The sequence below is a fragment of the Akebia trifoliata genome, chromosome 8, assembly GCF_017979445.1.
Source record: "Akebia trifoliata isolate Shusen 1 chromosome 8, ASM1797944v1, whole genome shotgun sequence".
NCBI lineage: Eukaryota > Viridiplantae > Streptophyta > Magnoliopsida > Ranunculales > Lardizabalaceae > Akebia > Akebia trifoliata.
The window spans coordinates 15,196,646-15,268,734 of NC_141382.1; the positions used below are offsets into that span (position 1 = coordinate 15,196,646).

At 34.4% G+C, this 72,089-nt stretch overlaps 3 protein-coding genes across 7 annotated transcripts; 2 read left to right on the top strand and 1 right to left on the bottom strand.

The window, feature by feature from the left end:
* Window positions 1-477: 477 nt before the first annotated feature.
* On the top strand, window positions 478-9,611 carry LOC147396256 (proline--tRNA ligase, cytoplasmic). 5 transcript variants are annotated; one of them, XM_086450800.1, is made up of 13 exons: window positions 478-806; window positions 1,564-1,670; window positions 1,746-1,840; window positions 1,987-2,079; window positions 2,710-2,826; window positions 3,287-3,474; window positions 3,787-3,853; window positions 4,978-5,100; window positions 5,212-5,364; window positions 6,765-7,049; window positions 7,883-8,101; window positions 8,991-9,084; window positions 9,261-9,611. In XM_086450800.1, exons 4-13 carry the CDS (start codon window positions 2,005-2,007, stop codon window positions 9,323-9,325), a joined length of 1,386 nt encoding a protein of 461 aa, XP_086306926.1. In that variant the 5' UTR covers window positions 478-806; window positions 1,564-1,670; window positions 1,746-1,840; window positions 1,987-2,004; the 3' UTR covers window positions 9,326-9,611. The 5 variants fall into 5 exon arrangements, with proteins under 5 accessions (XP_086306926.1, XP_086306923.1, XP_086306924.1 ...); XM_086450797.1 differs by having other exon boundaries at window positions 1,758-1,840; XM_086450798.1 differs by having other exon boundaries at window positions 1,592-1,670; window positions 1,758-1,840.
* Window positions 9,612-15,987: 6,376 nt separating this feature from the next.
* LOC147396257 (putative polygalacturonase) lies at window positions 15,988-19,754 on the top strand. The gene is made up of 7 exons (XM_086449781.1): window positions 15,988-16,251; window positions 16,332-16,436; window positions 17,044-17,361; window positions 17,518-17,638; window positions 17,715-17,889; window positions 17,993-18,063; window positions 18,744-19,754. Exons 2-7 carry the CDS (start codon window positions 16,419-16,421, stop codon window positions 19,439-19,441), a joined length of 1,401 nt encoding a protein of 466 aa, XP_086305907.1. The 5' UTR covers window positions 15,988-16,251; window positions 16,332-16,418; the 3' UTR covers window positions 19,442-19,754.
* Window positions 19,755-20,665: 911 nt separating this feature from the next.
* Window positions 20,666-32,486, bottom strand: DHNAT1 (Thioesterase superfamily protein). The gene is made up of 3 exons (XM_086449782.1): window positions 32,257-32,486; window positions 31,924-32,115; window positions 20,666-20,937 (listed from the first exon to the last, which is right to left on the bottom strand). Exons 1-3 carry the CDS (start codon window positions 32,386-32,388, stop codon window positions 20,782-20,784), a joined length of 480 nt encoding a protein of 159 aa, XP_086305908.1. The 5' UTR covers window positions 32,389-32,486; the 3' UTR covers window positions 20,666-20,781.
* Window positions 32,487-72,089: the final 39,603 nt, after the last annotated feature.

A 72,089-nucleotide genomic window follows, 5' to 3' on the forward strand; every position in this document is an offset into this window, starting at 1 on the left:
TTGAACAATTAATTTGTTGATTTGCCAATATTATGGGCTGGTCCCATGTTTGGAGAATTTTACCTACTTCATATTAATTTCCCTCTTGACTTCAGTCATGTTTTCATTAATGCCCAAAACTAGTATTCAATTATTAAATAAGTATGAGAATTGCAGAATTCTTTTTATAATTAAATTTAAAAATTACTTATAAATAGTCTAATTTTATAACCATTTTTTTGCGAGGTATAAAAATATTTTTATACTTTTATTAAAAATAAGAAAAATTATAAAAGAAAAAGGGTCAAGTCTTTTTTAATTATAAATTTTTTTTTTTTTTTAATTATGAAAAAAACAACTTAAAAACATTGTATTTTGTACTAAAACATCTAAAAAGTCCTCTACTACTCTACTATTAAGCTTTTTAGTGGGCATTTTTGTCATTCTAATTTATAAAATAACATAAAACGTTGTACTGAATTGATTCACAATATTACTCACTCTTCAACTAATTTTCAATAATGGGCAGCCAGTTATTCTCTTTTTTTTTTTTTTGTTTTTCATTAATGGTGGAAGGGAATCAAATACCAAAGATCATCTCTTTCCATGGTGGAAGGGAATCACCGAATCAAATATCAAATCAACGTTGTTGCAAAGTTAGTAACCGAAGATCACATCAATGTGATCTTCACTATAACTGAAGAACCTTGGAACCCTTCTCTCTCTTCCTCTCCCTCTTTGGCCGCATAGTTAGGATTCCTTGTGTTTTTTATCGTAAAGCTGAAGTGAGTTTGAAGGAGAAATAGACAGGAAATACAAAGAGGCTGGTATAATCGATTTCTCTTTCCCTTTGATTGGATTTTTGAGTTTTGGTTTATATCTTGGCTAACCCTGTAAGTAGAGCTTAGTTTAATACTTCTAGTAGTTATAGTTGAAGTTGTGAAAGTTGCTCTAATGCCCATTTTAATCTAAAATCATGAAAAAATCAATGCTATAATTTTGTCACGACTGATTTCTGAAATGGTTTGTGTGTGTGTGTGTGTGTGTTTGTTTGTATTTTAATATCAATTAGAAAAATGGGAATAACGTAGTTTTATTAATTGAGACCTTTATAGTTGAATTTGTTGTTTGACTGCTATTGACTTGCTCTATTACGTATTTGAATCCGATTTTTTAAAGTTTTAGTTTAATGTGAAAAATAGATACCTGGGTACAACATATTTTCTCCTACAATCTAAATTCCTCAAGAAAGATCATCAAATTTATAGATTTTTGAAGTTTTAGTTGGCAGGATTAAGAGCCAACTATTTAGCCAAAGTTTTGGCCATCCTATATGGGTTAGAAGTTTCGGAATGTCCTGATTTTTGGTGAGGATGATCTCCTCACCATTAGAGATCATCTTCACCAAAAATCATCCCATTCCGAAACTTCTAACCCATATAGGACACAACACGTTGGCCAAAACCTTGGCTAAATAGTTATAGTTATAGTTTAGAATTATCAATTGGACTCATTATGTTATATATCGCATCTCGTAATCATATGTTGTGACTTAACACATATATTGATTGTATCATTGTATAGATTGTGTTTTACCATTTTCTTTCTGAAGTTTCAATGAGATAAATTTTCTCTGAAGAAGATGGCTGATGAAAGGGAGGCAAAAAAATTAGATGCCAAAGCAAAGAGTGGTGAGTTTGCATTCTCCTCAAGGTCTCAGTTGGCTACCTTGTATTCCATTATCCTAATTGTTTTGAAGCTTATAGATTGAATTACAGGGGGGAAAAAGGAGGTGAAGAAAGAGACTGGTCTTCGCCTTTCTAATAAGAAGGATGAAAATTTCGGGGAATGGTATTCCGAGGTATCAATTGTGTTTGAGCACAGATTTTATTATTATTATTATTATTATTATTTATATATGTTTCCTTCATTTGGCTCTATTATGCACTCTGGTTTTCTTGAAGTTTTCTATCATCTATATATTTGATCCTTGTTTTGCTTCTGCAGGTTGTTGTTAGTGGTGAAATGATTGAATACTATGATATTTCAGGATGTTATATTCTTAGGCCATGGACAATGTCAATTTGGGAAACAATGCAAGTAAGTGGGATTTTTGTAAGGTCTTGGCCATCATGTATTGCTTTCCAAATGGTTTGTATGGTCTAGTTTAATGATTTTTGGGTTGGCAACATGAATCCTATTTCGCATTCCAAACTTCTTTGGATTTATCATCTGCTCCTAAAATCTTTTTTATTTTCGTAGTATTAGCTATAGCCTTTTTCTTATCCAAATGTTTTTCCCGCTAGTTCAAGTTTATCCCTGTGATTTTCATTTAGTAATGTTTTTGAAAATAATCCATCCTTCTTTCTTTAATTTTCCCATCCCTTACTAAGACTCTTTAATCTTGCTTTTAATCCATCTAACTTAATCTGTCAGCATTTGCATTTCTAAGGGTGGGTTTGACATTTTGATGAAATGCTTTTTTGGCTTTTATGGGAATTCCCTAGTGAATGCTTATATGATGAAAACATTGGCATTTTATCTATAGAAAAGTTGTTTATATTTGTAAAGTTTATATGTCACTGTCTTAAAGTTAACTTCTTATACCAAACTCAATTATTATTTTTTAATTATTTAGTATTCAATTTGGAACATATAAATGAGAGATGTTTTATTTCTTTCTTTTTTTTTCTTCCAATGTTATTGAGTTTGCAATATTGTCAAATGCAGGCCTTTTTTGATGCAGAAATCAAGAAGATGAAAATCAAGAATTGTTATTTCCCTGTTTTTGTATCCCCTGGTGTTCTACAACGGGAGAAGGATCATATTGAGGGTTTTGCTCCAGAGGTGAGAGAATGAATGCATTGGACATGAATTATATTTTGTAAAGCCGTCTTTCCTGATACACTAGGGGTAGATTTCATTCATAGCAATATTTTGCCGAGCTTCACGAATATTACAGCTTTATATATATTTCTGGCTTTTTAAAAATATAATTTATCCTTTTTTTTTGTAAAGAGAATTCCAAAACAAATTTTTATGCAACGATATAATCCCTAGGATAAAAATATCTTTCTTCTTGAGAGATATTTTTCCCATATTGTAGCACGCTTTGTTGAGCAGAGTCAATTTGTTTAGTGGTGAATTTTCCTATTTGGGTCTGCTGTTGATGCCTGTACTTCTGTGATTCTTGTTGTTCAGTTGGTTCCTAAGCTTTGATGCTTGTTCATCAAAAGAGCTACCCATTTTATCTTTTAAGGTATTATAGTTATGATTTGATTTAACCTTATGTGGATGACCCTTTTAGGTCGCCTGGGTTACTAGGTCTGGAAATACTGACTTAGAAGTGCCCATTGCAATCCGTCCCACTAGTGAAACTGTCATGTATCCTTATTATTCAAAATGGATAAGAGGTCACCGTGACTTACCTTTGAAGCTTAACCAATGGTGCAATGTTGTTCGTTGGGAGTTCAGTCATCCTACTCCTTTCATCAGGTACTCTTTTCTGCTATTTTGACCTTCATTTTCTGTCTTTACCTTGTGTAGTTCTATTGTCGCTTTTGATAATTGGTTGAACCCACTCAATCAGCACGATGTGCTTCTGAAAGTTTCTTTCAACAATTGAAAAAGATGCATAAATGCCACTGTTGATAACACAACTATGTTTCTATCTGCCAAAAACGTAATTATGGTTACCCACATCTTCTTCAAAAGAATTTTCTAGACCATTGCTATTGCCTAGCTAGATTAACTATTTTAACTACCATTCCTTAGCATATTTTTCTCCTTGTCTCTCTCAAATTGTAGGAGTCGCGAGTTTCTTTGGCAAGAAGGGCATACGGCATTTGCAACAAAGGCAGAAGCAGATGAAGAGGTATAGATTTTACACATTTTTAGTTAATGTTTTCTTTCTTTTCTGTTTCCTGTTTACTGGAGCTAAACTTTGTGCAATTCATATATAGAAAATTATGAGAAAATAATTGATCAAGTTAAATAGACAAGAAAATGTTCATTTTTTTTTTCATTCTATCTTATTAGATAAATTTTTTAAGGGTACGGGAATCATCATTTTAGCTAAATAATAGCGGTTGGAGTTATGTCTTTTAATACAAATATGTACTACTGTTTTCTCAGATGCCTAGTAGATCTTGACAATTGATATTCTAGTTGTGGTTTTAACCACATTTTTTTTCTGGACAAGTATGTAAACCAAATTCTCTTTGTATTGTTTTTTCCTGCTGCTTATTTCTTTCTTTTATTATTATTATTTTTTTGGTTTTTACAATTAGTGATTTACATGGTTGTCCAATATACACATTACTAAAACTTCATATAAGAGGAAGTCAAGGTGACCAACCAAATACAAACACGAAACAGCCCTCCGACCCCAGCAAAACTATTCTGCAGAAATGCTACAGCCCCAATCCCACTTACTCAATAAATCTTCCAAAAATACACCTCTAAATTCTGTTAATACTTTTGACCAATGGAAGAGAAATTCCTAAGGGGCTTAGGAAGACACCCAAGATGCCAAATACAGAAAGAAAGTGCAACCCAATTTCACAGGCCACCTTATAGTGAATGAGAAGATGGCATGCCAACTCCACATCACTCTTACACAGATAAAAATAATTTGGATCTGAAACACCTTGCCATATCATATTGTCTAGTGTATGGATCTTGCTTGACACCATAAACCAAATGAAAAAAAAGAAAAGGAATTTTAGGTGGCACCTTGGGTCCCCAAACCAAAATGCATGGGAAGGGGATAGAAGAAGAAGAAGAAGCACCCTGCTGGTCAAGAGAACAATAGAATGACCTTCCTGATTGCTACTCCACACCGGCTGATCTTGTCTCAAAAAACTATGATCGCAAAGATTTCTTCTTAGAAACCACTTGAAGGGTGGGAATTGCTCCATAAAGGGATCGAGCCACACCATCGATATGGTCATTCTCTTTTGTTATTTTTTTGAGCATTTCATGTGTGCACATATTCAGGTTATTGAAATTTTGGAGCTCTATCGAAGGTTATATGAAGATTTTCTAGCAATCCCTGTTATAAAGGGGAAAAAAAGTGAGCTTGAAAAGTTTGCTGGTGGACTTTATACAACAAGTGTTGAGGTGACACATTTGCATCTTATATAATTATATTCTCTGTAATTTTTGGAAGGATTTACCTGTTTAAAAGTGTGTAGATATGATAATGTCTATTTTTGTCTTACCTTTCTCCAGGCTTTTATTGCAAACACTGGTCGTGGTATACAAGGTGCTACATCACATTGTCTAGGTCAAAATTTTGCTAAAATGTTTGAGATAAACTTTGAGAATGAGAAAGGAGAAAAGGGTATGGTCTGGCAGAATTCTTGGGCATACAGCACTCGTACGGTAATGATTTCATGTGGTTGATTTATTTGAGGTGAATTTTCTTTATTAATGCGACTAATGTTTTAGTGTATTAGTAACCAAGTATACGCCTGGACTATTTTCTCTCTTTGGATAGCTGTAAATGTACTGCAGAAAGTGTAGTTATGTATTACTGCTATTTGAGAACTTATGAATTTATGGTTCAGACATTGTGCGATTTAATTGAACGGTGGAACAATTTTTATGGTTGTGTTCCCAAATAGTAGTTTCAGTTAATCTCCTTAAATACGTCGTGACTGCATTTTGATCTTTGATTGGTAAAACATGGATAACAATGTATGATGACTTGGGTAGTTTTCTTCTTGTTTCATCAAGATAAATTTTGATGGAAGCCTATGAGAAACTTGGGATCCGTAGGTTTTAGAGTGTGCCTCACCGTGATATGCTAACATGGTGGATTCATCTTTTGATGGTTCAGTAGGTTTTTTTTTTTTTTTTGGTTTGTTTCTGATAGGTTGGTGATTTTAATTCCATACTGGCTAAGGCTGAACCTTCCATTTCATACCTTTGTTGCACTTGTTAGGACTGAAGAATATTATCAAATGTCATGCACTTTTGTTTCACTAGGCTTCCTTTTCCTTTATGTTTCCTGAAAATTATTTCATTTAAGCATCCTTGGGCAATTTAAGGTTTAATAATGAGAATTTAACTGCTTAATGAAGTTTGAAACCGTGTCATTGATGCTTAACATCCATATAAAATTGGTAAATAGCTAATTCTTGAATATTTGGAAATGAAAAACACAACTTAGACCTCTTCATTTTTTTTTTCTTTGAAATTAAAATTCTTTTGCATAAAGGGATAGTTATGCCTATACTTCTTTAAGTTTCTCCCAGTCATGTTATTTAAGATCTTTTGGTTTATATGATACTAGAAGGTGGCATGTGCAAACCCACGCCTCTGAAGGGCTTATTTGTAATTTAAAATATTAATTGAAGGGTGGTTTTCAAGATAACCAAGTAAAAGGATATTTTTGTAATTTTGAAAACTAACCAACGTGATTTTAATGACACAGGATTGCAATTTTTTTCGTTTTTGACCAAAGTGACCCTGATTATATTAAGTTTGAATGTTAAGGTGGGGGTATTTTTGGAATCCAAATTTTGGTGTTGAACCACTTATACTTTAACTTCTCTCACTATAATAATAAAGATGTTATTCAGAATAACCGTAGTTCTGGGGGACGTAAATTTGATGGATTTAATTTATGATCTCCTGACCATTTTTTCTCCTACTTTTTGTTACTTCTTGTTTTGGTTAAGGAAGCGATTGTCTTACTGATTTTGATGTCTATCAGGCACATCAGGATGGAGCTTTAGATACTAGCGTGGTGAACTCATGGTAATAGTTTCTTTCTACAGATGGGGGTGATGGTGATGGTTCATGGAGACGACAAAGGCTTGGTGCTGCCGCCAAAAGTAGCATCCATCCAAGTTATTGTGATTCCTGTGCCTTACAAAGATGCTGATACACAAGCTATCCTTGATGCCTGCTCCATAACCGTGAAAACATTGAGCGAAGCTGGTTTCCGTGCTGAGGAAGATTTAAGAGATAACCATTCACCTGGATGGAAATACTCACATTGGGAAATGAAAGGCGTTCCTTTGAGAATTGAGATTGGGCCAAAAGAAATAGTTAATAATCAGGTATGATTGAAGTTAATTAATTATTGGCATGAATGTGCTCATGCATTTATACTAATTGAATGGTACGCCTGCCCATTTCTTGTTCCATTTTAAGGCTAGGTTTAATATAAAGAGCTGCTATTGGCACCCCAACTTCCACTTATTACACCCCAATTTCTAAAATTATTTGTCACACTCCAATTAAAGATTAAAACACACTCTTCAAACATTACAAAGGTTTGGTTCAAATTATAATCTCAACAGTACAGAACATTATAACACTCATTCAAACAATTTCAGTAGTTTTTTACAATTATGATTAGGTTCATATAAAATCCTAAACCCAAAAAAGTATAAAACTAGCCAAAAAACAAGAGAGCTGCTATCGGCACCCAAACTTGGAACTTTTTACTCACTTATTTTCTTTATTTGTAATTGGTGTGTAATAAGTAAAAGTTGGGGTGCCAGTACAGCTCTCTAATATAATCACTCGTTGGTACACAAAACATGGTCTGTTGACATTTGCCAATAGGTACCATCAATCTTGTTTGCTTAATCAGAATGATTGTTTATTGTTATATGCCAAGTTATGCGTATGTTTTCATGTGCATTTTCTAATTTCCTAACTTTAAATACATATTTCATATGTTTCTTCATAATTTCCATAACAATTTCTATAATTGGTGAACATTCATAGTATTTCTACTATTGTTGAATTGAAGTATTTCCAAGTTGAGCTGATATAAATGCTTGCAGAAATTGTGACTCAAAACCATGGTTGTTGCTGGTAGTCATGTATTTTATTATGACTTAAATTATCCTATAAGAATGAGAAGTATCTGATCTATTGACAGGTACGTGTTGTCCGTCGTGACAACTTGGCTAAAATGGATATACGAACATCCAATTTAGTTTGGCAAGTGAAAGATATATTAGACAATATTCAACAAAGCATGTTTGATGTTGCAAAGCAAAAAAGAGATGCCTGCATCAAGGTGGTAAAGACGTGGGAAGAGTTTCTGATGGCTCTTAATGAGAAGAAAATGATCCTAGCTCCCTGGTGTGATGAAGAGGTATCCTATTTATAATTTCTGTATTAGCTGTTTTTATTCTTTATCATTTTATACCATGATAGGTCATGCCTTCAATTATCATTAGTAGCCTCTTTTAGGGATATTTTTTACTTTCCATTGTGGAGTATATCCGCTTGTTGCTTTGAAGGTTACTCTTGATTTGGAATTTGTTAGCATTTCTCTTCAGCTTCTTTTGATGTTGTCCTTTGTCTTCATCTGCTGTCATTTATCTCTCAGATTTTCATTTTAGCCCAAACTTGGTAATATTTTCAAAATTTCTCTCGTTCACCTTGAGATGAGTTCAATCATGGTTGGAAAAATCTTTTTTTTTTCCCAAGAAGTTGAATATGGAGATCACAGAATAGAGAAGTTAATGATTTTGAGTTACTCATGGCCATTTAAAAATAAAGAAATCGAGTCCTAAAATTAGCAGTGGCAGAGTCAGGATTTTCCTGTAGTGGGGGCAAACTATAGTTGCCTTGTAAGGTTTAAGAACAAGAACGGCAGAGTCAGGATTTTCCTGTAGTGGGGGCAAACTATAGTTGCCTTGTAAGGTTTAAGAACAAGAACATTAGTGGTGTTGAGGAGAAAATTCATGGGTTTTTCGTTAGAGGTTGTAGAAAATGGTATTTAGGTCATTTCTTTTTTTCTCTATGAGAGAAGACCTATGTAAGGGTTAACGTCATCAGTGGGGGTGGGGGCAACTCCCCATGGGTTTTAGTTCTGGCTGGTGTTTTCGGCCAATTTTATTGAGTGATATAGTGCATTGTAGTTGATACATATTTCTTAAATTTTTCTAAAGCTTTTATCACATAAACAATTCTACAAATAAATTTACTGTTTATGTTTGGTCTATTACTTACAATTCTTCTATTTCCATTTCTTCCAGGAAGTTGAGAAAGATGTGAAAGCACGCACTAAGGGCGAGATGGGAGCATCTAAGACCCTTTGCACCCCATTCATTCAGCCTGAACTTCCGGAAGGTACAGTTTCTAAATTTGCAGTTAAAAAACAATTAAGCTTTCCAATATATGCATTTGTATTGTATTTCATGAACTCTCTTAATTGGGTACACCACTTCACTGGTTTACATTGTCCTGTTGGCCTTCCATTTTGTGTTCTGGTTTCAGATATTCAATATGTATTACACTTATTGCAGGAACACTTTGCTTTGCCTCGGGGAAGCCTGCAAAAAAGTGGACATATTGGGGTAGGAGCTACTAATTGAACCACATTCGTCTGGAAGGCAAATGACTGAAAGGGTCTTCTATTGGATGAGAATGGTGGTATCCTTATATCCAGTTATATATATTTTTGTACATATATTATTACACTAGAAAACTTAAGTTTGTGAACCTAATTAGTGGCCACAGTTTTACTTGCTTGTGGAATGACTAAGATGATCTATGCTTTCCTTGTTTCTTCGGCTACCATACACATATCCAATATGAATTTATTCCCATAAACTTGAAGAATCAATCCAATTGGAGCCATCCCAAATCTTTGTTTATGTATTGTTTACTAACTTAGGGAAGAAATCTTTATAATGTCTAATTGACACATGATCACAGGTAGTTTTAAAAATATTCATAGAAATGATATCTGAATATTTTTGGATTCATAAATCATGGTTTGTGGAATACACGATGCACTAATCTGGGCTAAATAAAGGTTTATGGAATCGTTCTATTCCAGGTCAGTCAATAATGCACCTATGTATGATTCAAGGTTGGTTACGAGTCTCAGGACTTGGGTTAAGTTGGTCCAAAAAGGATTTGACTTGGTTACGACTTGGGCTTGCTTTGTATCGCCCTTCAGGATGACAGGTTGGACCATCTGATTTGATTGAGTTGTAGCTAGTGATCCCTTTGAACAATTGGCTAAATTACATTCTATGGATTCTCCTTCAAGTTTGTTATGGATCTTGACTGTTGGATCAAAGTCAGATCGCATCCATTTCAAATGGTAAAATCCCCAGAACCAGCATGAAAGATCCAACAAGTTTCATGCTTAACCGAGGCCCATTGGAGTGGCTGAACCTGCATTCCTGCTGCTTTCCAGAATGTCTGCTAAGTATGCATTATCAGTTAGGTATATATGTTAATTAATTGCAAGTGGTTTTGTAATTACAAGCAAAGTAAATAAAATAACACACACAAACACAAATATACTAAGAAGAACACCCAAGTCAAGTCAAAGTGAACTTTCCCCCAGATCCAAATGTAGCACCAAATTCAAGGACATAAAAGGAGTGAAATCTTGTCTCCTTAAAGTCCATAGTCTTAAGGTGAGAAGACTACTTGTATAGTTTTACTGTGAGAAGATTTGTCTCACCCCCACACATCAGCCATGTGCTCAAAAACACCAATAGTATAGTTTTACTGTTTACTATTAAGTTTGAGGCATTTAAAAAAAATTGGACAGTGATATAGACAGGGACTTATTTGTATGTCCAGGCACATTTAAATCCATTACCAAAAATAAAGAAAGTTAGAAATCATATTTTACAATTTGAAAATTCAACTGAGACTCCACTCAACTTGATGTCTTATATCACTATGGGCAGACTCGGGCAACTCAATATATATTAATTAGGGTACTCCCTTGTAAAATTGGTGATATTAGGTTACCTCCTTGCAAAATGCAATATTAGACTTACCCCCTTGACCTTAAGTCAAGGTTACTTTTTTCCTAATGATTTAACAATGAAATTTTGATATAGTAATTTAAGTACTAAAAACAGCATTTTGAAAACCATCAAAATTTTAACATTAAATCATCAAGAAAATGCAATATTGGCCTATGACTAAGGGGGTAAATCTAATATTGTATTTTGCAAGGGGGTAAACCTAATTTCACCATTTTTACAAGGGGGTATTTGTAAAATATCATATTAATTAATGGGTTGGGATCCATTGACTCATGGGAAAACACATGATCCCAACTGTTTAGATACAAAATCCAACAGTTGGGATTTGTCCGTATCTTGATAACACATATCAGAGATACTTATGCCGATGATAAATCTCAACCATTGGATTTTGGGTTTAAACAATTGGGATTGTTTGTTTTTTTCACGAGTCATTCTTCATGACTCAAGGGATCCTGACTCTTAATTAAAATCATATATGAAGGATTAGAAATCCATGATGTATTCTAGATATACATCTTACATTGGATTTCGCATTTACACAACCGGGATTGTTTGTGAAAATATAAGTTCTTTTACCATAAGTTTAGGATTTGCATCCTAAATAAAAATGTGTTATAAATTAAAACTATATTTATTTGTGATTTCCAAGAAAGCATTAAATGTGACACCCAATGTTGAGCGCAGACTTATGGAATTTTAAATTGTATAAAATGTTGGGAAAATGCATTCGATAAATGTGGCTACACGCGTATCTCTTCTCTATCTATATGTGGTATCAGTCTTGCCTCTAAGGGATCGGGCATTAGTAATATTGTCATTGATATGTTTTTTTTTTAATATCAAATTATTAAAACCACTTCAAATGCAAAAAAAATAGTTGTTGAACACAATTATATATCAAGGGTCCAATATTAATAATGCAATTGTGATCCATATAGATGTGATTCAAACGGAAGTGCTTCTACTTCCACTGGAAGCAATATATGCTTCCCAAAACTAGGCCTTCACTTGTACATTATTATTGTCTTTCCATTAAGCAAACTTGCAATTAGTAAATAATGAGAGTCATAATATAATAGGCATAAGAGTAGCTTAAAAAACATGCTATTGCTAGCATGCCATGCAACACACATTTACAAATTGTGATTCTCACAGTGATTGCCCTCAAGAGCGGCAGCACAGAAACATCTTCCACTAATATTTTTTCTTTTTTCTTTTGTAAAGATAATAAGGTCAAACCCCCCAACCTCATTCACGCATGCAACACAAAGCACCATCTAATTATGATTAGTACTTAATCCCAAACTATAATTTCCATGTATAAGTCTGATAATAATCCCATGCTTTGAAACTGCTCAATTGTTCAAATACTTATATACAAACCAATACCAATACTGCTACAAACAACATTATCATTACGTAATAATAATGTGGGATTAGATTATTCTTAAATTAACCAACACCCAATCCTTTATATGAAAAGAAAACTCTAAAAGAGATTCATAAGGTTGAGGTTAATTGTCAGCTTGGTATGTTGGGTCCAGAACCTACCCACTAACCTATTGGTGATGACAACCTTGTTTTGCTTTACCCCACCAAAATAAAAATATCTACAAGACTAAGGTACCATGTCATACTGTTTAAGCTTCTTCTAGTTCTCCCACTGAGAAACATAGAAAACAACTACACAACAAACAAACAAACAAACACAGTACATTTTGGTTATCTGAAGATGTCTCAAAGACAAGAACTCAAGATGCATTAATTTATGCATCTCTAATGTTGAATGACATAAAGCTATCCATATCCATAGCTAGTAAAAGAAAATTGATAACAATGATACACAGTTTTAATTTGGTCTTGTGGTCCATTTTACATGGAATATTAATGCTGTAGATAACATAATAAAAGAAACTCTCTCTCTCTCTCTCTCTACATTATGAGAATGTTAATTACAGTGGTTCTGTATTCAAGTTGGTTTTCTTGAGTGGAATATTTGTGTGGGTACATCACATTAAAGCTCTTTTACAGATCATGAGGTGGTAGGTATTATGATTTTTATTTTTGTGGACCCTTTCCTTTCTTCTCTATGGAGTAATTTTTAGGTGGGTAAGCTGGACTCTTATGGAGTATTTATTATAATCACAAGGCTAAGATATTGAGTCATTTATTACCTTCATAAGAATTTTATACCAAAAATACTATTATCGTTTCTATGGTTGGCAATGGGTCAGATAATATCCAGTTACCCTACTCATCCGATCCAGGTTACTTAGATGGTGGTACAAATTTTTTATTTAATCTATAATTTCCGTAAAATTATACATAATTAATTTATCTGTATCTATATTTATGGTTGGATATAGATATGCATTCTATCCGATCCAGACATTCGTTTATCTGATTTTAAAGTGGTAAATTCACAATAAAAGATATGTATAACTTATAATTAAGGTTCTTCCATCCTCTTCACAATGGGGTGTTTATCTAACTGGGATATTTGCTTGAAATTTTTTTTTTTGATAAGTAGCATTGTATTCATGAAAAAACCAAGTCGGTCGAGATGATCAATTTGGGTACAAGTTAAATACAAATATCCATTAAAAAAAAGTGGATAAATAGTTAAGGGACCAACTAGTTACACCCCACCCATCACCAATTGCACTTCATCACTTAAAAATTCCTCCATGCACTTCATTTGGATGACTACACTCCAAAAATAATTAAAAAATATTGCACTTTTTTTTTTTCTTCTTCTTCTTCAACCATGCCCATAGAAATTATTGTTGGTTCAGTCATTTTTGTAAGGAATACGATCGTTTTTAAACCATATTTACAAAGTCGTACATTTCAAAATTATTTTGCAATAAATACTTTGGTTCGTAAGAGAACACGAGCAAAACCAATCCTGAGAAAAATAGAACATGAGTGGAAAGATCACTAGCAAAATAGAGCACAAGCAGAGAATACAAAGCAGCAGGATATATGCTTTAGCCGATGCACACTTGACCTGTTGCCAACCATAGTACTTATTTCCAAAAACTTGAATTTTAATTTCAAGTTTACCAATATATTTAACAGAATGCAATTAAATTGATTCTTGACTTTATTTTAATTATGATTATAGTAACTCTAAGAAAAGGAATGGAGTTGGAGTGACCTCAAGAATTTATGTCATACATATATCTCACTTTTCTAACGTGAAGTATGTAGGAACTATAAATGCTTTTTCACTCTTATCTCAATGAAAAACATCTATGGTTCTTGTAGACACCTAAATTTGGACAAGCCTTTCATGCAAAATGCCCAAAAAGGTCACAAAAATTAAACTTTAACTATTTTATATGGACCCACCACGTATTCAGTGCTTGCACGAGGGGGCACTTAATTGGAATAATTATACAGCCCACCATGAGACTTTGATACGTATCCAATCAAAGTTTCTACGGGAAAAATACATATCTATAATTGATTTTTTGAAATATTTTCTACTGATTCTTTTTTTATTCGGTGTCTTTAAGAATATCCTCCTATTTCAGTTGTAGCCTTGAGAATAGAATTTCACTTGATAGTTAGGACTGCAACCCATGGTTTTTAAATTTGGTTTTGCATCTCATCTCATTCAGGCCCGATATCAAGTCATCTTCTACATAACTCGATCCAGGCTCACCCATCAATTGGGTTGAACTCGGGCTAGTCGGTCCAAGTTGCAGCACTAATCATTATATCTCTTACAAAAGTAGGACATGTGGCAAATCCAATATATTCTCTAGGTTCCATTTGATTATATCGAAGTTCAAAACATATAAATTTACAGTTTTCGATTGATGGGGTCAATCTAAAGGATAGTTTAAGAAAAAATCCTTAGATCGAATGGTTGTTGTTAAACAAATGGCTTTGGACCATGTGATCCTAAAGTAACCATTATCTATTGTATCATCTCTCTCATTTGATTGACACATTGGATCCTCAACTGGGCTGGGTCTGGACTCTGGATTACTTATCTTTTCATCCGTCGGCAAGGGACACTGTTTGTACTGCTTCCGAATCTGTCCCCCACTTTTTGAAATACTCTGGTTTATTGATTTAATTTTCCTCTTTTATATGACTAAACTACCCTTTTTTGTTTTGGCCAAATCAAATAAACTTATTTTAACACCTTTTAATTTTTTATTATTATTTATTTTTGGTTGATCACATCACATGCACCATGAAAGTGAGGGAACACACTCACGGGTGGCCCCAAGAAAATATTATTTATTTATACTGGGTATCGAACACACAACCTAAGGACTCTTACTACTTATTGGATTTGAAATTGCCCTTAAGCTATCTCTTTGGGTTGACCTTTGAATTTTGTAATTAATTTTTTTATTTTTAATACCATGATAATCAAAATATTCATCGATGATCGTTCTACGCTTAATTTACCTTCTCAATTTCCATACTTCATACCATGATTTATCATAATCATCAAAATTTTATTTAAAATTTTTTGATTGATTAAATACATATCGTTTCTTCCTCTCTGATTATGTTTAAAGTTACTTCTTCATGTCATGGTTTGTAGACGATATCTAATATTTTGATCGTTAAATAAGCAGAGCTAGAATTATTTGTTGTTCAATCACAGGGCTCTCTAAAAACAAATCAATTGCATAATTTAACCACTTAATTGTTGGATCAATTAACAATTCAGATGGATTTTAGAGACTCTGAGTAGATATTGTTAGGTGTTTGTGCCCTTAAAATTATAAGGGTGAAATGAGGAATTAAGGTATCATGGATTAAAATAATCAAACTCCTTGCATGTTAATTTGAACTATGGTTTAATGTAGGAGTTGGGATTTTAAATATTTATCATTTCTAATTAAAGATATGTTTGATGATGCACAAATACTTTAGGCAAAGGTCAAGAAATGGAACTCTTTTATAATTTCAAAAGATATTTTGATAATTTCAAGTTTCTATGAGGGGCCAAGACCGAGATGAGACGTGGTTCTTAAGGTCTTCTGTCCACACACACTCACGGTGAAGCTAAACTGCTAAAGACGCTTTCCTAGTCGAGTTTGTTGAAATAATGAAGGATATTTTCGTCAATTAAAAATTAAGAGATTCCTTAAAATATAAAAATTAAAATTTTTGACCGTTCTCAGCCAGGTTTTATTTTACTGTATATTAATTTCCATATTACCTGTATCTTCTATAGTATACATTTTTTTATTTTTTGTTTCAATGATGAGAGAGAGAGAGAGAGAGAGAGAGAGATTTTCCAACTGAATCTGATGTGTTCTCACATGAGATGATGGCATGCAATTTAATATCAGATTAATAGGGATTCCCCATTTTGATGAGGGAAAGAAGGAATAGAAGACATAAGGGGTCTGTGTTGGGCCAGAAGTGTTTGTTTTTTGGCGGCAGCAACGGTCACTTTCAATGATTTTCTCTGGGTGGTGTAGCTCTCAAAAACCCATCTAATCACACTTATGTATTGTTGGTAATCTCAATCAAAACCTTCTTGTCTCAAGTGTCTGTGTTGTTGGGTGGCTTTTAATTTATTATTTATTTTGATAATAGAGAGAGAGAGAGAGAGTAGGTGTAAGAGGTGAAATTTATCAGGTTTTGGGGTTGGGCTGTGAAGAGGAAGAATTAGATCTCAGGCATATGAGGAGATCTGTAACTGTAAGTAGTCTGATTAATTATCTTGTTCTGTTTTTTTGTTTTTTTTTTCTTCAATTGTTTCTGTGTTTAAGAATCTGATTACAAGTAAAACAAGAATGGGTTCTTTGTTGAAATTGGATTTTTCTTCCAAGATGGGTGGAAGTGGAACACCTGAAGAACACAAGTTGTGCCACAAAAGAAATGTTGGGGGGGTGGTTCTATTACATATAATTTGATTTTCTTTTCACTTTTTTCTTTATGGATGGTAGTGGAGAAGTGGGTTGTAATTAGTTTATTAATTTTCTTCCCCTTTTATTCTCTTATTCTTTATTTATTCTTGTTTGGAAAAAATGTAGTTCAGGTAACCAGCTTTCTTTCTTGATCCATGAGTGTTCTGCCTTGGTTGCTAGTGAGAATCATCCAATTCTTTCTTTCTGTTGGGATCCAATGCCATAAATTTCAATCCTTTTATGTGTCTTCGATTGGCTTGCAAATTGTTATTCCATACTTCATTTGGTTTCTCGAATTTTTTGATCCCTTGTTCATTAGATCATTTTAAGTTCTGAAAATAACCCATTCAACTGAGTTCACATCTGAGGTTGTAATATGAATTAAAATTCCAATTCAGGTGGTGGAAGTGCTTCTGGTACTCGCGTCAATCTGTGAAATTCCATGGGCTGTCGGAAACAGCTCTCTTTGCAAACAAACAAGCCCAGTAGAAGTTCGACCCCACAGTGTCACCATCACCGAATTCGGTGCTGTTGGAGATGGGATTACTCTAAATACCAAAGCATTTCAGAATGCCATCTTCTATCTTCAGTCATTTGCCGATAAGGGTGGAGCCCAGCTTTTTGTCCCGGCAGGTAGATGGTTAACTGGAAGCTTTGAACTCATCAGCCATCTCACTTTGTTGTTGGATAAGGAAGCAATAATTCTTGGATCAAAGGTTAGCTTTCCCCTCCTTGTTTGAATATATCCATCTTGAGTAACATGGGTCACCTCCATTTTGGTTTACATCACCTATACGTATGGGGTTTTCGAGACTAATTCATGAAAAAGAATTGTCGATCTTCAAATTCAAATTAACACTGCTTTGTTTCAGGACTCTGGTGATTGGCCAATTGTAGATCCTCTGCCCTCATATGGCCGAGGTAGAGAACTTCCCGGTGGAAGGCATAAAAGCCTCATTTATGGGCACAATCTGACAGATGTCATAATAACAGGTTAGTGAAATTGATGCAGACTTTGCCTGTCAATGTATTTCTCTGAAGTTCCTTTACATTGTGTGTTTCATTGTAGGTGATAACGGAACCATTGATGGCCAAGGGAATGTCTGGTGGAACTGGTTTAGAACCCAAACTTTGAACTTTACTCGCCCCCATTTGGTTGAGTTAATGAACTCAACTGCAGTGCTCATCTCAAATCTGACCTTCTTGAACTCGCCATTTTGGACCATCCACCCTATATATTGCAGGTTTGTCAACATTTAGCTTTTGTTTTACATCTATAAAACAATGCATGAGTGGAAATTTTGTGTATTATGGGGAAAGATGAGATTGTTTTTGCTGAATGAACAGCCAAGTTCTTGTACAGAATGTCACAATCATTGCTCCTCTTGATTCACCAAATACCGACGGGATCGATCCAGGTGAACACCATTAACTTTTCGAGATTTGCTTTCTTAGCAATTTGGCAAGAGAATAATTTTAGTAATTTGGACATAGTCCTTTTGTTGCATCAACCTGAAAACTCTGAGTGGCCTATTTTGCATTTCTCAGAGAACCCACAACTATATAATACCAATTAAAATTCTCATTCAACTTGAAGAGAGAGTTTTGAGTAAATACCATGAGAAAGAAAACATTAACTAGCAAGTTGTAGCTGATCCATAAATGGTATGGTATGGAACTGTTATATAGTACAATCTACATAATATTATATAATTTTCCCACTGAAAATGACTCATGATTTAATTTGAACCATATTCGACAAAATTTCTTATAGAGATGGAATGACATGGTGTCTCATCAGTGTTAATAATTATCTATCTATGTAATATTTTATGGATTAAAAGGAAGTGAAATGGGTTGAGGGGTGAACTTACAACAGTCAGCAAGATGGACTTCCTTCCAATGTCTTAACTGACAGTAATGTTCAATTTTTCTGCATGAAAATGCCATGATTTAAAAAAATATATATATACGTTTGTTAGAGAAAGACAAGTTCCAGTTACAATCCATTTTTACAACTTGAATCAAAAGAAACCCTCTGACATATTTTTTGGATTTTTTTTTTGGATTCTGAACCCTCTAGTTTGAATGCATCCAGACTCATCTGATGACGTGTGCATTGAAGACTGTTATATAAGCACTGGAGATGATCTGATTGCCATCAAAAGTGGTTGGGACGAGTATGGCATTTCATATGCCCGACCTAGTTCAAACATTATAATCCATCGGATTACCGGACAAACTGGATTGGGCTCTGGAATAGCAATTGGAAGTGAGATGTCGGGTGGTGTATCAGAAGTTCATGCAGAAGACCTCAGGTTTTTCAATTCAAATAATGGAATCGGAATAAAGACGGCTTCAGGGCGGGGTGGTTACGTAAATAACATCTACATATCGGATATCACCATGACCAATGTAAATGTAGCCATCAGATTCACCGGCGAATTCGGCGAACACCCAGATGAATTTTATGACCCAAAAGCACTTCCCATCATAGATAAGATTACCATTAAAGACGTCACGGGTGAAAACATAAGCCGTGCAGGACTTCTAGAGGGTATTAAAGGGGATAATTTCATGAACATTTGTCTATCCAACATCACTCTGAATGTAACCAGAGATCCCCCTTGGAATTGTTCATACATTCAAGGCTACTCTGACTTAGTTTCTCCACAGACATGTGAGCCTCTCAGCAAGGAAATCTACCCTGACCATTCCTCAGATTGTTATTTTGTTCCTAATCAATTGCGGAGCTTGATAGGTCGAAATTTATCTGCCCGGTTGCTGCCACGTTGAAGTGCAAGGCAGTGTAGCCTGTGGTGCCATGGTGAAAATAACATTTCTTCTGTCAATGTTCCCTCATTAGTTATTTGATTCTTGCCATTTCACGACACAGCTACCAGTAGTCTCCCTTGGGAAATTTTCTTCCGACCCACGAAGGTTGAATGGAGGTGAAGTGTAAGTTGATTTCTACTTGTGAGATGGTTTTGAGATACGATTGGATTCTTGTAACAGTGTGTTATAAAAAATAATTGATTGAATTATCATATATTGAAAATACAGTGGTAGAGATATTTTTCAATCTAATAAGAGTATCAATATTTTAAGCTTACTATGTGTTTGTGCAGAGAATATTTTATTCAGAACCAGGGATTACATTTATCAGCTATATGTATTACTTGCATGAGAAGACCCCCAACAACTCCAAACCTCCAAAAAAGGAGAGTTTCGAGTAGGCGAAATATGTTTTGACCCTCTTCCTTTGCCCATCCTCTCCCCATGTTGTAGTGAGCTTGACGCATTGCTCAACCATGTAACATAATTTTTTTGATACCTCGTCACCGATGCACGAACCTGGGAAGTTGGAAAAAAAGAAAAGAAAAAGAGAGGCTTTGACTCCACTTATTACAGGCTATCAAAACATTGCTTTATTCCTTCTAAACTCCTGCTTTTGTCCCTGAAGGATGGCCTAGTGTCCCAAAAGTTATAGAAAGTGCTACTTGAGTAAAAGAAGAGAAACCAAACCACTTCTTTGTCTAAGGTGCTTTAAAAATGAGCAGCAACCCTCCTTAATAGAAAAAGAAGATACAATATGAGTACCCAAGATGAATTCTTTACAATTCCAACTATTTCTGTTTTATTAGGTGATTTTAAATATTTAATAGGAGTCGCAATAAACGGACTCGAAAAAAGCTACTCAAAATTCACTTGCTGATGTGGTTTGGTACACACATCCACGTTAGAGAGTCAGCTTATGATTAGTCATTTAGAATTAAAGGAAATCCCAGAGCTATTTATAATCGGTTTTAATACATAATCCACCATGTACTCTAGAGTCTAGACTCTTATACTGAATCTTCTCACATTTGAGTTCAATCTTGAGCAACCTTTCAACTCATCCCTTCTTGTTCTCCATCTAAAATTGTAATTTCATTCTTACAATTTCATGGGTAATCCATTTCATGGAACCGCCTTGCTTTTTTAAACAACAGACAATAAAAATAAATTAAAAACAAAGGCTTAGGCTATAAGTATAAGATTTCGAATTTTGGGTGATGTAACTGCTGTATGATCCATTTCATAGTTTCAAATGATAATTACAATGTAACTAACTAGTAACCATATCGATCGGACACTCATAACTTAGCGTACTTCTTGAGAGGATCGGCAGCATCCTTTGCATTCTCGGGAATGGGCATGTTGGATACAAGAGTGACCCTAGACGATGATATCATGATTCGATTCTCCTCTGGGGTCCCATGTCTCATCTTCCACAGTTTCACCTCCCACACCTTAACATAAAAACACATATCAGTCTAGTACATCCAAATTGGAAAAAAAAAAAAACCCAATTTTGTTCTTCCACTAAGATCATGGAAAGTGGGGAGAACAATGTCGGACCACCACGAGTATGGTGGGTGGTCATTCGCAAGGCTTAAGCCTCAAAGTTCCCCACCCAAACAGGCAGACTAATTAGTAGAGAATGTGTATTTGTTGCTCTTCGCAGTTTGGGTATGGGTCTCTTTTTTGGACCAAATATTAAACAGTTGGGGTCTAATGAAACATAAATGTCTAGAACACCATTTGGTGGACCTGGACCCAAAATCAGTAAGATTGGTGATTTCTAACCCTTTGTTTTTTTTTTTTTTTTTGATTCAGAACATGTTTATATAATGAACTTGAGAGCCACAGCTGATCCTATTTTTAAAGATTCCATGAAAAATAAATATTAAATACAAGGGGCTAGAAATAATCAATCAATTTTTTAATTTTTTTACATATCAGGCAGACCAAACATTCAGTTTTGAAAAAACAAAGGATATTAGAGGTCCTAATGAACCCAGAAAAAATGAAAGGCCTTAATGTCAGGACCAATACTAGGCCTAACCCAAGAATAGAAATAATGGGCTATCTGGTTAAATGGACCTAATTTATCTAACAATCACCCGGATCGAATACGCCCAACTATAGCAGGCCTAGGAAAGAAATTAGGTCCAGATCAATGGGCCAAATCATAAAGCCCAAGTATGACCTTATCAATACCGCCAAATGAAACATACAAGAACTTATTTAAGTTGATGGTTCTGAGTACGACTCACCAAGACAAGATGACTCCGTTTTTTTTTTTTTTTTTTTTATTTGTTCATAGTTTAGCATTTCTTTTGCTCCATGGGCGGCCTTTCCTCTATACATTTGGGTTGCAAGGGATGATCCCAACCTAATATGATTCAGCAATGTACAATTGGTTCAGTGGATGGGTCCATCTAACCATAAGGACTATTAACATATAACCTAAGGACACATGATAAGATGTATCTCCAAAATTCGTTCGACCATACAATAGTTTTCTTTTAATACCTAAAATACCCTTAGATGATTATCTTGGAGGTGTATTAAATATAAGGGTGTCAATGGATAGTCGAAAATTCAAATCCGATTCAAATTCGAAATTGAAAAATCGGATATTATCCGAAAATTTTGGATATCAAATTCGAATTTGGATAGTTGTATATATTTGAATCTTTATTGGATACGGATTCAAATATTAACATTTCAAATCCGATAATATCCTATTCAAAATAATATATATAATATATGTTATTTTATTTTATTTATTTTTTATATAAATAATATTATATATATATATATATATATATTATTTTACTTGATTTATTTATTATAAACATAATATAATATATAATAGATTTTGTTTTTAATAATGAAAAATAGTGTTTTTTTTAATTTACAAATTAGTGGAATTCTAATCGGATATTATCCGATATCCAATAGGATAATCGGATTTGAATTCGAATAAAATTTTAAAATATCTGTCGGTTTCAAATTCAAATTTAGATATCATATAAAAATTTTGGATTCGAATTCGGATATTACTGTATTTGAACCGATAAGCATCCCTTGACAGCCCTAATCAAATGTATCTTAACATGTGTCCTAAGGACCTACGTTAATAGGACTCGATTAAACTTTCCTTGAAATTTGGTGGTGTCTACTTGAATCGGTGGAGCCTTTAGGTGACGCATACAAATTAAAAAGGAGGTCTTATTAATCTCGACTCAGATTGAAAATCTGGCCGTGGTATCTACCTTGCTTAAAATAATGTTCCAACTTGAGGTCACTCAAAACAATTTACACGCTCATCTTGGTAATTGTCTTATCATTCATTGACTCACTGACCTAATCGACTTTAAAAAATGAGTCGTGATAACCTGACTACCCCACGTGGCACACTCAATCGATTCTCTTGACGTGACAAGCTTGGGAACCGTGGATATGTACACCTCGCGATACACGATTCCCTCGGGATACATGTTTTTATGGGAAAGTGCAAGTATGTATCTGAGGCATACAGATCTACAATTTCCAAACTTATCACTTCAAGAGATCGATTGAGTTGCCTCGTGCACTACATTAAAACTAAAAAATTCGACAGAAAATTTTGACGAGCGAAGGCCCACGAATTTTAGAAACTGAATTTTGACGGTGTAGGACCATCAAAATTCTTAATGTTCCTAGATTTGACGACATAGAGCTGTTGAATTTCTCCTATCCTTCATTAATTTGACAGTTTCGACCTATCAAAAAAAAAAAAAATTTACAATGAAAAATTCGATGATCTGTCGAATTTTATGAAATTTGATGACCTAAGACCATCAAATTTGGGTTTTTTTCACATTGTGGTGGGGTAGTTAGATTATCACAGTTCTTAAAAGATAATTAAAACAATAATGAAGGGTTACATAGTGGTATTCAACATGTGAGAACTAAGAAAAGATAGAAGTGATGCTACTTCATTCATCTTTCCGATGGATTTCATTTTAAAAAAGCATTATTAACACAACAATATTTATGTTAAAAAAAAAAGGGTTTAATGTAACTTCATCATATTATTTTGTATGTGAACACCTTTGTGAAGTTCATTTAGTGTTTTGATCAAACATTTATTAAGTATTGTAGACGCCCAAATTTAACCGGACCCTCGATGCAAAGTGCCCTAAAATCCATAAAAATGGGAATGGACCTTTAAGCCCAAACATTCAAAAATTCAATATCTCTTATCATTTTCTTTAAATAAATAACCCTACCACGTGGCCCATGGATCCAAACCTTCCTCACCACTCTACACTTCTAAACCCATCACCATAAATATTCAACCCCCTACCCATTACTATACCTAAGCCCAACCTACCACCTAAGCACATTGGATTCTCAACCTATTATCATAGTTATTCAACCCACTACTCATTATTATACCTAAGCCCAATCAATATACCCAAACCCAATTCTCAATCCAAGCCCAACATCACAACCAATCAACTAAGATCATTAAGGTGGGACAAATGCACCTCAACTCACCTTCATCAATCGACTACCTACCCCCATCACCTTTCTCTAAAATATTCATCTACCCACACATCAATCCATCACCCTCCTCTAACCTACCATCATCAATCCCTACAAACCTATCTTCACAAGTTAAACCCACACCCCTTTTCTCTAATCAAAGATTCATTCTGTCCAATCAACTTATCTAACACTCCATCTCTATAACTTTTTTGACACATGTTATCACTTCCTTCACCCTCCCAAAAATCTAATCAACTATCCTCTTACACAACCCATTCTTTTAACCAAAACCCACTCATCTCAGCTCACCAAACACTTAATCAATCAATCATCCTCCTATACTCTCATTCTCTCAACCAAATATCATTCATTATCCTTCACCTAACACTCAACTTAAATGGGTTGAAAGATCCAACTCATTTGACTCACAAATAACCCATTTAACCCCATTTACACAAATGCCCTTCCATCACCTTCAATTTACACACCCCCTCTCACAAATCCCAAACCATTCTACTCTTTTTCACCATTTCACCCCATTCTACCCATAAAAATAACCCCCAAAATTCTATAAAACCCTCATCATTCTCAATTCACACCACTTAATGAAAAATTTAAAAAAAAAATACAAAATTCCCTCTTAACACTACTCACTACTCACTCTCAATTTTCCCAACTTATCAACTAAACCTTCAATTATCAAAAGTCTAACCCCTTATCACATCAAAATCAAGACAAAGAATTCTTATAATTTAAAGAATCAAAGAAGATAAAGTCAAGATCAATGTAGGTTTTGGACAAAAACCTCATCTTTCTCTCCTCTTTACTTCTCATCTTCTACTTCTCCCCATTTTTTACACTTATGCACACACCACAAAAGGCTTGAGCCATTAAAGGGCCCTTTATTTTTTTTTCAATAAAGGTGCCCTCAATGGTTTGAACCAACATCGAAGTCCTTCACTTAAGGGCACATACCAGATCTTTCTGATCTTTTTTTTTTTTTTCAAAATGATTGAATCTGAGATTACCACCAACGGTGGAGGAGTAAGGTGCATAACACATTCCTTACTTTCTAATATAGATCCTCTTACTTAGATCTAAGACTGGACCAAATGAGCTCTATCTATACGAGAGTCACTAAACGTCAAAAAATTAATTTTTCAAAAAGATACATCACAAGTGACCATTCACACCTTTTTACAAAAAGAATGGTAGCGACTCTAAACTCAAAGTGGTTGAGATATTCGAAAACGAAAATCTCGTGTCCACAAGTATTTCACCAAACACCTTATATGTCACACCTTTCAAGACTTTGTTTGATAATGACAATAAAAGATAAACTCACTAATAGTACCAAATGCAAAGAAGATAAAAAATCACACAATACCCACAATATAAGATTTTAAATCGTTGGAACTCAATTTTACTATGAAGAAAATGGGACAAATTGATATAAGGAAATACCTCTATCACTTAACTTCACCTTCTTCTAAATCTCAATATTTCCAAATCTCTCACCTTTCCTTTCTTAGGTTTTTTCTCTTTCTCGACTCTCTTCTCTAAAAAAGACTTTGCCTTGAACTTAGATTTATTTTCAAAAAAAAAAAAAATCTCATCTTTTTAGAAGTATCACAAAGTGGGCTACCTACATAAGTTACAAATCCAATCAAATTATCTTGGACCGATTAAAAAATACACACATTTAAATCAGATCTAATTGATTTTAAATCATACTTCAACACAAATCTCTTTTTTGTCCAAATATGTGGACAATGAAAGCACCACCTCAATGAGTTGGCCTAGTACATGGGATCAAAATTATCCAAATTGAAAACTAAGAATTTCCACAAGTTTGGTAGGAGGAATTTAATTATTTTATAGTAAAAGATAATTAAGGGAGAAAAATTGAATAAAAAACATTATAAAATCAGATATGTGGACAATGAAGTCGCCACATCAATGAGTTGGTCAGTACATGCGACCAAAATTATCCATATTGAAAACTAAGAATTTCCACAAGTTTGGTGGGAGGAATTTCATTATTTTATATTGAAAGATAAGTAAGAGATAAAAAATGAATAAAAAACATCGTAGAATCAGAATTTTATTATTTTTATAAATTATTTTATCCACTATGTTCTCTCTTGTTTTAATTATCTTGGACGACCAAATAGAGATGCCCTAATGAGGTGGTTATTATATCGCATTCCCATTGTCACAGGTAATCTTGCTGAAGCAAGATGCTACGTCGTGATTTCTTTATTTTTTTAATTTTAATCGCTATCATCGATTCTCATACACATTTTTTATATTAACCCACCAAATTAATATATCAAATAAGAGAGGATTAGGATTAGGATTGGGATTGGGATAGGAATGACCAGAGAGCTAGATAACTTTCCATTTTCTTATCATGATTTCCCACCCAATCACGTACGTTTCCCTATCAACTCCAATTTGATTCTCCTTTTCCATCACTTTATTTGTTTTTATAAGCAAGCGAGTTAGTCGTAAGTAAGTGGAATTTTGAACCCATATGGAGGTCTCAACGCTCATAGATGACATTAAAGAACTTAGCTATTAGAACAATTTGACGAGTCTTCCATTTGATCATTGACTCTTCTTAAAAACATTAATTAATTAAAACCACCAACTTTCAATCTATGCACAAATCATTTTGCTTTTACTCTTTTAGGCCTTTTATAAAATATGCACATCCAGCTTATCCCTTGACTCCTAAAAATGACTCATGAAAAAAAAACACATGATCCCAATCCTTTAAATGCAAAATCTAATGGTTGAGATTTATCATCGGGATAAGTATATCTCCAAGATTTGTGTTATCAAGATACTCATAAATCTCAACCATTGGATTTTGTATTTAAAGGGTTGGGATCATGTGATTTTTTCATGAGTCATTCTTAAGAATCGACGGATCCCAATCCGCTAGTAAATAGGAAAAAATATAACTTGTGTTTATTACAATGATGTTTCCTATCAAGATTTTATTTATTTCAGTACTCAATGGCCTTGTTAGAGATTTACAATATCTTAACTTTAACAGAGATGATGATTTTCGGGTTTTCAAATCTTTATAAACCTCGCAAATTGCTTACAAGACCGTCGAGTGTTGAGTTAAACTAAATCTTGAAAACAAACATCACTCTATTAAAACAGTTATATTTCTATTTATCTGCTAATAACTTAAACATAGAATATGTATACTGTTTTATAAAAGAATTTTGAAAAAATGACGTGACTTTTGCCGAACACCCCTAACGCATCTTTCTCTCTCTTGTCCATAGTGGAAAAACAAAAAGCTTTGTAATCTAATCACTTTGTGACAGTTAAATCATGATCCGATGCAATGGAGTTGTAGATGACCAAATTATATGAAGTTCAAAAAAAAAAGAAATTAAAAATATAGTTATTTTTCACCGTTGAATGTTTTTTTTATTTTTTTATTTGGGTACTCATTGACCATCCATTTTCAACACCTTAGATCAAAATTGAAAAATAATATATTTTTTTAATATGAATATTTTCATGAAATCTAAATGGTTGTATTGTTGGATTGTCAATGTGATAATCAATGTGGGCCCAACGACCCTTTTTAAGATTTGAAATCTTAAAAAATAAATGGGTAGCTGGCAAGAGAGAAGTTCTCTCTCTCTCTCTCTCTCTCTTGTTGATGTCATTTGTGTTGTGCCGCATGTCAAACATATGTTGGGCTATGAGCAGCGTGTCAGAATGCGTCAAGCGTAAGCACCAAAATAACATCAACTTATAAGCCATCTTTATAAAAAGATGCTAAAAAGGCATTTTGGGTATCAAAACACAAAGTTTACCATTTTGGTAAAATAACTTATTTTAAAAAAAATTACCAAAATGGTAAGTTACCATTTTGGTATTTTTTCAATTTTCCTGAAAGTTTTGATAATTTTCTCTAAATCTAACCCAGCTGAATTTCCCAATTTGGCTAAGGAAACAAGTTTTCCACAAACCCCTTATCTCGCTTGTGTAAGATATGCATCACATTATGATGCATGAGATACATTGTATCATTGTCAATGTATCTCATAATAAAAAGAAGGTTGAGGTGGTGATTGAGAATAAAATATTTAGTAACATCTATTAGGAAATTCTAAATTAGGAATTATAGATAATTAGTATATCTATATTAGGTTAGTTTCTTATATCTTGGTTGATGTCATTTCTATAAATACCCTAATAGGGTTCATGTAATATTCATCCAAGAATTCTCTATAAATTCAATTTTCTTCATGGTATCAGAGTTCAAGCTCCATTGAGCACATAGATCTTGGTTAGTCGTTCTTCGACGATGGCGTCACCACCATCATGACATTATTGTCGAACATATATTCTTTTTTTTTTTCCCCTTTTACTATTGTTCTATTTTCTTCAATAAAAAATCACACCTCTTTCTATAACTTTACGAATCTCTTATATCGAAACATTCATCTCTTACGATCACATATTTTTTTTTTATTTAAAATCTCAGATAAGAGTTATTTTATTTAAATCATATAATCCTTCTTTATATACTTGTAGACACCCAAATTTGATCGGGCCCTCGATGCAAAGTGCCCAAAATTTACCAAATTTTGAATAGACTTCAAAGCCCAAACCTTCACAAAATTTCCTTTCTTTCAATAAATGGCCCAAAGCCCTTCCCACATGACCCATGGACCCAAAAACCCACCTCACTACTCTACACTTCTCAACCTATCCCAACCCAAATTCAATTCAACTCAACCCAACACTATCCTACCCAAGACCAATTATTCTACTCAAATCCAAGCTCATTGACTTCTCAACCCAACACCATACCCATCCAACCCGCTACTCAACCATCTTATCCAAGCCCAACATCATAACCAATCAATTAAGATCATCAAGGTGGGACACATGTCACCACCTCAACTCACCTTCCTCATCCAACAACCTACTCCCAACACTTTCTCTTTAAAAAATTACATCAATCCATCACCCTCCTCTAACCTACCATTAGCATTCCTTACAAACCTATTCTCACAAGCTAAACCCACACCCTCTCTCTAATCAAACACTCATTCTCTCCAATCAACTCATCTAACACTCCATCTCCACACTCTTTTGACATATGTCACCACCTCCTCTACCTTTCTAAAAATCTAATTAATTATCCTATTATACAACTCATTCTTTTAATTAAAATTCACTCTCCTCCACTCACCAAAGACTCAATCAATCAACCACCATCTTATATCATCATTCTTTCAATCAAATATCACTCATTTCATTCCACATAATACTCAACCCAAATGGGTTGAAAGATCCAACCCATTTGGGTTACAAATAACCCTCCTTACACAAATGCCCTTTCTATCATCCTCAATTTATACATCCCCTCTCAAAAATCTTAAACCATTGTTCTCTTTTTCACCATTTCACCCCAACACACCCTTAAAATAACCTTTAAGCTCCTATAAAACCCACATCACTCTCAACTCACACCACTTAATGAAAAATTAAAAAAAATACTCTCTCAAATTACAACTTTCTTCATTCTCAACTCACCTCACTACTCTCAACTCTCAACTCTTTCTTAAGCAAGTAAAAAAAAGTCAAGGAAGCATTTCTTTTGAAGGTAAAAAAGAGTCAATCTAATAACAAAGTGAGTCTTAGACAAAAAAAAAAAGAAATAAGCACCCCCTTCTCTCCCCTCCAACTTTCTTTCTTCTACTTCTCCCATTTCTCTACACTTGTGCACACACCAAAATGACTTGAATCATCAAGGGGCCCCTTTTTCAATAAGAGTGCTCTTAATGGTTTGAACCAATATCGAAGTCCCTCACTCGAGGGCATATATCGGATCTTTCTGATTCTTTTCATTTCACTTTTAGTTTCAAAAAAGGATTGAATCCGAGGTTACCACCAACGGTAGAGGGAGTAAGGTGCTTAACACCTTCCCTACTCCCTAATATGGACCCCTTTACCTAGAATCAAAAGTTGGACCGATGTACCTTATACGTACGAGAGTCACTAGATGCCAAAAAAGAAATTTTCAAAAAATATATCATGGGTGACCATTCACACCATTTCGTAAAAAGAACGGTGGCGACTCCAAAATCTCAAGTGGGAAAGATATTCAGAAACGAAGAATCTCGTATCCACAATACTCTTAGGAGATATCATGACATATCTAGTCTCGTAAGTCACCGGCTTTCACAGACTCAAAAAAAAAAAAAAAGAATGGGATGCAACAGTGATGAACTTTACAGACAGACGGTGACCACCAAGAAGTACAATTGGATTTTAGGTGATCTAATAGTATATTAATTGATGAAATCGAGAGCATTCATTCAAAAAAATAAATTGCATATTCTTTCTTCAAAAGACCATGCAATTGCAGGAGGATGCAAGAGATGCATCATATTATGATGCATGAGATGCATTGTGTTATTGTCGATGTATTTCATAATAGAAGGAATGTTGAGGTGGTGATTGAGAATAAAATATTTAGTAATATGTATTAGGATATTCTAAATTAAGAATTATAGATAATTAGTATATTTATATTACGTTAGTTTTTTTATATCTTAGTTGATGTAATCTCTATAAATACCCTAATAGGGTTCATCTAATATTCATCCAAAAATTCTCAGTAAATTCAGTTTTCTTCATGGTATCTGAGCTCAAGCACCACTGAGCATATCGATCATGGTGAGTCATTCTACGACATGGTGTCACCATTATCGTGACATCGCTAGACATAAATTCTTTTTTTTTTCTCTTTACCATTGTTTTATTTTCTTCAATAAAAATCACACCTCCTTCTATATCTCTACAAATCTCATATATCGAAGCATTCATCTCTTACGATCTCAGTTTTTTTTTTGTTATCTAAACTCTCTCCAACGAGAGTTATTTTATTTAAAGCACATAATCTTTTTTTATATGCTCTTTGGAGAGGTCATGACAGGTCTACTCTCGTAAGCCATCGGCTCCGCAAGTAGTATTCATCCAAGAATTCTCAATAAATTCAATTTTCTTCATAGTATCAGAGCTCAAGCTCCACTGAGCACATCAATCTTGGTGAATCATTCTTCGACGATGGTGTCACTGCCATCGTGATGTCATCACCGGACATAAATTCTTTTTTTTTTCCCTTCACTATTGTTTTATTTTCTTCAATAAAAATCACACCTCCTTCTATATCTTTACAAATATCTTATATCAAAACAGTCATCTCTTACAATCTCATTTTTTTTATTTGTTATTTAAAATCTCTCCAACGAAAGTTATTTTATTTAAATCACATAATCATTATTTATATATTCTTGGAAGACCTCATGATAGATATAGTCTCATAAGAGCCAACTCTGCATTCAAACTAAAGAAAACTCAATTTATTGAGGATTCTTGGATGAATATTACATGAACCTTATTTCGATATTTATTAAGATTACATCAACTAAGATATAAAAAACTAACATAGTATATAATTCCTAATTTAAATATCCTAATCGGTATTACTAAATATTTTATTCTCAATCACCACCTCAACCTTCCTCTTATCATGAGATATATTGATAATGATACAATGTATCCCATGCATCATGATACGATGAATCTTTTACATCCTCTCACAATTGCATGATCTTTTGTAAAAAGAGTATGCAATTGATTTTTTTGAATGAATATTCTTGATCTCATAAATTGATATATTATTAGATCGTCCAAAATTCAATCGTACTTTTTGGTGGTCATCATCTATTTGTAAAATTCATCATCGTCGCATTCCACTATTTTTTTTTTAGTCTGTCGGAGCCAGTGACTCTGTCCGGACAGGGTCAAAATGTTTAAATCGGTCAAAATAAAAACTAAAACCATAAGAAGAGTGACGTCACCTGAATGGTTTTGCCCACATTGACAGGTGTCGCATCGGCTAGCACTAAATCGCCGAGTTCAGCGCTCTTGAGGTGGTTGATACTGAGTTGAATTCCAGCGACTCGCTTGAATCCGGATGCCATATGAGCTCCCATGCTTGCTAGTGACTCAGCGATTAGGGCTGATACCCCTCCATTTAATACTCTGAACCTCTGATACCCTCCCCCCAATTCATTCAGAAAATCTCAATCTCAATTCTCAATTGAGGTTCACTGATAGAAATTTCTCAAAAACACAGAGACACACACATACACAGAGAGAGAGAGAGAGAGAGAGAGAGAGAGATTATGTACCTGGCAACAAGTCTCGTTCACAGTAAGGCGACCAGAGACTCTGAGAGGTGATACCTCTTCTATCTCGAAACCTATAGCATGGAGAATTGGAGCCAGAGACTTTGTCTTCGATGGCGGCGATTCAGTCTCCATTGATTCTAATCTTCCCTTCTTCAGTTCTTCACCATAAATTCAAAGTTGTGTGAGAGATAGGAGAGATTCTTTTCAGTAAGACTGCTTAACGGCCACTTGTAGTTGATGCAATTGGGTAAGTATACCAACCAATTTTTTGGGTTTGTAATTACGATATTACCTTTGTGCTTTTTTACTATATACCATTTATGTCCATTGAAAGATCACTACAGTGCCGTAATTTTCTAAAAGTTGAGGGAGGTGATTGCAATTTTTGGAAGTTGGGACAGGTCTTTATAATCAAGAAAAAACTAAGGAGGTCTTTGTAATTAATAAAAATTTAAGGTGGTGTTTGTACTTTTCCAAAAGTTGAGGGTTGTGTTTATTTTTAAAAAGTTGAAGGATTTTATTTTATTTTTTTAGTTTAGAAAAAAAGTTGAGGTTGGTAATTGTAGTTTTGCAAAACTTGAGTTATGTGTTTGTGATTAGGAAAAGTTGAGGGAGTACTTATAATTTTGATTATAATTTTTGAATATTTGAGGGAGTCTTTGTAATTTTGTTAAAATTGTGGGTTATACTTATAATTTTGAAAAAAAATTAGAGTTTTCTTAATTAAGAAAAACTTGAGAGAATATTTGTAATTTTATAAAAATTGAGTGAGGTGCTTGTAATTTTGTAAAGGAAAATGCTGAATTGTCGCACAGTATTCAACACTGTTGATGTGGGGGTGCAGAGAGAATCGTAAATTTCTTTACTTGTATCTCGAGGAAAGAAATCTATGATTATTTATGCACTATCATGTCAACATAATGTTGAATATAGTGTTGAACGAAGATAATACAATACAAAATGACTCTTTTATAAAAGTTGTTGGAGGTTTGTAAAAAAAGTCATACTGGAGCAATCTGAAGTTGGAATCTCATATCACATTTATGACGTGAAAGTAGATAGAAATCATAAATACTTTTTCACTCATATCTCGATGAAAAGTATTTATGGTTACTATTTACTTTCACACCAAGGAATGCGATATGAGATTTTAGCCTGAGGTTACTTGTAAAATTTAAGAGAGGTATTTGTGATAAAAAAAAAAAAATTTGAGGAGATGTTTGTAATTACGAAAGATACTTTCTTCTCGATTTTTTCACTGTTTGCTATTTATTCCCTTAATATCAGCACAGTTGTCGTAGTCAAAGCATTAAAGGATATGGGTGATATGCCGATATGGCCATGTTACGCACTTTCATGAAAATTGTGAATGTCAGTTTCAAGTTCAATTTATAGAAAATAGATACGAACAAGGTGGAAGGTGGACCACTTAATAGTGATTGGCTGGAAGGCACAAGGGAAAATTACTTAATGGACCTGATGGAAGGAGGATAATCCACTGCGCTCAACACGTCAGCACAGTGTTGAGAAAATCATTATTTTCTTATTGTATCTCGAGGAAAAATATATATGACGTGGAAGTATTGAGAGAACCATTGTTTTTTCTCTCAACACTACTATGTCAGATTGTTGTTCAGTGTAGTGTCTAAGGAAGTCAGTCTAGAACACCTCTTTCTTTTAAGACAGTCAATAAGATTATCTACTTAAAGTCGTGATTGATGTTAGAAAGTTGGAACTAAAAGTAAGAAGTAATGGCTGAAAATTTTATTTTTGGAAGAAAGTAGTTTTTAAAAAATAAAAAAGATAATTTTCTTTTGATTTATAAAAAATATTAAGATTTTTTTTACAGGTTTTTATTTTTATTTTTTATAATAATCTTTTGAAATGGATCTAAACAAGTGTTTTAACTTTTGAACTTTGAAGAGTACAAAAGGTTACTTTTTAACAATCTCTCACTTACTTTTAGATCAGTGAAATTGACTATTCTAGTCATTCATCTCAACACTTGAACATTCAATTGTGATCACCTATTTAAATAGTCAATTTCAATGATAATAACGATTAATCTCAATAATTTAAATCATGGACTAAGTTTTGAATTTAACATTTATTAGGGTAAGGTGGGCAATAAGAAAGATTTTACTAATTGGATTGTTAAGTTATTGACCAAAAGTCAATATGCATTTATAAATAAATCTTTGCAGCAAAGTCTTTAAAGTACTACTTCTTGTATATATAACCCTATTTCTACACTAACCATCCTTTCACATCCCAAACAACTAAATTATAAGAAAAGGAGTAAAAGAGTACGATAATAAAGTTAGAAGGGTATTATAGAAAAAATAGGTGAAAAAAGAAAAATAAAATAAAATTGAAAATGTATTATTGAAAAGGGATAAAAGAGAAAAAATAATAAAATTAAAGAGATATTCTTTAAAAGAGAAAGAGAGAAAATGAGCTTAAAGTTAAATTTATTCTTCAAGATGCATGTGAATATGATTATATTGGAGGAAAATAACCGTTGTGTTTTATTACATAGATGATGCATGTTCCCTTTATCATAGAACTATTCCTTAGATTTGTTCCTTGATTTTCGTTAGGATTGATGTCCTAATTATTTATGAAACTGTTTGACAAATCCAACATCCTTGATGTGGTTGAGAGGTTGGAATGTTCCTTGGGCATTCCTGTTTGATATTTCTCCCACATGATTGTTATAATTGGCAACAGTCAAATTGTTTCTAGAATATTGGTTTATCAAACAATTTTGGGACGAATTTGCATTGAAGTGTTGGCTTTCGTAGAAATTTATGTGACCCCGTTGTGCTAGTGAACTTCATCTCTCTCAAATGAATTAAGTATGCAGTTGATCTTTTGGAGCAAGCTCAAATATTGTAGTAATGTAAATCCATCACAGCAAATATGGCTAAAAAAGAAGCGCACGCACGCGCACGCTCACACACCCACACACTTGTGTGCAAATTGGTATGATGGTTCACCTCATCCCCTGCCTCTTCCTCTTTTGTTTCTTCGGCCTATCTTGGTCGAGTTGGAATAAAAAGAAAAAGAAAGAAATTAAGTGAGTAAGCTGAATTAAAGGGAGTAAGAAAATTATAGAGTAAAATTTGTCTGCTTTGAGGGAAAAACCTTCCTTCAGAGTTATAATGAGAACAAACTTCTGATTGCTTTATTCCATTCTTGACTTACATATGTATAGGATTCTTTACAATGTTAAAATCACAAAGAAATAGGAGAGTCTTTAGTAACATTAAAAAACTACTTGCTACAAAATAGCAATAAACTAGATAACAACTATCCTAATGGATAAGGCTAAACAACCTACATTCATGTATCCCAATAGCCACCACCATATATTTCTCTAACTCTACCTAACATTTTTATTTGAAGCAAAGGACACGTGGAACCCAACAACTTATCAAAAGGCACATAACACACACACACACACACACACACACACACACACACACACACACACACACATATATATATATATATATAGGGGGGCGTTCAATGGCCAACTTTTTAGCAAAACATTTTTCAAAACATGAGTTAGAGGTTTTGGAATGGGCTGATTTTTGGTGAGGATGATCTCTACGGTGAGGAGATCATCATCACCAAAAATCAGCTCATTCCAAAAATTCTAATCCCATAAAAAACAGTTTACAAAAAATGGACGGTCCACGATTTTTCAGCTTGTAAACATAGGTTAGAAGTTTTGGAATGGGCTGATTTTTGGTGAGGATGATCTCCTCACCGTAGAGATCATCCTCACCAAAAATCAGCCCATTCCAAAACTTCTAACTCATGTTTTGAAAAATGTTTTGCCAAAAAGTTTGCCATTGAACACTACCTATATATATATATATATGGGGACGGTTCAGCAGCCCTAAAGTTTGCCAAGTTTGGTGCCAAACATTTTTCAAAATATGGGTTAGAAGCTTTGGAATGAGCTGATTTTTTGTGAGGACGATCTCTATGATGAGGAGATCATCATCACCAAAAATCAGCCTATTCCAAAACTTCCAACCCCATCAAAAGTGATTTACAAAAATTGGATGGTCCACGATTCTTCAACTTGTAAACTAGGGTTAGAAGTTTCAAAATGAGCTGATTTTTTGTGAGGATGATCTCTTTACCATAGAGATCATCCTCACAAAAAATCAGCATATTCCAAAACTTCAAACCCCATCAAAAGTGATTTACAAAAAATGTTTGGCACCAAACTTGGCAAACTTTAGGGCTGCCGAACCGCTCCCTATATATATATATATAACCCAGTTTCTTGCCAAGATTTAACGATCATCAGATCTGGTTGAAACCAATCGTTGAGATATGTTTTACGGTTTTAAACGAAAAACGTAACGTAATTACGTTACGCCCCCTGTAAAACTTATTATTCTGTTACAAATCCCTCTTTTTACATATCCCTTTTTTATCTCTGTTGAACAAGTTACAGAACATCTGTAACCTAAACTCTTTCTCTTTCTATCTCTCTCTCTAGTTACAGCTCGAATGACCCTTCTTATCTCTCCCCCCTCTCTCTCTAAAGCTTTAGTTCGAACGACTTTCAGATCTCGCCATCGTCTGTTCAAACGATTCTCGCCATCGTCGTCTTCACATACTCTTGTCATTACCATCCCCGTTGCACTCTCACCATTCTCAAGTTCAAACGATTCTTATGTATTTCTTTTGCTCTCGATTCTTAGGAAAATAATTGGGGTTTTTTTTTTGTTGGTTGTAGTTGATGAAATTCTTATCAATTGGACCATTTTCAATCCACACTTGAGATGAAGTAGATTGGTCAAATTCCAGTATGAAGTTATATATGTTGGTGGTTTCTTGAACTCCAAAATATCTTTGATTTTCATCCTTTGACATTGCAATAGCAGATCTGAGCACATTGTAAATGGTCTATACACATACATATTGCTCAGTTACTGAACTCTACAGTGCCTTTGTAAAGTTTGTTTTAACTTGCAACAATTAACAATTGGCTCATTCAGAATCATTTGGAAAAATAAATATGGTCTGTACACATACACAAAAGTGAAATTGGAGTTGTAGTGACCCGCCAAACGCTAACACAAATCCTAAGGTCGCCTCGAGGCACTAGGTAGCACCTCGAAATTTCGGCATGGTCTCCTCTGTTTATGTTAGCGTTTCACGGAGCTCAAACTTGATAAACCAAATCCAAACAATCCTGTATAAAGCAACATATCCACAATGAATAAGAAATGGAAGACATAAGATTTTATGAACAATAAAAAGTAAGGTCAGACTTACGCAAAAAGAAATAAAATATACAGGATTACAAAATTTTTCTCACTCTAACATAGACCTAGCACTCGACCCTAAAAACATAGACCTCTCCTAGGACGAACAGACTCCTAGTAGAAGTAGTCATGATGTTTACCGGATAACGGACTCTGATCGTCGATCTGACCGACTAGATGTTTATCAGCTAATAGCTCAACACCCGCTGCACCAACTGTAGACTCTGCAACTAAAAAAAATAGAAGGAAAGGGTGAGTAACAATGGTTACTCAGTAGGTCCACAAACAATTCTTACTAATAACTTAACTTAACGTGATCGAATAATCATACTACATCATTTCAAAATATGTAAGTTTTACAATTGAAACTATGATTAACTGGTACATATAGCCAGGGATGAGCAACTAAACAGTTTAAAAGTCATGCATAGCATCAATCATCCATACTTATTGTATATTTTTTATTTTATGCAAATACAGTTGACAACATTGAAATAATAGACTTGCTTTTCAGTTTATAATTCGAAATATCACAATAGATACATAGTACAAGTGGTGGAGTAATGGAATTTGAACATTGGGATTCACGATTGGATCGCTTCCAGTCGAAACATGATGTTCCAACATATATCTGGCTTTTAGTTTCTGATTTTGTGGCCAGTCATTGCGCTTACTACACTGGTGACCATTTATTCGACTCAGGCGGGCTGTTTGACGTGACCGTAAGCAATGGGTCTCTTTTCGATGTGTCAGAACGTTCGACTACTACTAGATTGTTAGTGATCACTGACCAATCATCTTCGTCTATGCCTATCAGGCGTGCATATGATTTCCAAAATGACACTCCACTCGTATACGACCACCTTTACAATACACGTTCACTGGTAAAGATAAGAAATGAATGGACCCGAATTTTAGTTGTGACTCAACTCTCATACGCGTCCCATACCACGTATAAGCTTGGTGGTTCCTATCGTACATCCCAGGATAGTGCACCCCTCCGGATAATGTGACACACTATCCCTTCAGGCATTCACAAACTCTTTAATAACTCACAAAATAACTACTTATATATATATATATATATATATATATATATATATATATATATATATATATGATTTTTCATTTAAAACAAAAGAAAAATTAATAGAACAGGTTGAAAATGGATATTCAGTTCCTTCCATGCAACTGTGGTTATCCGGCTTAAAAATAAATAACAGTACTCAGTGCACGGGTTAGCATAATCGTAAATAAACATGCAACCCTTTCATTAATAACTTAGATATCCTTTCACCAACCTACACACAACATACAATGAAAATGCAGACATCACCCCTCGGGTATGATTCTGGCATTTTACCGTTCATCCCCTTTTTCATTTTCTCGACATTTTTACTTTTCGTCTTTTCAAATCAAATCATTCATTTTCAATTTTTCGAAGTCATTTTTGGTCTTTCCATTGAAAAACATCAAGGTTTATTCAAAATGAGGTCCCAACGATACACGAGACCAAAACTGTTAAAAACAAGGAAAGCTGGTGAAAATTTCGCTAAATGTCGAAAACTCAAATTTTCAAAGTTCTTAAAATTGAAAATGGGATTTTGGAAATGAAAGTATCGATCATGAGATTCGACACCATATAATTTTTGTAATTTAATTCAAAGTAATGCGAAAGTTATTACATTTTGAAAATTTATCGAAAACGTCGAAATCTACGTTTTGTTCTTGAAACAAAAATTTGGATTTTGATCCTTTGAGATTCGGATCTCAAAACCATTCCCATTGTTCCGAAATGGGAGGTAAAACCTTAATTTTATTAAAGAACTTAAAGTAAATGGACATTTACTTAAATGTTTTTAATGAAATGAAGGGTGAAAAATCAAGTATAGGCAATGGGGAGGTCAAGGAAAAAGTCAAAACTCAGTTCTGAAGAGAACTGTTTCTGTCAGTGGCTGTCGGTGGAAAAATCAAGATGCTGTTGGTGGGACCGACAGAATGCCTTCTGCAGGTGCCGGTGGCACCGACCCTTCCCATCGATAGTCCTGAACCTCAATCAAACCTTCGAGTTTTCGATCCCCTTTTTGATTTCTTCTTCCATTCTTCGAACCATTCGACCTACCCACGAGTTTGTTATCAAAATTTGATAAAACCCATCAAACAACTACATCTACCATGAATTTTAAAATTAAACAAAAATTTTCTACGATTTATAACTACAATACATTTCAATAAAATCCCTGAATGCACATTTTTAGAAATCTAAAGTTACCAATAGGAATTGAAAGTCCCCTATTTGGTTTGTGGACGCCAAAGGTGATGAACTCGTACAAGGATCAAGGTTGGTGGCAAGAGAGTCAATGTTGGGCTGATTTGAGTGCGAAATGGTCAAGGATTTTGCCAAGCATTCGACGAGGGTGCTCTCCTTCACTTCCACAATGAAGGGTTGACCTAACTCTTACTCGATGAAACCCTCGGTGAAAATGTGTTAAGATTCACTCGAATCACATGGCTGGGTTTTGATAGAGGATGGGGAAAACAAATGAGAATGGGTTAACAAGGAGGGTGAGGTTGTAACTATCGCCGTAGCCAACAACTTTGTCTTCTTCGTCGGAGTTCAATGGTCCTTCGTTCTCAACGAATATTGAGGTGAAAAGAGTGGAACCCTAGATTTGGGAAAGTCAGCTGAGTTTGGGTACTTTGGAGAAGAAAGAGAATGAATTAAAAAAAATCAACTTTCTTTTATAACAAAGGTGAGGGCATATTTGTAATTTCCTTATTATTTCTAGTTTCGACCGTAACTTGACTATTTGGACTCGAAATGTGACAAACGAATATACCATTTCAAATAATTTTTCGTTGCGATCCTAATGGTATAATCGAATCTTCCTGATTCTCCCTCTAACAAAATTTTTCTATTTTTGGATCCCGCTCAACACGAAATTCGAGGATTTGCTAATTTTTTCACCCGAACTTAAATTCAAACTTGTTTACAAGCTAAACTATATATTTCGATCATTCTGAAACTAATGGCGAAGTCGGTTTTCAATAAAAATGAACATAGCCTAATCTGAGTAATTTACTCTAAGTTATCTTTTCAGAATATTCCTCGAATTAACACTATCTGATTTCTTCGATATACGAGTTAAAACACGGGTGTTATAGGAGTTGTACTTGAATATGTGAAGATCCAATTGTAGAACTGACAGAAATCATGAAATGACTATTGTTATCATATACTTTTTAAGTTTTATATCACATTGTATTGTTAACTTCCAAACATGCCAATGTAAATTTATTACATTTTAAATTATAATAAATTTGAGAGAGATACAGAGAATACGAAAAATAGAATTACTTCTACAAACAAACATGTAATCCTATTTTTTATATATTAATGAATTGTGTACCTGATTCTATTTTGAGAATCTCTAGAGCTTTTGAAGAGTGGAAAAGAGGCAAGCTACCATCCTTCAATTGTCAATATATGCTAGTTAAAATTATCAACTTGTACACATTAGTGGATTGAAAAAGAAAGAAAAATAGTGTTATGGAACATTTCTTGGTGTCAAAGGGAATTGTTGCCTAGGATTTGTGAATTTAAAATCCTTGAATTTTATTTAAATCCCACATAACAGAATTCACACTTCACCTTCTTCAGTGTAAGATTCATGATTTTTATGGTTAATAGTATTACTCAAATGGTTTAGATGGCAATGGGAATGCATTTGCAGGTATCTTATTGAGACCATCTTCTTTCTAGTGAGGCTAGTATAGAAGCTTCGTCTCGTTTGTCATAATATGAATTTAATACTCTAAATATGAATACGTGAGATGCTAAAATTGACTATACTTGATTTTGGATGTTAAATATATTGAGTAAATATGTTTGATAATGAAATAGGTATTGTTGTTTATGATCATTGATGTCTCTAAAACTATTTTATGATTGATGGTGAATTGGAAGAAATAATAAAATGTTAAAATTAAATCATTTGTAGTTTATTGGTCATCAGTTGTAGTAGTCCATTATGGATAAGATTGGTGTTGACAAAGACAAGGGAACACCTATTGATGACATTGTGGGATCATCGATAATCGAAGTAGATAGTGGTGAATATGTTGATTACCAAAATCCTAACAAAGACATTGATGATTTAAAAACGCCATATGTGGGGATGTTATTTGATTCAAGTGAAGAAGCTCAAAAATATTATGAGGATTATGGACGTCGACAAGGATTTTGGATTCGAATTCGAACCATTACTAAGTTACGACAAGATTTAGATGAGCCGATTGGAATAACATACGTTTGCTCACATCAAGATAAATTTAAATCCAAAGAAAGTAGAAGAAGAAAATGAAATCGAGAAAAAAAGAAGTTGTTTCACTGTTAAATGTATGTGTATTTTAAACGACATGTGGACTATTAGATGAAAAGTATCAATTTTTAAGGATGATCGTAATCACAAGGTAGTTATACCAGTTAGGAGAATGAAGATGAGGTCAAATCGAATCATGCCAAAAGTAGCTAAGAATTTAGTCGAAGCATTCCATAGAGAAAACATGCTAGTTGGAAAAGTGTCATCAATTTTGGGTAGGGACATGATCGATTTCGATAACAGAGATTGTTACAATCATTTGAGAGATGTTACGCACATGAAGCTAGAAGGGGGTGATGCACAATCAGTATTAAACTATTTCAAGAAAAAACAAGTCAAAAATCCATAATTTTTTTATGTGATGACGAATGTAGGGTAGTTAACTTTTTTTGGGTTGATTCTCGACCACGAATGGCATATGAATATTTTGGAGATGTGGTGTCCTTTGACACAATTTATCGGACAAACAAGTATAATATGTTGTTCGCCCCATTTACAGGAGTAAATCATCAATTTTAATCAATACAATTTGGGGGTGTTCTTCTATAAGGTGAGATGGAGTTAACCTTCATATGGTTGTTTGAGACTTGGCTAGAAGCAATGAAAGGACGCCATCCAATATCCATAATCACATACCAAAATTTGGTAATGCGGAATGCAATTGCCAAAGTGTTTCCCAACACCCGTCATCGTCTTTGTATATGGCATATCGAGATGAAGTTTACTGAGAAATTATCTCATATATACTCTCAAGATACTAACTTCAAAGGTAAAATGAGAAATTATATATGGTTGACATACACGATTGAGGACTTTGAAAAGCAATAGAAGTCAGTGATTGTGAAAAATAGATTGGAACACAATGAATGGATTCAATAATTATTTGAAATAAAGGAGTCGTGGGTGTTAGTCTATAATCGTCAAACATTTTTTACTGGTATGAATACCACCGGTCGTAGTGAAAGTATCAATGCCTTTTTCGATGGGTTCGTTACTTCAAAGTCAAATCTCACTGAATTTATTGTTAAGCAAGAGCAAGCATTGCAAAGGAATGTAGATGTAGAGAGCAAAGAAGATTTCACTTTAGAGCATAAGTTTCGATGTGTTAATAAGGGGAGTTACTTTTAAAGCACATGGCAAAATTATACACCAAAAATGTGTTTGAGAAATTTAAGCAAGAATGGGTCAAAGTGATTTAATTTAGAATTGAAGAAGAACGGAAAATCGATAATAGATATCTATTGTATGTGGTGAAAATAAAATATAATGCACCTGAAGAGTTCATGGTAAAGTTTAATTTGAAAACATACGAGGGTACCTGTGAACGCAAAAAATTTGAATTTCTTGGACTACTTTGTCGACATTTGCTAAAGGTTTTTGCTCATCATGACATTGATATTATACCGTCCCACTATATTCTCGGAAGATGAAGATAAGAAGTCAATCGTAAATTGAAAATCACGGGTTCACATACAATGGGTAATGAGAATAAATAGTTGGATGCAACGAAAATTAGCTACTTATGTCAACAGGCGACTAAATTGGCTTGTATTGCAGGAACTTCAATTGAGAGATATAAAATCTTATTGGATGACTTAACTGAAACATCCAAAAAAATTGGAGAAATGAAACTTACAGTTGATGCATCTGATAATAAAGAAGAGAAAAACAGTAATGACTAAATGGATTTGTTACTTTTGGATCCAAATGTCTCACAAACAAAGGATAAGAAGAAGGATGAGAAGGAAAAAGAAAAGATTCAGTATACTGGTAGATTAAAAAGTAGTATTGAGTTGGACCAACAAAAGAAAAAAAAAGGAAGTGTGCATTACGTCAAAAACTCGGGCATGACAAACGAATTTGTCTTGAAAATCCAAACAGAAAGCAGATTGGATATATCGAAGGTAATTAACTTTATGTTTGTAAGATAATACGCATTTATATCTATTGAAATATGACATAAGATTTATTTTTCTTTCTTTGTTATTTTCAGTGAATGAGGAAGTACAAGATTTAGACCAAGAAACTGATTGCAATTACGATGCATTACTTTTGGGTTAAGACGTTGAGTCTGAGTTGGGCTTGCTGTGCACAGGGTGTATAGAAATTCAATGTTAATTTTTATTATTGAGAAATTTTCATTGAACATGGCATCTCACAATATCTCAGAATTATCGTTATTTAATGATGTTAGCTCTTACTTTCTGATCTCAAAGTACTCACTTTGTGGAGATTTATATATTTATAAAAATAAAATTTGTTCTATCATCATCAAAGGAGAAAACTGATTGAATTGTCAATTTATGACCTTTCTATGGACCACTTTTACTCTACCTTCATTCATTTATGACCTTCGTTCTTTTGATTGTTGCATCAAATAGAAATCATATTTCATTAGAAATGCGTGTTGTATATGTATAACAATATAGTTATCTTGGTTAGTTCTCCATGTTTTATATTTGCAATGAAGGGTTTATATCACCTCATTATTATGGAGTTCTACTAATTTAATAGTCTAGTTTGACATATAAATAGTATAAACATACAAAAAAGCTTGAGTTGATTTCTTTCACTAGAATGTCTAAGGGGAACAACTAATTTCGTGGTACACTATTTATTTTAAATGTATAGTAGTGTGTTTGTATCAAGATCTATGCATGTGGTTACATAAATTTTATGTTAATTGGAATCATGTTAATTTTAGGAATATGGCAGGCTCTAATTTAGGGAGGAGGCTTGCTCATGGTTACCCTTACTTGGAAGCAGAGGTTGCCTACTATGCCAGGAACGAGTACTGTGAAACTACTATTGATTTCATTGCCTGGAGGACAAAGCTTGCATTTCTCGATACCAATGCAACTGCACAAATCCTCCCACGAGTAATCAAGATACTCGCAGTTGAGCATGGATGGGACCAATCGAGATACTCCTGTTGTTCTTGGCTTTCTCTCATAATTAGTTTATATAAACACATCTTTTGTAACTTGTAAAATTTGAATCTATAGACAAATCTTTTAATGGGTTTATTCAGTTTTATGAAAGTGTGTGTATGAATGGACTTGTGTTCAGTTTTATGGGTATGCTGTTCAAGTTTTTTTTTTTTTAATTATGATTCTCTATGCATATACCTAGGCTTTATTATTTTAGTTTGTTTTATTGGTAAAAAATGTTACTGTATCTAAGATAGTGGAACATAACAAGGTCAATGGCCACACACAGGAGACTCAACTGCTCTACTTATTTCAGTATTGGAATTGAAATGAGAAATCCTCAACTATTTATATATAACTAGTAGGTAGCAACACATGAATTACAAAATTTGCATGACGTGTGATTAAATTTTTTATAATTATTTTGGAAATTTAGTTCAAGTTGGCTATGAATTTAATTATAGTCTATACATACAATCCATTCTGCTAATATAATACCACTAACATAGTACAAGCTACCGAAATCATTGTATTAGCTTGTAGTACATGGAGCTCCAAATGGTTGTGTTGCTTGTGCTGTAAGACAGAGTGTTCCGTAAATGAAATTAGCTCCTTCATGCTCTTGCAAGTGGACACAGTTGAATAATGAAGTTTATGGGCTAAATTCAACGTGAAGAGATTCTTCAACTTGTCGCACTCATTGATCTCCAACTCTTGCAAATTTGTGAAACTTGTTGGAGGAGGAGGAGTCTCTCCATTCCTTTATCACCATGACGAGATGGAACAACCCTATGACATAGCTTCTTCATATTTGTTATTTTCTAGAGCGAGCTTAAATTCCTGGAAGTTAGCAAATGCGGCACCACATAGTCCTGGAACCACAAATTTCAAAGCGAATTGCTATCTTTTCAATATCCATCGGAGAATTTTGATTCCATGGAACTGAAATCACATCATGAGTAAATTTGCAAGCACAATATGTTCATGCGAGCTTAATAAGAAACTCCATACATGGACCTCATTTGAACTTAGCCCCATCCAAGAAACAAGTGATAGCACTTACAATGTATATTCTACATTAATTCGATCACTTTTCAGCCACGAGGTTAATTTTATTATAGTCATGTTAACAATCACTTGCCATCAAGTTTGAATATCAAAAGAGCAAGAAGTGAAGTCCAAAAGCTACAAATCAATAATATGAGAAATAAAAATATCACAAAAATAAATTAAGTGGTCACTCAAACGTCAACGAGTCTAAATTTATACATCAGATAAACTTCTATTTGATAAATTTATACATCATTAACACAACCATAAACACAGTAAAAATTTTTTTATGTAAAGCAACGAACGTTCGCAGTTATGCGATCTCTTTGTTGGCCCTTGACTTTCTTCAAGAATTTGTGACTTCTTCTCTTTCCCTTGACTTTCTTTAGGGAATTGTGTTGGATTTCCATGGTAAAGTTGATTGTACGTCAAAAAATGCCTCTCGACTTCTTCAAATGTCTCAAACGCTTTAAAACAATTACCCTTGTATCCATTTGTATACTTATAACATTCTTCCCACGTTGTGTAAATCCTAGGTTTACTCCCAATAAAAACGACGTAAAACTTTGTCATCCTAAATACCTATAAAAATAGAATATTTTAAATAAATGACTAATCAAATAAATAAATTAAAATTTAAATAAACAAAATATAACAAAATCCAATTGGAACATAAATGATAATACATAGAAAGGATATAAGCCACCAATATTCAATTTTATTCCCCCTTAAGATGCCTTATTGAGTATTTATTGGTCTCACTAATCTCATGTAACCTGACTCACTCACCTCTGAGATTACCATTCATCGATGAACACAAAATATAATATCTCTAAATCTTCATAAAATATGATCCAGATGAGTTCGGTACTTCCTCAGGTAAATGATTGATATACCAAATGAGTTACTGAAGAAGCTTTGGATCTTTTTATGATATTTTTCTTAAAAGTAATTCTTTATGTGGCGTCTAATTCGTGTGGCATCTAATATGCAAGCTGAGTTCAGTTTGAGAATATCGTAGAATTAGTTTGATTATCAATTCAATATGAAAATTTTGTGGGCCAACCTCTCTCTTTTTTATGTCTTTTTAGTCTCAAATCCTGACGGCGATGTCTAGAGATGCTTAATCGTATACGAAAATTAAAACTTATAGTGAAATTGATGTGGTCGAACCCTAAAAATTAGGAATATTGTAGATTTATGTTTTAAAGTTAAATTAAGATTTGTTAAAAACCTGAAAAAATTCCAATTTCATTGTTAGAAAAAATCATGTTATTTGTTATAATTTCATAAATAATTTATATTCAACATTATCTTTCAAGTTTAACAACTACAACTAGAAAAACAAAATTCAATTATTTTCCTAAGAATCCAGAAAAAATCATGTTATTTGCTGCAATTTCATAAAGAATTTATACTCAACATTATCTTTCAAGTTCAACAACCAACAAAAAAAAAAGACCCAATTATTTTCCTAAGAATCGAGAACGAAAAAAATACCTAAAAATCGTTCAAACTCGACAATGGCGACAATGCGACGGTGACAGTGACGACGAGAATATGTGAAGACGACAATGGTGAGAATCGTTCGGTCATTTTCTCTGACAATGGCTCCGAATCATTTGAACAGACGATGACGAGATCTGACTGTCGTTCGAATTGAAGCTTGAGAGAGAGAGGGAGATATGGGAGGGGTCGTTCGAGCTGTAACTAGAGAGTAAGAGAAGTTAAGTTACAGATGTTCTGTAACTTTTTCAACAGAAAGAAGAGAGGGATATGTAAGAAGAGGGATTTTTAACATAATTATAAGCTTTTTATAGGGGCATAATGTAATTACATTACGTTTTTCGTTTAAAATCGTAAAACACATCTCAACGGTTGGTTTCGACTAGATCTGACGGCCGTTAAATCTTGGCAAAAGACTAGGTTCTCTTTAGAATATCTATGTGTGTGTGTGTGTGTGTGTGTGTGTGTGTGTGTGTTTTGGATTGAGCTGATTTTTTGTGGGGATGGTTTCTATGATGAGAAGATCATCCTAAAAAAATATCAATCCAATCTGAAACTTTTAACCCCATCAAAAGTGATTTAGAATGTGGACGGTCAAATTTTTACCAATAATTTGTAAACCACTTTTTGTGAGGATGACCTTCTCATCATAGAGATCATCCTCACAAAAAATCAGCTCAATCCAAAACTTCTAACTCATATTTTGAAAAAAAAATGATTCTTTCTACTTATGTCCCATGATCTGCTCCATATATATATGGGAAGCTTTCAGAGACAATAAAAGGAGCCAAACATTGTGCTAAACATTTTTTAAAATAGGGATTAGAAGTTTTGGAATGAGTTGATATTTTGTGAGGATGATCTCTATGGTAAAGAGATAATCCTCACAAAAAATCAGTCCATTCCAAAACTTCTAACCCCATTAAAAGTGGTTTACAAAAATTGGATAGTGTAAACATAAAATTTAGTAGTTGAAAATTATTCTCGAGATAAGTATAATTGAGATATGTATAAAATCTTAGTCGTTAGATTTTGTGTTTACATAGTCAAGATCTTGTGTCATAACTTGAGTCATATTTGTTAAGTTAGCGGAACCCCACCCGTATATATATATATATATATATATATATATATATATATATGGATCAGGTTCAAACGACAACCATTTCAACACACATATAGACAACGTGTTTTGTCTTATATGGGCAAAAATGTTTGGAATGGGCTGATTTTTTGTGAGGATGATCTCTGTGGTGAGGAGATCATCCTTGCCAAAAATCAGCTCATTCCAAAACTTCTAGACCGTCCAATTTTTGTAAATCAATTTTGATGGGGTTACAAGTTTTGGAATGGATGATTTTTTGCCAGGATGATCCCCTCATCACAGAGATCATCCTCACAAAAAATCAGCTCATTCCAAACATTTTTGCCTATATAAGACAAACACGTTGTCTATATGTGTGTCGCAATGTGTGTTGCAGGAACCCGACCCTATATATATATCTATATATAGGGTCGGGTTCCTGCAACACACATTGCGACACACATATAGACAACGGTTTGTCTTATATAGGCAAAAATGTTTGGAATGAGCTGATTTTTTGTGAGGATGATCTCTGTGATGAGGGGATCATCCTGGCAAAAAATCATCAAATTCCAAAACTTCTAACCCCATCAAAATTGATTTACAAAAATTGGACGGTCTATAATTTTTCAACAAAAATTGGACGGTCTAGAAGTTTCATAATGAGCTGATTTTTGGCAAGGATGATCTCCTCACCACAGAGATCATCCTCACAAAAAATCAGCCCATTCCAAACATTTTTGCCCATATAAGACAAAACGCGTTGTCTATATGGTTGTCGTTTGAACCTGATCCTATATATATATATATATATATATATATATATATAGAAATATGGGTCCCGTTCAACAACAAACATTTTGACAAACATTTTGGCAAAACATTTTCCAAAACAGGGGTAAGAGGTCTTGGAATGGGTTGATTTTTGGTGAGGATGATCTCTATGGTGCGGAGATCATCCTCACCAAAAATCTGCCCATTCCAAAACTTCTAGCCCTAGTTTTACACGTTGAAAGATTGTGGACCGTCCATTTTTTGTAAATCATTTTTGATGGGGTTAGAAGTTTTGGAATGGGCAGATTTTTGGTGATGATGATCTCCTCACCGTAGAGATCATCCTCACCAAAAATCAGCCCATTCCAAAACCTCTAACCCATGTTTTGAAAAATGTTTTGCCAAAATGTTTGTTGCTGAACATTTCCCTATATATATATATAGGTGGTGGTTTATAGGATAATAATGATGACAAAATCTATGACAAAGATTTTTTCTTATATGGCTTAGAAGTTTTGAAATGAGTTGATTTTTAGTGAGGATGACTTCCTTACCATAGAAATCATCATTGCAAAAGATTATCTTATTCCGAAACTACTAATCCCATCAAAAGTGGTTTACAAAAAAATAAATGGGCCACAATTTTTCAACCTATAAACTAGCATTAGAAATTTCAGAGTGGGCTGATATTTGGTGAGGATCATCAAAAGAGGTTTACAAAAAATCGTTGTCATAGATTTTGTTACAATTGTTGTTCCATGAGGTCGGGTTCAAGAGCCAAAGTTTTTTGTCTCATATGAGATAAATTTTTTGGAATAAGTTGATTTTTTGTGAGGATGATCTCTATGGTGAGGAGATGAGATCATCCTCACAAAAAATCATCACAATCCTAAACTTCAAACCCAATCAAAAGTGATTTACAAAAAATGAATGGTCTACAATTCTTCAACTTGTAAACATAGTGCTAGAAATTTCGGAATGAGCTGATTTCTTGTGAGGATGAGCTCTGCACCATAAAAAGACATCCTCACAAAAAATCAGCCCATTCTAAAACTTCTAACCCCTATAAGACAAAACATTTTGGCTCTTGAATGCTATCCTATCTATCCTATAAAACACATCTTTGTCCTACTCATAAACATATTTAGCAGTGTTAGATAGGATTGCATGGATCCGTGGGTGGAGCTTGCTTCCCTACTAACACCAAGAAAAGGTTAGAAACCACCTCCTCCTAACCAACCCCACTCTTTATTTCGTAAACCTCAAGACTTCACATTTTTGAACCAGCAATGAACCCACATTAATGTAGACACCCCATTTTTGCGCTCCCCTGATTAATCAACTCTTCAACCCGATCGCAATGGTTCCCAATGATGGATGTTTTTTGTTACCAGATATGTTTCAGAAATCCGGATAAGGTATCTCGAACTGACAAAACTATAGAAACCACGCTACGTTAGGAAAATACGACCCCAAAAGCTTAGAAATCATCATTTTTTAGACAAAAAGAAGCTTCACGAAAAAAGTGACTAAAAAATGATCAAATTACCAAAATACCCCTAACATCAAAACAACCTTAGAGCCTACGTTACGCTTAGAAAAATCCTTTTGAACACATAAAACAACAAATTGAAATCAAATAAATCATTTCGTCAATTTTAACAGAATTTAACAAAATTTACGAAAATACCCCTCATAAAGTTCACGACCAGTTCACACAAAAAACTTCATAAATGACAGAAACCAATATTTCCATTGAATTCCTTATGAAAAATAGATTCTAAAACATCCTGGAACATAAAAAACCGACTTAAAACGCGAAAAGTCCTCTCTGGGGGCAAAACGGTAATTTCACAATTTTCATAATTAAAATTTTCAAAATTAATAAATAAAATATTAAATAATTAAAGTGAAATATTAATGAAATTAATTTAAAAATTGGAACTAAAAAAATCGATCAATCGGGCTCTCAGGCAAAATTGTTGAGGGTTCGCAAGATATTTCTTTAAGGACCCCTCCATTTGGGGGTCCAAAGAATTAAAGATAAAATAGAGGGGGATTCTCCAAAAAATCAAAGTCAATCAAGCAAGACTAAATTCAAGGTATTAAAGTCAATCAAGTAAGACTAAATTCAAAATTAAAGTCAATTAAGTAAGACTAATGTCAAAATCTTAAAGTCAATCAAGTAAGACTAAGGTCAAGGTATTAAAGTCAATTAAATATGACCAAAAGTCAAAACCCTAATAGAGTTCCAATTAAATAATAACTCTATCTAATAGAGTTCTAACTAAAATACAACTCTACCTAAAACAATTCTAACTAAAATACAACTCTAACTAAAAGAATTATAATCAAACACTAATTCTATCTAAATCAATCCTTAAAAAAATCTATAAATAAAGGTCCTCACACCCTATTTTCGTATCAAATAAAAAACCCTAAGAGAAGTAGGTCAAAAAGTCCCTTAACCTCCCATAAACCCTAGTTTTGGAGTCCCAACTCCTTACCTAACACCCATACTTCGATTTTAGCCTAAAAAATACCCCCAAAATCCATAAACAAATCCGAAGAACCCAGATCTAAGGAAGGGATACCTCGCCTCGGAGATTAGAAATCAGATCCAAGATAGACTGAAACAAGGAATACTGAACAAGGAGTTACTCTGTCAGATCTGAGGGAACAATAAAGTTATCTTCGGAAAGGTATAATTTCTTAATGTTTTTATCTAGGTTTTTTTAGCAATGTAATTTATTTGAGAAATTAGTAGAGACCGGCTTTGGCCGGCCGGGATTGGTGCCTAACACCTTCCAACGCCGTAACGTGATCTCCGGACCCTTTTTTCTTTCGTAGATTAGTAATGTTTGCCTTTCTTAGAGTCAGTTTGGTTCATAGACCTTAATAACTAGGTGGCGACTCCCAAACCTCAAGGGTCAAAAGCGGATCCGCGCACCCCGCGGATCGAGGGCACTTTCAGTGGCGACTCCACTGGGGACGTTGAGGATCAGACTTGAAAAAATCCCAAGTATGGAAGCATTGCGAGGATGACCTAGTTTATTTTATGTTATTTTTTTAGTTCGATTTATTCTACTTCTTTGGTTGTTTATTTAGTTCGGTGCAATTGTGGATTATTTGCTTAAACTTTGAGTATTTTGTTCTAGCATGTTATTTTCTATGGATCAATTGGGGGTTGTTTAGAATAACCCTAAATGATTAAGGAGATCGAGAGGTTTAATTGAGGATGGGGTAATGATTAATGAATTTTGAAGTTTTTTTTATTTTTATTTTTATTTTTGTTGTTTTAAGGGTTTGTCTTCAAGCATTTTTTTTTTAAGTAGATGCGATGTGTCGATGTGTCTATCGACAAGTTATTTATTTTTAAATAAGCATGTGATGTGGTGATGGATTTGATTTTAAAAAAAAAAAAGAAAAAATTTAGCTGTGCTATCCATGGACAGCAAACCAAAATAGAGTTTTCTATTATTAACAGCAACATTGTGCTGATACAATTGGGGTGCCCGAATAAAAGTTTTTGTTTTATTTTTTTCACACCCCTCTAATAGCTACAAAGTGTTGGTGTGCCATAAATAAAGTTTTTTTCTTTCTTTCACCACATCATCTTCTTAAATCGTTTTCTTCCTAACCTCATCGTCTTCAACAGACGAATCTGTTTGAGCTGGTCGGTTTAAGACCCAAAAATCGTTGTTTTCTTCTAATAGAGAGTCATAAAACTCTGAATCTTCAACCCCCTTGTAGTCTATTCGATCAAGAACAATTTAATCACTCCCTTCATTCGGCTGTCAATGAAAATGAGGGACTGGTTCAGATCTGAATCCGATCGGTTTAGTCTCTCCATTCTCTTAGGTCAATCGATTTAGGGTCACTAATGATCTAAAGAAATCTGTAATTTCTTCTGAGAGAGGGTGAGACACGCAGCATGATTCATCTACGAAGCTAAATCGGCGGTCTCGCCCCAAAGAACCAGAGTTTTTTTTTTTTTTTTAAAGAAAATAAATTAAATCTATGTTGGTTGCTCGAATGAAGATTTATATGGATTTATCTACATATCATTGATACATCGCTGTCAACTTTGTTCGATTTTGGTTTGGTTTCTTATGTTCTTCGAATCTCATATATTAGATCGATGATGGAGCATTCGAACATGAATCGAGCGCCAAACATAGAAGTTTTGAAATTTTGATTTTGTTTTTCTTTTTGGTTGCTCTTAAAAAGTGGATCGGAAGGGTGTAGGAAATCTAGTGGAGTTGAAACAGATTGCTCTCGATTGATCTGTTTTCACGAAATCAGATTCTGAAAATTTTGAAATTTAGCCTTTCTTTAGAAATTTTCAGAGAACATCGATTTGCATTTGAGATGGATGGCGATGAAGAGAGATTTTTCTTGTTTCTGATTTAACAACATCAAAGTCAATCCGGTTGGTTTGGGACCTTTTCCGATTTTTCATGTTTATTTTTAAAATTTCTAGAGGTCAAAACCGATGGATCAGACGAGAAATCGCGACTAAATATGCACATTTTTATGGAATATTTGCTTAATTTAACTGATGAAGAATGTGGTTGTTTAGTTTATCTCAAGCTTTTATTAACACACCAATCCATATGTGGGCAATTATTTATTTTTTCTATAGGATTGATGTGTTATAAATTAATAATGGGTTACTAATATACCTCAATGTTGTTCTAATTGTTGGCAACCCTCTTTGCGGCTGAATGATTTGTTATTTCGACACACCAATTGTTCTAATGTCACCTTAATGATTTACGTGGAAATTGGGGTGACACTAGTAAAAGATGGTTTGTCAACAACGGTCCACTTGTTGGCTAAATTTTTATTGGGATTTTGTTTTTGTTTTTTTTTTTTTAAAAAGAGTACTTGATTTTAAAATCTCCATCCTAACGAATATCCAGTCATCCTCAATTCAATATGATTTGAAATTCTGAATTATTTTGGGCCATCCGAAATAACCCTGGATTGGAATACATAAGGAAATAATGTTGGATTAAATGCTTGCTTCTAACATGGATATATGCTTGATATGCTTATCTTTAATCATGTGATTTGAATGGTTTTGATCTTGATTAAGTATTCATGTGGTTGGGATAGTGTTTATTTCAATTAAATATTTATGCAACTCATGTTATAATGATTGGTTTGATTGGACCCATGGGCCCATGTGTATAGAAAAGGCCCCGGGCACACACCCACCCTGCTTTGCACACACCACATGCACGTTTACTGTTTTGCACACTTACACGTCCTATATAGCCAACGTGGCACTAGTGCATGGTCCGGTCTCTTCGGAGATGCGACGTCATTCATGAAAATCACAACTCCAGTCACGTAACTTAGGGTATATCAAACTGGGGCATCAATACCCTCTGATCAGGTGATTCTGAGAAGTATATTGATGCACCCAGGCTGGAGCGACCTAAACCTTTGACTTATTGTGAGTCACACAGTCACATGTCCTGATTGCCAACGTAGTACTAGTACGTTGTCGGTCCCCTCGTGGGATGCCAAATCATTTATGAAAGCTACAACTCTTGATTCGTACCCGTAGGTATAAAATATAATCTAAGTATATCAATTGCACTTCTTGGTCAAAATCGGTACCTAAGCGAGATCTTGCCCCGCTGTACCCTACTGTACGAGGGGGATAGATTACGTCTATTCTAGACGAGAGGTATTTAAGTGGACCTTTGCTCAACATTGTGCGCCACCTCTTAATTGGAGATCAAACTGGCTGCTTTTGGCTTCAGAAAAATGAGTTGAGGTTTTAGATTATCACCTATACGGTATATCAAACCAAGTCACCACATATCGAGAGGTATATAGGTGTGCTTGGGCAAGGGTGGCCAGATAAAAATGCATTGCACGTAGTAAGCTTAGAGTCTAGAAACCTTCCCTGTAGGTCATGACTCGAACTTATCGTGGGTGTTCCCGGGTTGTTTATTGAATGTAACCTTTTGATTGATAAATGTATGATGTGAATGATGAGATCAAAGTGTATGATTGCCCTCAAGGATCAAAAATATTATTTTTGAAAATTAAAATGGGGGCACCGACCCAATAAAGAATCCATTCTTTTACAATAATTACCCAGTCCATCCCGATCCAACAATCATGGTGGGTCGGGCCATTTAAATTGAAAATGGAAATTAAATTTTCAAAAGAAGACAAATAGCTTACAGGAGGAGAATATTTTCTAGAAAAGAATGTTTTTCAAAAGAAGTGTTCTCTAGAAAAAATGTTTTTCGAGAAAAAATATTTTCCAAAAAATGTTTTCAATAAGAATAAGATTTTCTGAAAGGAAAATATTTTCTAAATAAAAAGAAAATTGACATTTTACATGGACTTTGAAAAAGTACTAAAATACCCTTTTGTGTCAAACTAGGATGCTAGTCGCAGGTGATAACCCAATCGATCAGTTAGTCAAAACAACCGTCACAGGGATGCACCCTGTAAAGAAGATCAATTTTGGAAGATTCATGTTGAGGAGTGCTCTTTACTTCCATGAGTTTGAGATAGACTGGAACCTCTTACATGCTATGGCTAAGCGGTGGAACCCCTATCTTCATATATTCCATATGGGGTATATGCACTTATGTCCCACTCATGAGGATTATTATGGCATCATGAGGATATCCACTTCAGGACCTCTAGTCAGGCCCTCATTGAAGATCGGATATTCTGGTGACCTCGTCACAGGATTGAACATTTTCAAGGAAGAAGCCAAGGCCTTAGTTTATAACGGAAAATTGGATTTAGTACCTTTATTGGGCCCGTATCGCTCCCGCAGTCATCCTAACGATGTAATACCCAAAGCCTGGCGAGCTACTAGAGACTAGATTATGCCTAGGAATCCTAGCCCAATACATACTGACCTCCAATAGTGATGGCCAAATTATCCCTGAGTCCTTTATAGATATAGCCTCTCAACTCTCAAGGAAAGCTAACCCGGTACCTCTCATCCTAACTGAAACTTTCTCAGGTTTAGATGTCATAAAAAATGGTGAGCGGGAAACTTTTAAAAGAAGCCCCTACTTACTCTATATGTGGCTTTGTGATCATCTGAAAATCGTAGATATTCCCTCAAACCTCGAATATGGGCCAGAACACTTTTCCAAGAGAAACCTGTTAGTGCGTCACAACTTAGTCAAAGATAGAGCAAATGGTTAAACTCTCGCCTTGCCTGTCATATCGATTGTAGGTGCCATTGGTGGATGACTGATCTCCCTGTTCTAGGAACCAAAGGATTCTACTATGTCCGTCTGATTGGTTTAGAAGAAACGTCTTTTTACCATCCTAATCTGATCCCAGAACAGTACGACGTACCTATAAAGTTATCTTTACCTCAGCACAAAGCTTTATTTTTCCCCGAGACTTTAACTGAAAAGTTAGTACACCTTATTGAGAAAGCTTGGAACAAGCGCACCTTAGGGTATCCAGACGGACCAGCAGAATTCAAAGAGCCAGTTGTTAGAGCCAAGAGGGTCAAGCCTAACAGCAATCCTGATAACCATCAAGACAAAGCCAAGCATCCATGTAAAAATGGTTCAAGTCAAATTTGTTGAAGGATGTTTTTAATAAGAACATATTCTTTGTCAATCATTTTCAATAAAACTATCTTTCTTTTTGAATAAATATTTATTTCCTTTTGGAATACTCATTGTGTGAATTGATTAATTAATGGATTGGTGCACAAACCTCAATAAAATGATTCTTTAAAATATTATCAAGGGGGTCATACTGAAATTGACTAAATCTACCTTTGATGGGGTCATATAGGATTATCATTGCCCAAACTCAAGCGTCCACCTCCTAGTTGGAGTTGTAAGTCTAGTCGATTAGAACGAACTACAGTACCAAGTCAACAAACAGAGATGGCTTCAGAATCTGAGCTCACAGAGATCCGTAAGATCTTGGCAGCCTTTGCCATGATATCAACAGTATAAAAGGTAAAGTGGAAGTGTTAGAACAGACCTCGGAATCGACGGGTAATCCTCTAGATGACTCAAAAGGGAAAAAGGTAGAAGAGAAACGTCCATGGGAAGTCTTCAAACTCGACGGAGACGAAGAATATGTTGATGAAAATCCAACATTATCTAACAGAATGTCTCAATTGAAGTCAGCTATGAAGAATATGAAGGGTATTGATGAAATTGTAGCAGGCATTGAAGCTCTGAACCGCATCCCTAGAATCCATTTGTTAGAGAAGTTTGTGATGCCTGAAATGAACAAATTCAGTGGGACAGGATGTGCGAAAACACATATTAAGGTATATATCACCAATATGCGCACTATGGGGCTCAGCAACGAATAGATGACATTATTGTTCCAAAGAACTTTATCAGGATCAGCACTACGTTGGCTAATGTCTCAAGATCCAGTTATTGTGGGTACATAGGAGAACATGTCAAAGGCCTTCTGGCATCAGTATAAATACAGTACAGAGATTGAGACCTCAAGAAGGGATTTGGAAGCAACTAAACAGAAAAATGGGGAGACATTCACTGATTTCATTGGTCGCTAGAGGGCCAAAACTACTCAAATGTGGGATAGACCTTCAGAGAAGGAACAAGTAGCGATTATCTTAAAGAACCTTTCACAAGGATATTCTCAACACCTAGTGGCCCAATATCTCCCTACTTTTGAGTCCCTACTACAAGTTAGAAGTCAACTCGAGGATGCATTTGCCTCTGGAGTTCTTTCTAACCCCTCAGATAATAAATCTAAGAAACCATATGTTCCCAAACCCAATATCAACCATACTTACATCACCAATACCTCAGTTACCCCAGCTCAACCCCCGGCCCGGGCTAATAACCAGGTTCACCCAAGTCAACCTCGAACTCCGCGTCAATTTACCAATTTAGGGATGACCCTTACCTAGCTTTACAAAAACTATTGAGAAAATGCTTACCTCAATTCAACCCCGACCTTTACCAAATCCCTTGCCAGCCGGACACAACCCCAACTTATTCTGTGAATTTCATCAAAATCCTGGTCATCACACGGATCGATGTATCACATTGCTCCATGCCATTCAAAACCTTATTGATAATAAAAAGATCACAATCCCTAGCCCACCAAATCTCACTATTAATCCACTACCTACCTATCAACCTCCACCAACCCTAAATATGGTTTTTCACACCTCATTGCCATTTGACCCCGTCTCTCTTATCAACCCAATCCAAGTCAAACCGCCTAGTTACCCCCTTGCCGGGATAGCTTTCACTGATGAGGTTTTCACTACGAACTATGACCCATTTGATCTAACCTCGGATGATACATATTGTTTATCCCCGCCTCGCTACGATAGTCCCGCATTCACAAGTTACCTGTTGGCCCAAATGAATCTGAAAAGCCCTGTACCTTTGACAGACGAAGATCCATACTTGTTGACTGAAGAAGATGAGCCTTTCTCCCTTTCCTGTGATGAAGTTAGACATATGACTCGAGGGGAAAGAGTTTTTAAGCCACAAGAACTCTATGTTGATAGTCTTGCAACCCTGACAAGAAAAGAAGGAGAAGATCCCACCAAGGAAAGCATCGAAGAAGATAACTCCGTGATCAAGGAGTTGAAAAAATCAGGGGCCAATATCTCAGTATGGGGTTTACTCATGGCTTCCACTGCTCATAGGGAGGCTGTGCTCAAAGCACTAAACACAGCCTAAGTCTCCCTTGATACTTCTCCAGATCAGCTGGCCAGTATAGTAGGGGCAACTTACGTGGAAAATATCATATCCTTCTCGGACTCAGATCTCCCAAAAGAAGGGGCAAGCCACACTATGTCGTTGCACATTACAGTTGACTGTAACGGGATGAGGGTACCTCTGGTTTTGATTGATAACTGGAGTGCACTGAACATTTGCCCGCTGAAAATGGCTATTTGTCTCGGGTTTAAGGCTGAAGATCTCAAGCCCACTAATCAAGGTGTTAGAGCCTATGATAACACCAAGAGAGATGTACTGGGAATTTTGCACCTTCTATTGTCCACAGGCATAGCTGAATTTCCTGTGGAATTTCAAATTATTGACATCCAGTCTTCTTTCAATTTACTGTTAGGGAGACCATGGTTACATCAGAACAAAGCCATCCCTTCTACGCTACACCAGAAGGTCAAGTTTATTAAGGATGGACTAGTAATTACTCTCCATGGAGATGTTGAAATTGTAGGGATTATAAACAATACTGAAGCTAAGGATGAGTCGTTGCTTGAGATTCAGCCAGAACAACAGGAAGTAGAGCTCAGTGGGTTCGAGTTTGAAAAGATATGCTTAGTCCAATAGGATCAAGCCATGAAGAATATTTTCCAATGGAAAATACCTCTAATTGTTACATGGCCAATATATTCAAGAAAATGAGATTCTTCCCTGGTATGGGCTTAGGTCGCAAGCAGCAAGGTATTAAAGAGGCACCAGTGATTAAAGAGGTCATCGGCACATTCGAACTAGGATATAAGCCTACTAAGGAAGATTGGGCCCAATACTGGAAGACAAAACGGGACAAGGCCATTGCAAAAAGGCAAAGGCACACCACGGATCTCATTAAAATGAAGCCCTATCGAAAGACCCTCAATGGTTATTTTGTGAAAGAAGGAGAAGACTTCCGTTACTGTGGGTTCCCAGATCCGTTCATTGATCACGTCACAGGTACTCGTCTACCAGGGTTTGAAATCTTCTTTGGCATGGAATGGCCTGAAAAGGAAGCAAGCACAGAAGTTAAAGAGAAGAAAGTTGAAGACTGGCAGCTCAATCTAGACTCCCTCAACATCGATCAGCTATTCCTTGAAGATCATAGTGTCTTAGTGTTGTCAGTTGAGAAAGGGATCCAAATCCTCAGTCTGTAATCAAACCCGCTGTTGGGTGTCTCTCAAATTATCATGTAATTAGTCATGTGTTGCATGTCAAGGCTGGGTCTGTCGGTCCCATTAGTCCTGTTCAGTCTGACATGCCAGTTGAGTCCTTTATTTCTGTTGAGTTAAGTAAGTTAGTTGTTTCTACTGAGTCTGTTATTTCTAGTGAGTTTGTTTTTCCTGCTGAGTCAAGCGAGTCTGTCAAGTCTGCAATGAGTCCTGTTACCCCATCTCTTTTTAATGAAATGAAAGAAATTTTTGATTACCCCGAGCGCAAAAATAATTTAACTAATAATCTGGCTTCGAAGGGAGAATCTTCTGACGAAGAACCTCCTCTTGAAATAATCAAATTACTTGAACAAGAAGAGGAATGTCAGGTTCAACCTCTAATAGAGGAAGTAGAGGTTATCAACCTCGGAACAAAAGAAAATCCTCAAGAAATTCGGATAGGGGTCACTTTATCTCCCGATGAACGCAAAGGGATAGTAGACTTGCTCAGAAAGTTCAAAAACGTGTTCGCGTGGTCTTACGAGGATATGCCGGGGGTAAGCACATATATTGTTCAACATCGGATTCCGTTACATCCTGATGCTTGACCAATCAAACAGAAACTTCGACATATGAAGCCAGAATGAACTCTAAAAATTAAAGAAGTTATGAAACAGATTAACGCTGGATTTTTGGAAGTAATAGAATACCCTGGTGGATCGCTAATGTCGTCCTAGTGCCAAAAAAGGATGGAAAAGTTAGAATGTGTGTGGATTTCAGAGACCTCAACAAAATAAGCCCAAAAGACAGTTTTCCTTTACCACACATAGATGTCCTAGTAGATAGTACAGCAGGGCACGCTTTGTTGTCCTTCATGTAAGGATTTTCAGGGTACAATCAGATAAAAATGGATCCTTGAGATATGTAAAAAACGTCGTTCATTACACAGTGGAGAACATTTTGCTACAAGGTTATGCCTTTTGGTTTGAAGAACGCTGGAGCTACTTATCAAAGAGCGGCCACAACTTTACTACATGACATGATACATAAGGAAGTCGAAGTCTATGTAGACGATATGATAGTCAAATCCAAGGAACGACTGGGGCACGTTACTGCGTTAGAAAAATTTCTCACAAGGATTCAAAAGTACCAACTCCACCTCAACCCGCAGAAATGCGTATTTAGAGTAACTTTTGAAAAATTGTTGGGATTTGTGGTCAGTCAAAAAGGGATCGAAGTAGACCCTGTGAAGATTAAAGCTATCCAAGAGATGTCGCAGCCCGAGACTGAAAAGTATATTCAAGGTTTTCTGGGCAGAATCCAGTATGTTAGCAGATTCATCGCTCAACTCACCAAAGTCTGCGAACCTATTTTCAAGCTTCTAAAAAAGAATAAACCAACAGTTTGAAACGAGTAATGTCAAAAGGCTTTTGATCAAGTAAAGGAATATCTCTTAAACCCATCTATTTGGGTTCCACCCACACCGGGCGAACCACTTCTTCTTTATCTGTCAGTCATAGAAGAAGCTATGGGATGCATGCTTGCACAGTATGACAAAGATACTCGTAAAGAAAGGGCCATCTACTACATCAGCAAGAAGATGTTAGAGTATTAACGAAAATATTCATCCTTGGAAAAAACCTGCTTAGCACTGGTATGGGCTACTCAGAGACTCCGACACTATATGCTATCTCATTCAATTATCTTGTTATCTTGGATGGATCCTCTCAAGTATCTTTTCGAGAAGCCGGCGTTAACAGGGAGAACCACGTGATGGTTATTGTTGCTATCAGAGTTTGACATCACGCATGTTACACAAAAGTTTATCAAAGGGAGAGCTGTAGCAGAATACTTGGCAGATCACCCTGTAGAAGAAGGAATAAGGCATGTTGATCAATTCCCAGATGAGAACATCTTGCACGTTAAAGAAGAATCGCAGAACCAAACATGGCAGTTGTACTTTGATGGAGCCGCCAATCAAAATGGGTATGGAATAGGGGCAGTCCTGTTTTCTCCGGAAGGATGCCACATTCCTATCGCTACTAAATTAGCCTTTTCGAACACTAATAACACAGCTGAATATGAGGCGTGCATGGCTGGGCTCGAAGCTGCTCTGAACCTGGGCATTACAGAAATTGAAGTTTTTGTGGATTCAGCCTTAGTCATACATCAGCCATTGGAAGAATGGAAGACTAAGGATGAAAAATTGAAACCTTATCATGAGTATTTGTTAAACTTAGTCAGTAAGTTTAAAGCTATCCTGTTCCAACACTTGTCAAGGGAGGATAACAGATTTACTGACTCCTTAACAACTTTATCTTCAATGATCAATTTACCCCCTGGCATGGAATTGAGGTCGATCACTGTGGAAGTCAAAGACAAACCCGCATACTGCCATCAGATCAACATTACTACTCGACTACCCGATGGAAAGCCATGGTACACAGATATAAAGAGAGTGTTGGAAAAACAAGAATTCTCAGAAGGAGCATCGAGGAAGGAACGACAAACCCTACTAAGATTAGCATCTCAATTCATCTTATGCACAGGAAGTTTATACAAAAGGTCTTATGATGGGATTCATTTGTCGTGTGTTGATGAAGATTAAGCTAAACAGATAATAGTTGAACTACATTCAGGAAAATGTGGCCCTCACATGAATGGGAAAATGTTAGCTAAGAAAATTATGAGACAATGATACTACTGGCCCACGATGGAAACAGATTGTCATCACATAGTCAAAACCTGTCATAAGTTCCAAATACATGCGAACCTTATACATATGCCACCATCTCAATTAGTGGGTCTGACTTCACCATGGCCATTCTCAGTCTGGAGAATTGACATTATTGGTAAAATATCGCCTAAGGTATCAAACGGGCATGAATACATTCTAGTTGCCATCGATTATTTTACCAAATGGGTCGAACCTGTCTCTTATGCTGTCCTTACTGCGTCTCGAGTTGCAAAGTTTATTCAAACGAACATCATTAGTCTATACGGGGTACCTTCGGAGTTGATCTCTGATAACGGGTCACACTTCAAAGCTGAGGTTATCAAATTGTGTTCAAAGTTCAAAATTTCACACCACAAATCATCTCCTTACCGCCCTCAAACTAATGGAGCAGTCGAAACAGCTAATAAGAATCTCAAGACTATCATCAGGAAAATGTGTCAATCACATCGAGATTGGTCAAAAAAATTTCCATTTGCATTATGGGCATATCGAACATCAATTCGACCCTCCACTGGAGCTACTCCCTACTCCTTAGTGTATGGCATGGAAGCAGTCTCGCCGGTATAAATGGAAATTCTGTCTCTTAGGGTCTTGTTGGAAAGTCAGTTGTCAGAAGCAGATTGGGTTCGTCAACGGTATGAAGAATTGAATTTGATCGAAGAAAAATGACTGAGAGCTTTGTATCACGTGCAAGCTTATCAAAGAAGAGTCGTCCGCGCATTTGACAAAAAGATCAAGGCCCGTTACTTACAAGTCGGGGATTTAGTATTCAAAAAGAATCGGGCACCTATTTTTGACCCCAGAGGGAAGTTCAAACCAAATTGGGGAGGTCCGTTCATCGTCAAGGAAATACTACCAGGAAAAGCTGTCAGGCTTCAAGATCATGATGGAATCGAATTACCAGAACCAACCAACCTTGACCAAATCAAACGGTACTACATTTAAGGAGGCCATCTTTGGCCGAATCATTCCTTATATTACCCAGTTACCTAGTTCAACATATCCTTTCTCAACCCCTTTGTAGCCTTTTCAAAAAGAAAAATTATGTTTTTTTTCTTTCTCAGCCCGATCACCTAACCTAGGGGAGGGAAAATTCGAACTACGTTTCGGTCTGATCTCAAAATTCTGGGGTACTTAGGCAACCTGAGAAGTTACTTCAGGCCCGACCACATCAAAAAAATAAAAATAAAACAAAAAAAATCTATTTTTCCACACAATAAAGAATCAAGAAAAAAATTCAAAAGAAAAGAAAAATATCTTCAAATTGAGGAAGAAAATTTAAGACAAAGTAAAAAAAATGCCACACAAAGGGCATTTGGGTTTTTTGAGCCTCAAAATTCCTTTCTTTTTAAATCCAGTCCTAAGCTTACCTATAAAAGTCCTCCTAAGTACCGTGCGAAAAGTCAAGGAAGATAGCAAAGCACGATCAGACAATAACTCTAGAAGTTCAGAGGAGAAGAAAAAGATAAAAAAATGATGAAGCCTGCTCAGTTGTAAACCCGAAAATGGCGACTTAGGCAAAAATTAAGGCAAACTCGCAAGGTTGAAAATCTGAAAGGACAACGTTGACAACAATCAGAGCCAAGAAAAAAAAAGAAAAGCTCGCTAGATCTAAAACCTGAAAAGGTGATCTAGGCAAAAGGTAGAAAAACCTCGATAGATTGAAAACTTGAAAAGGCGATCTAGGCAAAAGTTAGAGCAACAAAGAAAAATAGAAGAAAATCTTAAGATGAGAGCGGTCCGAGCTGAAACATCAGAAGTCCGAATAATCAAGTTCAATAAGCCACAAGTATCTTATCTACGTTCAATCTGAAAATTCTTACTTCCCCAAGTTAACCAAGGAAGATAAGGGTGAATTCTATGATGAGTCTCGAAAGGAAATAATTTTGTGTCTCTTGAGCCTGACTCAAAACCTTTAATAAAATTAATCAAAATTAAAAGTTGAGTCTTTATTGCGCTTGTGGTAATCAAATATTTCAAACCTTCATACATGGGGCATTTTCTTTCTTCTTTAATGTAACTTTTCCCCCTTATACTAGGGGCATTTTTTTATTTTTTGCATGATGTGTTCAATTATTTTCAAGGCCATGTTCATTGTCAAACTAGGGGCATTTTGTTTTGAGCAATGTTAATCCTAAAAGATAATGAGAACCCCAAACTTAAGGTTACCCTCTTGATAATAGTTTTTCGAAAACCTCTTGAGGTTCAAAAGAAATAAAAACTCAGGTTTTAAATTCATAAAACTTTTTGATAAATCCTTGAGGTTCAAACAAAAGCTTTTTGGATCTCACATAGGAGATATGACATTCTTTCGTTCTCCAGATTCTTTTCCAGATCCAATCATTTTTGGAATCGATCATTTCTCTTTCAGATTCATTATCTTCCAGATTTATTCGTTCTCCGATTCGTTCTAATCAGTTTTCTCCAAATTTGTTCATTCTTTCCCAAAATTCATTCATTCCTCTGCCAATTTTGCTCAGTTACTGCCAAGGGTTATCTTGGATTTTGCTCAGTCGCAGCCAAGGGTTATCTTGGATTTTGCTCAGTTGCCGCCAAGGGTTATCTTGGATTTTGCTCAGATGTGGCCAAGGGTTATCTTGGATTTTGCTCAGTTGCCGCCAAGGGCTATCTTGGATTTTGATCAGATGCTGCCAAGGGTTATCTTGGATTTTGCTTAGTTGTCGCCAAGGGTTATCTTGGATTTTGCTCAGATGCCGTCAAGGGCTATCTTGGATTTTGCTCAATTGCTGCCAAGGGTCATCTTGGATTTTGCTCAGTTACCACAGAGGGTTTTCTCGGAATTATGTTCAGTTTATGCTTAGATTATGCTCAGTTATGCTCAATTATGCTCGGTTTATGCTCAATTTATACTCATTTTATGCTCAGATTTTACTTAGTTCCAACTTAAACTCTTTGAAATTTACCATAGATTTTAAGTCACACACTTGCACAGTTGTTACATCAGTCAGGGAGAATTTTTTTTTAAAAAAATTCAAGGATCTAACATTGCCAGTGAAAGCTCGCGCTCAAGGACCTGACATTTTAGTTCGGGGAGAGTTTTATCCTCAAGGATCCGAACACCTCGACGAATTGCTAAATCAAGTTGAAAAATGAACTGTCACTAGCTTTGACATTCAGATATCGCACTATCTACCAAAATAGATTTGCTATCTAGTTTACTTCAACCCTCTGTCAAAGAGGGGCATCTGTAGACACCCCATTTTTGCACTCGCCTGATTAATCAACTCGTCAACCCGATCGCAATGGTTCCCAATGATGGATGTTTATTCCAACGCTTTGTTTTGTTACTAGATATGTTTCAGAAATCGGGATGAGGTATCTCGAACTGACAAAACTATAGAAACCACGCTACGCTAGGAAAATACGACCTCAAAAGCTTCACGATAAAAATCACTAAAAATGACCAAATTACCAAAATACCCCTAACATCAAAACAACCTTAGAGCCTACGTTACGCTTAGGAAAATCCTTTCGAACACATAAAAAACAACAAATCGAAATCAAATAAATCATTTTGCCAATTTTAACAGAATTTAAAAATTTTCAGGCAAAATTTCACAATTTTCATAATTAAAATTTTCACAATTAATAAATAAAATATTAAATAATTAAAGTGAAACATTAATGAAATTAATTTAAAAATTGGAACTAAAAAAATCGATCAATCGGGCTCTCAGGCAAAATTGTTGAGGGTTCGCAAGATATTTCTTTAAGGACCCCTCCATTTGGGGGTCCAAAGAATTAAATATATAATAAAGGGGGATTCTCCAAAAAATCAAAGTCAATCAAGCAAGACTAAATTCAAGGTATTAAAGTCAATCAAGTAAGACTAAATTCAAAATTAAAGTCAATTAAGTAAGACTAAAGTCAAAATCTTAAAGTCAATCAAGTAAGACTAAGGTCAAGGTATTAAAGTCAATTAAATATGACCAAAAGTCAAAATCCTAATAGAGTTCCAATTAAATAATAACTCTATCTACTAGAGTTCTAACTAAAATACAACTCTACCTAAAATAATTCTAATTAAAATACAACTCTACCTAAAATAATTCTAACTAAAATACAACTCTAACTAAAAGAATTATAATCAAACACTAATTCTATCTAAATCAATCCTTAAAAAAATCTATAAATAGAGATCCTCACACCCTATTTTCGTATCAAATAAAAAATTCTAAGAGAAGTAGGTTAAAAAGTCCCCCTAGCCTCTCATAAACCCTAGTTTTGGAGCCCCAACTCCTTACCTAACACCCATACTTTGATTTTAGCCTGGAAAACACCGAAAAGCCCTTCAAAAACACCCTCAAAATCCATAAATAAATTCGAAGAACCCAGATCTAAGGAAGGGATACCTCACCTCGGAGATCAGAAATCAGATCCGGAGACAGACTGAACCAAGGAATACTGAACAAGGAGTTACTCTGTCAAATCTGAGGGAACGATAAAGTTATCTTCGGAAAGGTATAATTTCTTAATATTTTTATCTAGATTTTTTTTAACAATATAATTTATTTGGGAAATTAGTAGATACCGGCTTTGGCCGGGCGGGGTTGGTGTCTAACACCTTCCAACCCCGTAACGTGATCCCCAGACCCTTTTATCTTTTGTAGATTAGTAATGTGTGCCTTTCTTAAAGTCAGTTTGGTTTGTAGACCTTAATAACTAGGTGGCGACTCCCAAACCTCAAGGGTCAAAAGCGGATCCGCGCACCCCGCGGATTGAGGGCACTTTCAGTTAAAAGGGAATCTCTTTCTCTGTCTCTCTCTCAAAATGCCCCAAAGCCTTGTTCAAGTAAGAGGGAATTTGATGGAAATCTCTATTTAGATTTTAGAATGGTTCGTCTTGAAATTGGAGGACGTAATTCTAAGAACTTTGATATCTATTTTTTTTTTACCCAAGCAATATTCTCCAATTTCAAAAGGTATGATATATTGGGTATCAAAGGTATGGTATATTAGAATTGCTATGAATTCTGAAAATTGGATTTTATTTTTTCAAATCTACTTTATTCCATGAAATCTAGAGTGCTGTGATGTTTTATTTTTTCAAAATCTGATTTATTCCATGAAATATAGAGTGCTATAATGTTGGCCTGAGTTGCCAAATGTGGCAATCCATGTGGAATCAACAACTTTGTTATATTTGAAATCTTACTTAGGTGTTGTTTGTTAAACTGAAAAAAATAAGTGCTGAATAACATTAAGCGTTGAAACTTATAAGCACTGAATTTAAGTGCTGAAAAAGTTATTTGTTTAGATGCTAAATCATGTTTGTTTCACATTGCAGAAACTGGTAAATTGTCTTTGTTACCCTTGCAATCATATTATACATTGTGCATGTTTCAAATGTTTATTTATTATCAAACACAATAAAATATATTATTTCTTATAAAATTAAAATATAATTTATTTTTAAATAATAAATAATACTCAAATCTTCAATTTATAAATAATAATTTCTATTTATAAAAGCCCATAAATGTCAAATTAAAAATAATAATGTTATTCAAGTCACCAAAATTTGAAATCAATTTTAAAAGAACTTAATTTTGGATGAATAATTTTCGATAGAAATAAAGGATGTGTAATTATAAAAGCACCCTATGCATTAATAAGGGCAACACACACTATAGTCATTTTTTTGTTTTGTTTTATATGGGTTAAAGTTTTTGGAATGAGCAAATTTTTAGTAAGGATGGTCTATATGGTCTAGAGATCATCCTTACCAAAAATCAGTCCATTTTGAAAATTTTAATTCGTCAAAAATAATTTTTTTTTAAAAAGGGACGATTTACGGTTCTTGAACTTGTTTTGATAGGGTTAGAAGTTTCAAGATGTACTGATTTTTGGTGAGGATGATCTCCTCATTGTAGAGATCATCCTCACCAAAAATCAACTCATTCCAAAATTTTTAACCCATATAAGACAAAATAATTTAGCCATGGTGTGGGTTTATTAATTTGTGGGGTGTTTATATACTTATCCATGGGATATAAAAGGTAATATCATTTTAAGAATAAGGGCATACTTGTCCATGCTCAAAAAAACAAAGGGCATACTTGTCCATGTTGAAAAAAGCGAAGTGCTTACCGTTTCAACACTTTTTTTCAGCATAAAAATAGTGCTGAATTTTTTTCACTTATTTTCAGCAGTAAGCACTGAAAATATATAGTAAACAAATGCGCTATTTGACAAAAGTGCTGAATTTAATTTTTTTCAGCAATAAGCGCTAAAAAATAGCGCAAACAAACACCGCCTTAGTCCGGTCAAACTTTTGGTTATCTACAAAAATGACTCTCCTTTCATCCTCATGTCTTCATCAAACAAAACTATGTAACCTTACCATACCTTTGATTTGTGCCTATGTAACAATGATGGATTGATTTCTAGGGTTGTGTGCTTTCTTTATGCTAATTCATTATCTTTTCTTAGGTAGTTATTATTTCTAATTATTATAGGTAGTTATTATTTCTAATTATTATTACTTTTTTATTCAATGACAATGACACGATCGATAGGCTCGATTAACAGGGCAAGGCAACTGATCTCTTAAAACACCATATCATTATGATATTTTCTTAGGTGCAATCAAGCACCAACAAATATCTCTTAAGAAAATTCATTTTGTCAAAAATATTATTTCTCAAATTAATTTTTTAAATAAAATATTTTCTCTACTGTCTTTAATTTCCATGCCTATATTAAGGAATTATAAGATAAAGATGAAGAAGAATGCAATGTTGGATAACATGGTCACTTCCAAAATTGATAGAAGGTTTGCTTGAATTCTTATAATAGAAGGTAACTTAAAATAAAAATAAAAATTTTAAATTTTTTATTTTATGTTTCACGTCAACCTTCTCTGAATAAAATTAGAAGGACCTATTTATAATTTAAAATATTAATTATGAAGATTATAAAGGAAGAGGAATTTATTTATTTATTTTTTAATTTCGAAAAACTAACCAACATATTATAGAGGTGTGGATTGCAATTTGATTGGGTTTTGACTTGTGAAAATTATCCCAACATAAAAACTAACCACTACGAAAGTAGGAGCATGGGTTAAAATAACTTTTGAAAAGAGACTGGTTTTTTACTTAATGTTTAAAAATACTAAAAATAAAAATTTTAAAATATTTAAAATAAATTATTTTTATTATTTATAAGTTAATTTAAAAATAATTGAAAATACCAACTTCTACGTTTTTTTTCTCAAAACAAAATTAATCTGTGATTTAAATGATAATATATTAAATCTATTTAAATGATTTTTTCTTTAGATTTCCTACCTAAATTACTTTTTTTAAATGTTAAAAATAAATTACGCTTAAAAAATGATAAAATAATGTTTTAAAGAAATGCTAAAAATAATTGAAAAATACCACCATCTACGTTTTTTCTCTTTATTTAAGGTTTTTTTTTTAATTAAACTTTATTTTTTATTTTAAAATACTAAGAAGAGGGAATTTTAACAATTATATAATGAAATAGATATTTTTATAATTTTATAACTAACCACCTATACTTAGGGGTTATGAAGTCGAAGGTTACAATTTTACTAGTTTTTGACCAAAATGACTCAATTATATTTGATTTAAAAGTAAATTTGGGGTATTTATGAGATACAAATTTTTGTCTTATGTGGCAAATCCTTTTTCTAAGGGTTAGGAGTGAGAAAAGACTTGCAGTTACTTAAGACAAATCTGATACACTTTCAAAATTGGAAGAAGGTTGGTTTGAATTCTTATAATATTAGGTAATTTAAAATAAAAATAATAGTTTTAAATTTTTTATTTTATTTTTATATTGTCTGTTTCACCAAAATTACTCGGCCTTCTCTTAGTAAAATTAGAATGACCTATTTGTAAAATATTAATTATGAAGATTACAAAGTAGGAGTATTTTTTTTTTTTTTTTTAATTTTGAAAATCTGACCAACATAAGTATGGAGCACGTGGATTGCAATTTGATTAGGTTCTGACTTTTGAAAACTACCTCACGTGATTACTTGAAAAATTAATCACTATGAAAATAGGGTCATGGATTACAATTTGATTGTGTTATGTAAACTCGTCAACGTCATCACTGGGGCTGAGATTGTTGTTTGAGTGTATTTTGAGAACTGCTATTGACACCCCAACTTTTACTTGTTATACAACAATTAAAAGTAATGAAAATAGGCATATAATTGAGAATATAAGTAAAAGTTGGGATTCCAATAAAAACTCTTTCTGCTTTTTCTTACTAGATTTCTTTTTCGTGTTTTTTTTTTTTTTGATTTTAAGATTTTATCGGACCCTAACAATAATTGTAAACAACTACTAAAATGGTTTGGAGTGTTCTAATGTTTTGTAATGTTGACATAATAATTTAGGCAAAACCGTTGTAATGTTTGAATGACGTGCTTTAATATTCTATAGGATTGTGATGGTGGAATGCCAACTTTAACAACAACAAAAAAAATTGTTATTTTTCAAAACCTTAGATCAATCCATTTTTTTTTCGAAATAATTTTTCTTAATCTAACATTCATCTATGAAATCTATAGGACTATTAAAAATAAATAAATTTTTTTTAAACAACTTGGATCAAGCACAACAAAAAAAAGTTTTTTATAAAAGTATTTTATTTTCAAAATATGATTTTTTCATGAAATTAGAGGACTATGGTGTTTAATTGTTAATTATTTGATTTAATTGGATTTGATATTTTATTGATTTATATAAATCTTCAACGATTAAGAAATATTCAACATGTAAGAAACATGTGCATGTGTCACACACTTGCCGTAGGCATGGGCATCCGCTAGTGTGTATATATATATATATATATGGGGAGTGTTCGGCAAACAATCTTAGGATGACCACGTTGACTGACAAAATTTGTCCTATATGACTTAAAAGTTTTTGATTGAGCTAATTTTTTGTGAGAATGGTTGTTATGGTGAGGAGATCATTCTCGCTAAAAATCAATACAATCTGAAACTTATAACCCTTTCAAAATTATTTTAGAATCGTAAACCGTTGATTTTTTACTGAAAATTTGTATACCACTTTTGATGGAGTTAGAAGTTTCAGATTGGGCTGATTTTGATTAGGATGATTTCTTCATCGTAGAGATCATTCTCACAAAAAATAAATCCAATCCATGACTTTTAAGTCATATAGGACAAATTTTATTAGCCAA

Excerpts from the sequence above, each read along its gene's own strand:
- LOC147396256 (XM_086450797.1), top strand. The coding sequence starts at position 1,622 with ATGGCTGATGAAAGGGAGGCAAAAAAATTAGATGCCAAAGCAAAGAGT. Across the intron at positions 5,101-5,211 it reads TTTATACAACAAGTGTTGAG|GCTTTTATTGCAAACACTGG; the intron begins GTGACACATTTG and ends ACCTTTCTCCAG. Across the intron at positions 7,050-7,882 it reads AAGAAATAGTTAATAATCAG|GTACGTGTTGTCCGTCGTGA; the intron begins GTATGATTGAAG and ends ATCTATTGACAG.
- LOC147396257 (XM_086449781.1), top strand. Across the intron at positions 17,639-17,714 it reads GACAGATGTCATAATAACAG|GTGATAACGGAACCATTGAT; the intron begins GTTAGTGAAATT and ends GTTTCATTGTAG. Across the intron at positions 17,890-17,992 it reads ATCCACCCTATATATTGCAG|CCAAGTTCTTGTACAGAATG; the intron begins GTTTGTCAACAT and ends CTGAATGAACAG.
- DHNAT1 (XM_086449782.1), bottom strand. The coding sequence starts at position 32,388 with ATGGAGACTGAATCGCCGCCATCGAAGACAAAGTCTCTGGCTCCAATT. Across the intron at positions 32,116-32,256 it reads TGAACGAGACTTGTTGCCAG|AGGTTCAGAGTATTAAATGG; the intron begins GTACATAATCTC and ends GGAGGGTATCAG. Across the intron at positions 20,938-31,923 it reads ATGTGGGCAAAACCATTCAG|GTGTGGGAGGTGAAACTGTG; the intron begins GTGACGTCACTC and ends TTTTATGTTAAG.